At 39.4% G+C, this 62242-nt stretch overlaps 4 protein-coding genes across 6 annotated transcripts; 2 read left to right on the top strand and 2 right to left on the bottom strand.

Annotated features, from left to right (window-relative positions):
- Window positions 1–1926: 1926 nt before the first annotated feature.
- extl3 (exostosin-like glycosyltransferase 3) lies at window positions 1927–32410 on the bottom strand. Its single transcript, XM_046836535.1, has 6 exons — window positions 32019–32410; window positions 10111–12684; window positions 9660–9787; window positions 8121–8265; window positions 6791–6919; window positions 1927–5770 (listed from the first exon to the last, which is right to left on the bottom strand). Exons 2-6 carry the CDS (start codon window positions 12238–12240, stop codon window positions 5561–5563), a joined length of 2742 nt encoding a protein of 913 aa, XP_046692491.1. The 5' UTR covers window positions 12241–12684; window positions 32019–32410; the 3' UTR covers window positions 1927–5560.
- Window positions 32411–33427: 1017 nt separating this feature from the next.
- riox1 (ribosomal oxygenase 1) lies at window positions 33428–44202 on the top strand. Of its 2 annotated transcripts, none has more exons than XM_046836644.1 (15): window positions 33428–33552; window positions 35831–35974; window positions 36165–36319; window positions 36688–36787; window positions 37046–37159; window positions 37749–37855; window positions 38158–38265; window positions 38705–38739; window positions 38842–39020; window positions 39098–39202; window positions 40408–40549; window positions 40915–41035; window positions 42384–42483; window positions 42606–42692; window positions 44017–44202. In XM_046836644.1, the coding sequence occupies exons 1-15, from the start codon at window positions 33487–33489 to the stop codon at window positions 44083–44085; spliced, it is 1632 nt and encodes a 543-aa protein (XP_046692600.1). In that variant the 5' UTR covers window positions 33428–33486; the 3' UTR covers window positions 44086–44202. The 2 variants fall into 2 exon arrangements, with proteins under 2 accessions (XP_046692600.1, XP_046692601.1); XM_046836645.1 differs by having other exon boundaries at window positions 33444–33552; window positions 35834–35974.
- Window positions 44203–44826: 624 nt separating this feature from the next.
- On the bottom strand, window positions 44827–47324 carry LOC124377247 (NADH dehydrogenase [ubiquinone] 1 beta subcomplex subunit 1-like). The gene is made up of 3 exons (XM_046836646.1): window positions 47118–47324; window positions 45214–45358; window positions 44827–44993 (listed from the first exon to the last, which is right to left on the bottom strand). The coding sequence occupies exons 2-3, from the start codon at window positions 45351–45353 to the stop codon at window positions 44957–44959; spliced, it is 177 nt and encodes a 58-aa protein (XP_046692602.1). The 5' UTR covers window positions 45354–45358; window positions 47118–47324; the 3' UTR covers window positions 44827–44956.
- A 178-nt stretch (window positions 47325–47502) lies between these two features.
- cpsf2 (cleavage and polyadenylation specific factor 2) lies at window positions 47503–58434 on the top strand. 2 transcript variants are annotated; one of them, XM_046836906.1, is made up of 15 exons: window positions 47503–47655; window positions 48136–48308; window positions 49108–49267; window positions 49394–49499; window positions 49897–50026; window positions 50403–50518; window positions 50747–50934; window positions 51391–51681; window positions 54460–54560; window positions 54670–54873; window positions 54969–55121; window positions 56669–56894; window positions 57203–57514; window positions 57625–57759; window positions 58200–58434. In XM_046836906.1, the coding sequence occupies exons 2-15, from the start codon at window positions 48160–48162 to the stop codon at window positions 58290–58292; spliced, it is 2364 nt and encodes a 787-aa protein (XP_046692862.1). In that variant the 5' UTR covers window positions 47503–47655; window positions 48136–48159; the 3' UTR covers window positions 58293–58434. The 2 variants fall into 2 exon arrangements, with proteins under 2 accessions (XP_046692862.1, XP_046692863.1); XM_046836907.1 differs by having other exon boundaries at window positions 47513–47602.
- The last annotated feature ends 3808 nt before the right edge of the window (window positions 58435–62242 follow it).

Genomic DNA, 62242 nt, shown 5'->3' with positions numbered 1-62242 from the left:
CACAGAAACTTTCACTACTGATTGATGAAGCACTAAAACCTAATGACTGAAATGAACCCCTATTTTTATTGAAGAACAGACGGGTTACTCTAGTGTCATTTTTGTACAAACCTTTCTGCGCAATTTACCCGCATGTCTGAAGATGTTCACCATGTTTCCAGGGTCAGGATTCCTTCCTTCTTCTACAAAAAAAACGACCTGCCATGTGCTAGCTAAATCATTAATGATTAGCTAGCTTATGGCTTTTAAATATTCGAGATCCTGAGCAACAATACTCGTACAAGTTTTACTATTTACATTTATAGATGTCCAACTTCTGGGTAGCTTCCATACAGACATATTTTAGTTCAGTTTCTTTAAGCCCTGTGTTTTTTTTCCCACACCAGATCCATCATCCAGTGGCACATACATGTATCCAAGAATAAATCCCATCCTGATATATAGTTATGACCAGCATTACTGGATTGCTCAGTAGACTGATTTTCTGGGCGTCTGCGAAAGACAAGCGTGCTGTTTTATAAAAAGGGCATGGAGGGAAAGAACCAAACTTAACGCATCACCGAAGCTGTTTAACGGCTGAAGAAATTCCTGCGACATTCCATCTGTTCTGAATGAGGAAAGAAAACAGCTGTTTCCCTTTGTCTTCAGGCGAAAAAAAAAAGGGTTGGCAGATTTAACCTTACACAAGCCTAATTGTAATACGTCAGCAGCGCGAGGGCCGCAACACACCAGACTCGAAAAAACCTCCAGGCACCACTGGATCTTTACGTGGGTTCATTAATTTGCTCCACTTCCCTGGAATTTCACAAACCGAATGATCGCCTGCAGTCGAACGAAAATGAACGAACGCAGCTGGGTCAAATCCAGCAAGGCTTCTGTGTAAACATGATGGCTGAATAATCAGGACACAGACAGACACATGGACTGGCACTGTCTTGGTTCTGCAGACCCCAAATGTGAACCCTACTGGTCATGTTTATTTCTCCTAATACCAAACAATGAGCAAAGAGCCTGAAGAAAACACGATTTTACTATAGATTTACCAGATGCAGAACATACGTACACCAATCAGGCATAACATCGACATTATAACATTATGAGCGAATGAATTACACTGATGATCTCATCATCATGGCACCTGTGAGTGGGTGAGATGATATTTAGGCAGCAAGTGAACATTTTGTCCTCAATGTTGGTGTCTTAGAAGCAGGAAAAATTGGCGACAAGTTCGACAAGAGCTAAATTGTGATGTCCAGACGACTGGGTCAGAGCGTCTCCAAAACTGCAGCTCTTGTGGGATGTTCCTGGTCTGCAGTGGTCAGTATCTATTAAAAGTGGTCCAACAGTGGTGAAAGGGTGACAGGGTCATGGGCAGCCGAGGCTCATTGACGCACGTGGTGAACGAAGGCTGGTCCGTGTGGTCCGATCCAACAGACGAACTTCTTTAAATTGCTGAAGAAGTTATTGCTGTTAATGTCAGGTGGTTATAATGTTATGCCTGATCGGGATAAGTGAGTATTACCTTTAACACTTTTACCAAACCCTATTGACCCCTTTCTGTCTAAACTCTAGACCCTGCCGTGTGTGAAAATCCCAGGAGACCACATCAGCACAAAATGTTGTTCCGTTGTCTATCGGTGAAATGTCTTTCATACACGATAGACAGGAAAAATGGACCAATCATCTGCTTTGACTCATCTTTTCAGGCTGTACATTGCATTGATTCCTATACCAAACTTACTTTGCACCACAAACTGTGATTCAGAGAATCGGCTGCTGCACACAGAGAAAAGTCAAACGCAGTATGGGTGCCGTTTTTTTGTTGTTGTTTTTTTTTATCACAGTTATAACAGTTGCTCGCACCTATAAAGGTTGAAAGCATTAATTATTCCTTTTTTTGGTAATTAAACATTAGATTTCCAGAAATCCAGAGACAAATGGCACGGGCTGGTTTATTAGTGTTTACAAGGATCACACTAATGATACAGTCTGTCAGTCAGATTGCTGTGCTTCTGCTTCCTTACCTCCCCAATCTCCATGCTCGAGTGGCAATACGGGGGGGAATAACACACTACTTAAACCTCAACAAATTTATACATACAGTCATTAAGGTGTATAAAAAAGGTTCCATAGGAAAGGAATTCATGATCTGAAACATAGAACATAAAAAAAAAAAAAAAAAAAAAAAACTGAATGGATTTACAATGCAGAAACCTCTATTCACTATACAGTTCAGGACAAAACAGTTCATGTGCATGGAGGCATTTTGGATTGAAAAGTTCATGAGGAAACAAAGTACCATTTAGAAAGAAAAAAAAAAAAGTTTAGTTTGTGCCAGTAATTCTAACGCAGTATTTATATGCAGCATGATTCTCCAGAATTGTGCTAGTACTCAGACCTGAGGTCTTCACTTCAACTTCACATCAGCTTTTTGAGCAGAGGAAAAAACAAACATGAGATTTACAAAAAAAAAAACTTCTGTGCTGCTTAGGCATGTGCCAAAAATAAGTTACATGATACATTGTCATTTCTCCTTTGAACACCTGACCATCTGAGCAGCAGCCCAAAGCCTTGATAAGCCTTAATTGGTGATCTATTTCTTTTCCCTAAAACTACTGTGACTATGAAACTGGGGGGAAAAAACTTTTTGCTTCAAATATTCTTTTATCAGTAGCCTTTTGATCCAAATCTGCATCGTAGTGGATTTGAGTAAAGAGTTATGAAGAGGTTGAACACACCCTGGATGGTGTCCATCACAGCACATCATGCACACAAATACAGATCCTTACGCTTATGCGATCGAAGGGCGCGTTCATATTTTAACTATCCACCTACTGGCAGGGTTCTGGGAGGAAGCTGGTAAACGTGGAGGAACATGCAAAGGCAGTAACCCAAGCTCAGGCTAGAACTTGGGACCATGGAAATGGATCTCTTAGGAGGTCACCATGTCAAGCTTACAGTTCAACTACATCTAACGGTTACATGTATAGTTTTAAACTGAATACCAGGGTAACACTAAACCGTGATGTCATTAGTCTGGTTTAAGGATATGAGAATTCTTCAAGAAACCCAACATTGACCAAATGACCATCCTTAAGTATTTCTGGGAAAAGCTTTGACAACAGGTTAGTTTCCTTTTATCACTTGTCTTTGGTACCATGCCCATAAACTAGCTATATACGCTCATTGAGCACTTCATTAAGAACGCCTACTCGACTAATCTAATTAGCCAATCATGTGGCAGCAGTGAAATGCACCAAATTAGGGATTTCAATGATTTTGACTGTGGTATGATCGTTGGTGCCATATGGACTGGTTTGAGAATTTCTATAACTGCTGATCTCAAGCACAACAGTCTATAGAGCGCAAATAAAGAGGAAACAAACCCATATGTGTGATGGTTCTGCAGGTAGAAAAGCTTCTTTGATAACCATGTTGTAGAATTGTATTACAGAAAAGCATCAGCATGATGTGGAACACCTCGTGAGACAGATGGCCGATATCATCACTGGACCACATCATGTTCCAGTTACACCAGCCAGAAACAGAAAGCTGAGGCTGGAGTGGGAACGAGCTCGCCAAAACTAGACAGATCAAGAAAAAAAATTTAGGCTGATCCGATGAATCTTGATTTTTGCTCAAGCACACAGATGGCTGGATCAAAATTTGGCACCAACAGTCTAAATGCATGGAACCCTAACTGCCTCATTTCAACAGTCCGGCCTGGTGGAGGTGGTGTAGTGGTGCGGGGAATGCTTTCGTAGCACATTTTTGGCCTGCGAATTCTAATCAATGGGTTGAATGCCAAGCCTGTTTGAATATTAATATAAATTAACATGTGCAACCTGTTTATGGCCGCAATGTACCTTCTAATGCCGACTTTTAAAACGTTGGCGTACAATGCTACAAAAGCGAACATGATTTCAGACTGGTTTCATTAACATTTCAATGTTCTTCAGTCGCCTTCCTCGCATAGAACAGCTTCAAGATGTGGAGGAAAGCCTGGAAAACCGGAGGGAATTGTCTAATTCAGTCGTATCCAGATGGAGAGAATCCCAAATTTACCATTGTTTCAAATATCAGTCCCTGAGTGAGTGAGAATCAGTGAGAACTGAGATAAAAAAATAAATAAAAAAAAATCAGTATAGTATTCCTAACAAAGTGCTCATATATGTCCATACCACATAACCAGCTCATGTATTAATCTCGTCGTTTTCATGAAAACACACTTCCCACCAAGACTTCCTGTAGATATAGTGTACAGCTAAACTATTCTGTTACTACCAGGTCAATACTAGAAAAACGATTAACCGCTGACTCGTGTTTGTTTATAGCGTAAAAGTGGAAGCTTTCAGAAAAGTCTGGTGATGACGTCAGCGTGGCGCGCAGGTCAGAATTAATATTAATGCGAACGCGGTGGAAATTCTCGCTTCACTGTGGTGCTGATAAATGGATAAAAACTATAATCATTTATAGAATTTTCTTTACAGTATTTAGAAATGCAATTAAAATTGATAATAACAATAGTAATAAAAGAAAACGGCTACCAGAGCAACAACTGCAAACCTGATTCCTATCTCTCCTGAAGTTACTTATAATGAGATGAGAGAGGAAACTTTACACAAAAAACCAATTTGATCTGTAGGCATTGCGAAATCGGACGCAGTCTTCACGTAGTCCTGCTCTACACCTCTACCTCGTGCTTTCTAAAGTCGGAAATGTTTGGTGGCTTTTATCCCTTGGATACTAAACACGCGTGATCTGCGAAAACTCATATTACTGTAACTTCCATTTTATTCAGGGATTCAGCGGTACAGAGACTGCTGTCTGCCGCGGATTTACAAAGGCAGTGTCGCGAGTATGTCGTAATCCTGTTCAGCAGATCGAGTGATCGCTAAGCCGACCGTCTTGTTCGGAGATCGTCGTAATACGGGAGAAGTTTAAGAGATTACTCTGATATGATTACGTGATATCGGCACATACCCAAGAAGGCCTGGACGTTTTTTTTTTACAGCACCCAGGATGAGAGCACTGAAAGTGATTACGGCTCAGCCGACCATCTAGTGTTTTCCTTTCTGCACTTCTGTCAGTGTACCTTGAGGATCTGGTGAACAATTTCTTTAGAATGTATTTTTTCGAGAAGACTCGCTCACACACTCACAAATAAAACTTCTATGACCTGCAGAAATGTCGAATTTCTCTTGCGTATGACACACTTTATATAGATATAAAAAAAAAAAAACACAAAACAAAAAATGTAAAAGAGTGCAATGAGACAGGAAGCGTTTGCTCGTGTCTTTTACCATTCTGTCAGTTCCTGAAGCATCCAGTCTGAAACCCTTTAAAGTACCATCACCTTTCATCCGCCTCTTTTTTTTCCAAGACTGTTACGAGTGGTGCAAATGAGACCAGTAGTGGTTGCTGATGGGTCGAAACACATATAATCTAAAGTAAAATGCTTTAATGTAGTAGTCCTCCCTTTTTTTTTTTTTACTTCATGTCATAAAAATCTCCAGTCTGTAAGAGGGGGTGCGTCTCTTTGTCTCCTTTTTTGGTCCCTCTAAATAAACTTGAAGCATTTGGTCTTGTCGTGCGGGAGTCGAGTCTTAAAGAGGACCGAATCCACGCGGAACTGTGTGTAGAGTAGCGGCATGTAACCGTACACCTTGACGAAGAAGTTGATGCACTTGTGGCGCTCGTGGAAGTGCGAGTCATCGTGAGAAAGAGCCTGAGGACAACCGGGGCAGCGGAATGTCCAACGAGACGTCACCTGATCCAAGAGATAATTAGGGAAAGTCAGACAATTCATGGCTGTAAATATATGCAATAAAGACGTATTTATTAATTCAATAATAGAAACGAAAGTGTAGTAGTTACTTTCAAAATATGAATCATTAAAATGAGAGGTTTAGAATATGCAATATGAAACCTCTTCTGATTCCATTACAGCCCCAAAACAATTACAATCATCATTTCTGCCATTATCCTTTAGCCCTATTTGTTGTTGCAGAGACTGGATTTGCTCCAGTGCAATTTACTTGCTCATATTTTTAAACGACAGTGTAGACAATCGATTTCTCTGTGCTATTGAGATATTTGTAAATTAAAGAGACTGACTGAAAAATTCAAATCACAGTGGAAGTGCAGCGATTTCCTGAAAGTCATAAGCTCTAACAACACAAGCAGTACATAAAAATTTCATTACATGCTTTTTTTTTTTCAGTGCCATGATTCAAAGAATATTGCGCAAGGCCTTTCTTAACGTTAGCAAACACCAGCAGTATCTCAATCAATCCCTTATCATTTAGATAGGAAACAAGAAAGACCTGCTTCCTGCACTGAAACACACTCTGCTCTCTTTGCTTGAGTGCGAGTTACTCATATTATTATGATTACATTACATTAACATTCCCTCTAGTAATAATATTTACACAATTCTTGAATCTGATTTTCCAGAAGGTGATTACATTTCTATCTGGCAACAATACTAATCACAGGTATACTACAATTCACTTGCTAGAATATGATTGAACAAATAAAAGAAAAGAAATAATCAATGTTAAAATATCGTTAACACATCAGAACTTTTTACAAATTACAGCACCACCAAGCTTCTGAAAAGAGGAGAGATTCTGCCTGAATTTTGGATTTCCCAAATGAATACTCTGTTGACTAGAAAGCAGAAGTAATCATAAAGATAAACGTCGACGCCTGTGAAATGTTCACCTAATTTCCACACACAGGTGTAGTCTTGCTGAAAACCTGTTTCGTGCTGAAAAACACCACTGACCTTGATGGGGGGTTTGCGTGTGATATGTGACACCAGAAAGTTCATGGCAATGTCTTCACAATTGATGTACTCGTCCACCATGTCTCGGATGGCCTGCGGCATCACGTTGGAATACAGGTAGGCGTAGTACTACACACACACACACACACACGCACACACACACACACACACACACACACACACACACACACACACACACACACACACACATCAGTTTCCATTCTTATATAAAGGCTGCAGAGCACTTAAAATGTATTTGTCTTTTTAGAGCTTACACTCTTATGATGCTAATGATGACAATAAGAAATCATTATTATAATAATAATTGTGTTTATATAACATGCAGTAGATGAATAATGATTATATTACAAAACTTCACAAATACTACTGCACAAAGCAGCCTGCGACTCGATACTATATTGTCATTACAATTTATATGGTAAAATATATTAGTATTTACACTATACACTAACTGTATTTATAAAAATCATTCATGCTAGATAATTAATTTAGGCACCCTGTTTTTCTGCATTCTGTATATAGAACAATCTCCGTTTAAGACTGTTGTTCTGGTGTTGCTGTCACTATGCCACAAAATGCCTAAGTCATAACAGTAGCATTAATAATTTAACGACTTTTATTAAAGTAGTGAATTCTGCAGAATAATATATTACGTCGTGGCTGAATTAAGATTGTACTGCATGTACTGTGTTCTTTTCAGTCCTTCAGAATAATGTAGACGTGACAAATGAAAAGTAAAAATAAAAATTGCTGTGGGGGAGTTTATTTATTTCGCTGCTATCAAGTTCACTTGTCCACTTAGAGGGAAGAGTCAATGCGAATCAATACAGAGTTCTTCTGACTGATTGCCTTTATCTTGTTTTGAAACATTTCTATCCTGATGGAGGAGTCTCTTCTGACTAAATGTTATTAGGGAGAATTAAATTTTTACGTAAATCATATTCTATTGCCATTACAGTCACTAGATCTCTTAAAAACAAAACCCTGCTGAAGGGAATATTCTCTGGAAGAAAGATCGTCCTTTCAGTACAGTTCCAGACACTTGTAGAATCTGCGAAAAGCTACAATGAAACTGGTTCATCATGATCCAACACCCTTTCAACAGACTCATTTTCATGATTTCAGACCACATTTTTAACCATCCAGATGCAGAAATAAACTTGGCCAATAATGCTAGTGCTCATGAAAGTCATTTTGGATCATATGCAGTGGTCACGTGGCATATGGTAACTATGGTAATTGAGCTCTCGATCACAGATCAAAATAATAGCATTCATCATTTCCAGATGTTTTTGGAGCTAGTTGTTACCTTGTGGAAGAAAGCGGCACCTGTCAGCACCATGGAGAGTTCACAAGAGTAGTTAGAGTTATAAAGCCAAGACTGGTGGTTGACATCCCAGGCATGAAACCGCCCTGGAAAGCCTACAATCCGATCCCTGGCCTCTCGCCACACCCTGTTAAAAAAATGAACCATGAAGGAACAAATGAGTCCCAAAGAACCCAAATCAATTCTTATAGTTTTGCGACTAGTAACAATATTGTATAGATTTTTCCTCCCCGCTTTTTGTTCGAGACCGATTCTAATTGCACTAAAGTCTCCAGTTTGACACAATATGGCACTTTCTTATTTGCCAAAATAGTGATAATTATTTCAAAATCTTCCTGCTCTATAAGTCCTAAAAACCCCTTCAACTAAACTTGGGCATGACACAACATCCGCTATGAAAAGTCGTCTAAAAGCAAGTCTCTCAAAATGTGGACCAGAATGTGTAGATCTGTAAATGTATTTAATCAATTCAAACCCAGTGATGCTAATTACCCCCACCATTATCAAAACCTATTACATTGTTAATAAGTCACTATACACCGACCATACAAAACTTTATGGTCACTGATCAGGCATAACATTATGACCACCTGCATAATACAGTGTTGGTCCCCATTTTGCTGCCAAAACAGTTCTAACCCATCGCGCATCAACAGCATCAACTTCTTCAGCAGTTTGTGCGACAGGAGCTTGTCTGTTGGATCAGACCACACGGACCAGCCTTCGCTCCCTATGCACACCAATGAGCATCGGTACCCCCCGAGAGCTGCAGTTTTGGAGATGCTTTGACCCAGTCGACTAGCCTTTACAATTTGGCCCTAGTCAATTCTTACACGCGCCCATTTTTCCTGTTTTTAACACATCACGTTTTTAGGACAAAATGTTCACTTGCTGCCTAATAATATCCCACCCACTAACAGGTGTCATGATGAAGAGATAATTAGTGTAACTGGTCATAACGTTATAATGTTAATGTTATGCCTGGTCGGTGTACTTATCACTTGTTTGGCTGGTCATGAGAATTGAATAGGTTGAATTACTAACTAAAAAAAACAAAAGCTCATAATGGAACTGTCTTGTGCCAACCTTTAGGCAAAATATTGTGCTTCCCCAGTTACAAAAATTTGTTACACTGTCGCTTATTTAAAAGGTCAAAAGGTTTCACATTAAAGGATGTGAACGCGATCTGTGTTTTTCTTTTAAAACACGTCCTTTACTTGCAGAGGAATGATTCACACACTTCACAAGATTTGACACAAACACCCTTCCTTTCCTGGCTGAAACCGTTTCCCCCTTCATGACCTATTTTTTCTTGTAAAGCACAGCTTGCATGGTGGGAAAAATTTAATTATGCTGATGCCAACACTAATAATCTGACAGACATGTTTTTCAAGTCAAGAACTATGTTCTAGGATACGCCATCTATTCTATAACAATTGTTATATCTGTTTTTTGTTTTTACAGGACTCATATGCAAAGTAATATGCCAATATAAATAATATTTAAAGAAGGAAAGAGTACCTGAACCCAAACATGATTTCGTCGTGTCGGAGATGGGCATCGTCATCAATGGACAAGATGGCCTCGGTCTCCACTACATCCCAGGGCAGAAAGCGATTGTTTAAGCTGTTCTTTTCTGTCCGCACCACCTACAAACATTAAGATAAATCAGAATACTATTGGCAAAATATCATCTTATGTTCAATGGTCTGGCACTGATTAGTAACTTAAATAAAATGAAACAAAAAAGTCTGAAGAAAACAACAACTCTTTTACTAAGTCACTGAACATGTGGTAACACGCGTTAAAATAATTGCAGAAATGTTGAGTGAGAAAGTAAAAAAGGAGGTTATGTGACGTGACTCAGATTTCTACAAATTTATCACCTCAGGAATATAACACGTAGGTCCTACTTTCAGGGTCTTAAAACATGTGCCAACAGTTTAGCATAATCAAGTTCAAACAAACTTACCACAATTGGCAGTCCAATGTCTGGCCAAAGAAGGTCATCTGAGGGCGGTTTTGGGGAATTCCATACCACCACCACCTTGTTGAGATAAGGAAGTCCATTTAGCCTCTCCAGAGAATTCATAAGTACCTCCTCTCGCTCGTATGTCAGCATGACCACTGTGAATTGTTCTCTTGGAACATTTCCACCCAGTGCAGCCTGAAACTCTTTTCCAGAACCTCCAGAGCCTCCCCCAATAGGGCGAAAGCCAGTTCCTGAACCTAGAAACTTTGCTTCTGAAGGTAGAATGGGATCTAAGGGTGTATGAGGAAACAAATGGAAAGGCCCAGGAGCACGATTCCATGTTCGGTAGATATCCGAAACCGTGTAGGTGAAATTCCGCAAAAACCTAGGTGATGCATAAGGAGGTTCTGTCTCTACTGGACCTAGATCCAGGTCCCCATTGTCCGCCATATTGGCATCTGTACCTGCCATCTTTCCAGCTTTATGGGGAATCTCCTGGGCAGGTTCCTCTTTTATGGGTGCTGCTGGTATTTGAATGCTGGTTCGGATACTGGCCAGAATGGTATTAAAGATACTCTCAGAAGTGGAAAGGTACGTTTCCCAAAGGAATCGACCTTGCCGGCGCATGGCTAATAAATCATTGTCTGATAAGCTCCTTAATAGAAAGTGCAACTCAGTTATACGAGGCTTGGGAACCATGATAGCTGCCTCATTCCAACGTATAAGATGGTGATATGGTAATTTTGAGTAGTCTCCGAGAACCACAGGGATTGCCCCAACCTCCAGTGCCTCGAATAGACGCATATTGCACCCTGCGGTTGCTACGAGCTGCCCATCACCTGGAGAAATCACCAAAGCAAACGTTGACGCTTTTAAAACTTCCAAGCGATCTTCACGCTCCCCGCAAAGAGCCCATTCAGTCAGTAGACTTGGCTTCGGTCGATTCTTGCAGGTAAATTCCACAAGTACCTGGTCTAAGTGACTGTCTTGAACCGCTTTAAGGGTGCCAATAATGCGATCATCATAATCAGCTGGTGGATCTCCTTCCATTTCTTCCTCAAAGGACTGTGGGGGTGCTTCCAGTAGGCTGCTCCTTAGAGATTCCACCTTTTCTCCTTGAAAGGTAAAGAGATACTTCCTCTTTACAGGAACCTGTGGAGGCACCTCTAGAAAGTTTGGCTCAGAGAGAGCATGGACCAGCGGAGACACCACAAGGTCGAAACCCTCTCTGTACTGTCGTTGAAAAAAGGTAGACTGTGCTATAGCTGCCCGGCCTGTACTGACATTGTACAAGAAGTTCTGAGTTAATGACTTCCTGGACAGATGAACCAGCAGGTGATTATGTCCATCTGAGCGCCAGTATGGTAATGCTTTCAGCTGCTTTTCCAAGTCAGAGGGAGAAGGTGGGGAGTCTTGTATTTCTCCGACAAGCATCACATACAGACAAGCAATATTTGGATTATCTGTGACATAAACGCTGCTTTTAACAGAAGATGCGAAGGCTTGCTTGACCAATGGGTCGATATTGTCTCCCCAAGGATATGATCCTGTGTCATACACATAGACTGGGAACCCTGACGTTAGTGGACATCTGGCATAATCAAAACATGTATGCAAGCGACAGGCCTGTACCGACCTCGGAGGAGGGAGCCCTGGATCATCTTTGTCTGGTAAAAGTCTAACTGGCAAAGATAGTTTTGGCTGATTCTGAGCCATAAGTTCTTTATAAGAGTGTTCCGTCTGACTTATGACATTTTTCAGTTGTAACAAATCCTGTTTGGCACTGTCAATACTACGCTTACAGGCTTCAATCCGCAAGTTCAGACGAGCTATTTCGCCATTAAGCTCCTGACGCTTGGCTTCCAACTGGAGTAGCTCTTCGCTCACCGATTCCCGTATACGGCAAAGGTCTTGCACATGCTTTGCCTCGCACAGTTCGCCACCAGGTCGCGGACCAAAAATGCGCTTGTCCGGACTGCCTGCCTCGTCAATTGTGGTGAGATAGTAATGTGCAATAAGCGGGAAGAAGACCAGAATGAAAAAGAGCATGAAACTGAGCCATGTCAGTCGCACCCGCCGGAGCACCCATGGCTGGTTGCCATTCCCTGGAACACCTCCGTTTCGCTGCATCGTCCAAATGTCACTCTCCACCGTGCCAAGCTGATAAATAAAGTTGCTGTGGAGATTCAGCAGCCATAATGCAATCTACGTTGTGTGAGCATGTGTGTATAGACAAAAAATCAAAAATAAAAAAGGAAATCTCATTTTTACTGAGCTTTAAAGACAAACGTCATTGTCAAAAGTGTGCCGTCCAAAAATAATGCGTTTTTTTTCCACATTTTGTAACCACACTCCAAAGCTATCCAAAGATATACGTGAGACCTTGGACAGTGGCAAGAAGAGAGTGTCCCTTGTTGAATTGTCCAATGGGGACATGGCTGGTATTAATATTTCTTTATCATTTTGCTTGGCAGAGCCATCCTTCCACTCAGCATAATCTGGAAAAGGTGGCTATAATATGCATTCCAGCCACTCATGGTCTATGGGCCATCTAGCATGCCTTTAATGTCCATTCTGGAACAGAGAAAACACAACATGAAAGCTGTTAGGCAGGTCATTAACAGTGACTGTTACTACAATATACTTCTGATGCATATTCACTAACATACATTCTTATACATACTGATTCCTTCAAATCGGGTCCAGGAAATTAAACTGATTTGTATCAAGTGGCCGTTAATAAAATACTTTAGATTTTAGAATATTTGGGATGAGTGAGGGAATTTCACCGTATCAAAGCGGTTTGTGAAACTGGGACATGCTTAGCAGTATGGGACAGAGCCATATGGACTCATGAGATCAGTGTTCATGCCATGCAGGGTGTCCAGAGCCCAGACAAACATGGGAATCCAGTTACAGTTTATATCATTTGATTATTCATACGGCTAAGCATGCAAAATATTCATAAAATGAACAGCCCCATTTATTAGCTATGCTTATAATATCTAATTATACAATACAATATCTTAATACAGTGGTGGACAGTAAGGAAGTAAATGTAATTCTTTACTGTACTTGAGTAAAATACAGATACATACAAGAGCTACTTAAGTATTTCCATGTGGGGAGACTTTTACTGCAACTTCACTAAATTACTAAGTCAAATATCGTACTTTTTAAACTACTTTGAGAAATCAGTCGTTCCTTTTTATTTATGAGCGGATGAAAACTTAACCGGTCAAAGACGCAGCAAGTCACCAAGATTACTGCTTGATGGTATCTACTTAGCACCAACATACAGTTCACCATCAGTTCAACAGCAAGCAGAACATTTTGAGAGGAATAAATGATGGAAGAAACTCCTGACTATAACCACAACACCTGTGGCCTTTTGCAAATTGTTTTTGATCACTTTAATTAATATCAGTGTTTGACTCATTCATTTTCATCTATTAATATATTGTTGTGCTAACAGTCTTTTTACATAAACTGATTTGGTTAAAGTCCTATGACAACAATGACAACAGGAACATTATAGCCACAATAATTCATAGTACTTTGGACAATTAAATGCATTTAAACGCACTTTTACTGGAGTCATATTTTACCTACTGTACCTCTACTTTTACTCAAGTATATAGTTTGTGTACTTTATCCACCAATGTCTAAATATCTAGGACTTCTATCCTTGTCTAGATTAGTTGACAAATTAAGAAAATGAAGAGTCAACAAGATAATGCTTAACATGTATGAAAACAGTTCTGTGTATTTTGTCTTATGGTCTGCAATATATCAGCTCATGTTTTTCCCTTTCTAGTTTAACATTGAAGACTCCAATGGAAGAAATACATACATTCGGCTTTTTACCATAATCCAGAAAAAAATTGGAATGTGGCAAACAAATTATTACAAACACATTATTAGGTTTTTAGCAATGAATGCGATAATATAAAAAAATACTGTCGATTCCAACAGTAACATCATTTAGCAAATGCTACAGCCTGAAGAAAATCCTTTCACCAAGCACAAAATGGTGGAATACAGTGATGTGTGTTCAAACACCATGCATGCAACATGAAATCCTACTGCATTATTAAATCAAAACATACAATTACAACACATACTTCAGGTGCATGGTAAATGTGGCAGAAATAATGCACTGTATTGAAGGAACAGATGTGCTCCAAACCTGATCATCTGTCCTTCAACAAGCACTAGGTTGGGTACAGTTATCTTTGTTCCAGCGAGGTAGGATCTTTGAAGTTACTCAAAATTACATCTATAATACTATGGGTTATGCAGCTGCATAGAACGAATAAAAAATGAAAGGCAAACCAATACGCCAATTTTAGAGCTCATCTGACTTGGCTGGTGCCATGACCTTTGGTAGCAGAGCTCACCTGCTTAATGCCATGGCCTTCATTAGCTCAGCTTTCTCAAGTGTGCCATGGCCTTTGTTAACACAGCCAGGTCAGGAAGTGACAAACTTTTCTAGATCAGGTTCCTTAGTTTTTTCATGTAAAGTTAGTACAGTAAAGATTAACATACAAATAAAACGGTTTTCAAGTGAAAATAAGTTTGCAGAATGTTAAATAGCAAACACAACGATAAAGTTGGATAACAATTCAGCCGCAAATGCATGCAAAATGATTACTACCTTAAAAAAAATTAAGTATAAAAAAAAAAAAGTATAATAAATAAATAAAAAAAAGTGTAAAAAAAAAAAAAATAACAGGCCCAAGCTGTTAGCTGGCAGAGGTCAAAGGCCAAGCAAAACGCCATCTGGTCTAGCTAGTCTTGGGAGTCTGCCATGTTCTGTTCTATCCGATAGCACAGAGATGGAGATAAAAATGGAAACATAACCTTTTCCATCGCTACAGAGAAATAAGAAGACCAGACTCTATTAATTTTTTATCACTTAATGCATTGGAAATGTGTATTCTACCAAGGAAGGGAGTGTGAAAGAGCAAAGAGACGAGGGGCTGTAAAAACACAAGTGAGTGTGCCTTCTCTCTCTGGTGCCCATGTGGAAACTAAATGGGAAGCAACTGAGCCAATGTTTAACCAGCTGTGTTAAACAGGAGCATTTGCTCTGCCAAGCTCTTGTTGAGGAAGTGGCAGCTACACATAACCACAACAGGCTAGCGGATAATGAATGCACATTCTAATGCAGCATTGCCAAATAACGCGACGTTATATTAGAACTGGTGCAGATAATCAGCTAACTCTTACATGACAGTTACTATGGAAATAATGACTATTACAGGCACAAATATCAATGCTAACTGGCTAGAACTCAACTTTCAGCTAATAAAATGTCAATCGCATGTTGCATCAGACATGCTCTAAGAATAATAACCAAAAACACGATTAACTGAATAAACAGTCACTTCAAATTTTTTAGTAACCTAGCTAGTTCAAAGGATGGATAGGGCAAACTGTAGTCTGTAGTAAAGCGAGAAGACACAGATACACACCATATTGCATTTTTAAATAGCTCCATATTTATGAACCTCCCACTGGCAAGAACATGTGAGACGATGGCAGCTGGAGTCAACAAGAGCTTAGAGCAGGCAGCAGCTGGAGACAGCAGCCAAAAAGTATAATTCGCTATTCATCACTTTCATTCTTGTCCCCTACACATGTATCTATCTTATGCATCGGTCTATAAACTTGCAATTCTGGCCTTTGCTTTATTGATATTAGGAAGAAAAAAACGTGTGTAAATGAGTCTTTTATTAATGGCATGTAAATACTTGGACCCATACCAAGTCTAAATAAGTCGAAATTCCACCATGGGTCACACCCAGGCACAGCAATCTTGGATAAAAAAAAAAAACTTGGATTCAACCACAAGAAAACCAAAGAATTATCTGGCCACAAAACGAAGCAATTCGTGCTTATTGCCAAAACAAGCTCCAATCTTTTTTTGCTGCAGGCGACAAGTCAGGTTTCCGAGAATCCCCTATACATCTGCCCTCACTTGGAAAAACAATAAGGAGATTCCACACCAAGCTTCTATGGGATTGAGGTGCATGGCAACACCTAATACCCCTTATATCAGAAAGGCAATAATATGCCCAAACAGATTCTCTCCCTGGTGCTGTAGTGAGCTTTAATATAATGAGAAACTAGTGCATTGGACTGGATGTCTCAGAAGTAGAAGGCAAAGGAATATGTGGAAATATAGCTGAAATATAAATGAAAATTAACGCTGAAAAAAAGGAAGCCGTTTAAAAACTGGTTCAACTGAGAAATCTTGTATTTGACAAAAAAAACTCAAACTAATTCCTTCTGTTAATTAAGTAGGTAAACGGATTAGATACTCTTCTTTTAAAACACATGGTATAACCAGGGTTTCTGCAGGTTTTACAAAGTACAATTTAAGACTTTTTAAAGACCATTAAGAATGAATTTCAACACCTATATCATGACCTCAAAACCACATTCAAATGCGTGATGAATAAAATCTCGTTTACATCTGTGGCACAATCCAAAAGAGATTTGCTGATTGTCTGTTGCATGTTGGTCTCAATTGTAGTTGTTATACGGCGAATTATATTTGGACTAGCAAAAGAAAGAAAACATCAACCACGGAAATGAGCAAACAAAAACTTTCTAAAGTGCTGCGGAAGCGTTTCGGTGAGCATTAGAGGTAGCGTTACATGGACATCAGAAAATTAAGACCTTACAATTATCTAAGAGGACAGAGAACCTAAAACAGCGAATTGTAGACTTTTAAGACCCTGCAGAAACCCTGATTACTTTTCAAAACCATACCCTTGCTCAAGAGGGAAGAAACTTCTTGGGACAGTGCAATAACTTCCTTCATTTGTCTAATAGAGAAATAGACCACAACAAGTAAGACGGGAACAAGTTTCTATTTCTATGACATAAAGACCTTCAAGATGAGCAATGGGCTTTGCTGTAAAGTCACGTAGCCAGTCCCTAACCTTCAGGAATGTCTTAGTGGGACTTTTTAGTGGTTGGTTTAGAGGTGCTCTCAGCCCTTGCCTGTAAGACACCCATTTTATCACCGTTTAGGAGCAGGGCTGAAAAGTGACAACTTGCAAAGCAGATTCCATGACGCTCAATTTGCACACATCTTACAGATAAAAACACCGAACCATGAATAAACCAGGTTAACGGACAGTCCATATCCTATTTTATATGTCCTACCCCTGAAAAATCCACACGCATCCCAACAGAGACATACAAATTCATTAGCAATCAGCATTGAGCAATACACGTCTTGATACACTGCATCAGTGGCATGCATAGAACCACACCTGCTCATAATTTATTACATTAACTACAATTTGTAATAGAAGTCTGAGATATGAAGGAGTCAATAAAACCAATTTACGCCTTCCTTTGAAAGCTATGAAAAAAAACCTCAGTTTACTTTTATATCTTTAGTTTATAGAACTTAAGTGCTCATGCCCAACCACCCATTTTATTTTATTCTCTGTGTATAGCCGTGTTTCTGTTCACTCCTCTTTATCTGTCTCTCCAGCCTGAGGTCAAAGAGCCCCAGTGGGCTTTCTGTTGCGCACACATCCATCTGCTCGGTCTTTCTGGCCTTTACACTGGAAATGACTTGCCACAGATGGCGCTTAAGATGACGACCCGTTTCACACGGAAATGCGTTCCTCTCCTTCGGTGGCATTTAGAGCTTTAGGAAGAGTTGGGTGAGTGGTTGACTTTGGTGCAACCGTAATGGCATGTAACAAAATATAAAATGAACTGTTGCCTGATTCATTATCTCTGAGTGGTTTCCTGAAATGGTTCAGATACTGAAGCTGAAAAGATTCCTTGAGAAACTCGATTACAAAAGTTCATTCAGACAAATTAATTTGCCTCGATGCTTCGTTCAGTCAGTTTAACTAAACACAAAGCACTGTGTTTCCCACGGACCATTATTACTGATGCACCGCCTGCCAAACTCTGGAGCACTTTGGACAGGTATCACAGAAGACGCTGCAGAATGAAAAGATGGAGAAACGGTGAGAAAGCAGCGAGCGGCAAAGAGAAGATTCAAGCCGAAGAAAACGGCAGAAAGTTTCATGATACTGTGAGAGATGTAATAAATAAATACATGAGTCTCATAATAACCGTTTTATTAAACTAATATTTTCCGTTATAACCTGCTCTACGTGGCCGCTGCTTTTCGAACACACTGTATTTGTATTTTGAAGTAATATGGCAATTTAATGCACTAAAAGGGATTTGTTTTCACTGATATTCTTGTACGCAGTTTCAGCAATAAAAATGTACATTTTTCTAAAAATAAAAACAAATTATTTGTTCGTTTTAAGAGACCAGTCTCTTATTTAGAGCTAGCAGCTAGCAGTAGATACCAGATGGGGGAATTTGTATTTTGGGCAGTTTTACAATAGAAGTTTTCTGGAAAAAAAAAATGCTAATGGACAAAGAGATCATTCAAGAAGTACATTTCTAGAAGACATGTTTTATTAGCAGGTGTTAAAAACCTATGACTGAAAGAAGGGGGAAGAATGACCTGGAGGGGATTCTTGTTCATCACTAGTTGATCACAGATTAAAACTGAGCTTTAAATACACATTCATACCAATGAGTTGCTAATGGGCAATTTGCAAAAGGGCCAGTTAGAGTAGCCAATGTACCTACAGGCATGTTGTTTTGCAGGTGAGAAGATATTTAGAACCAAATGTTTCCACAGGTCATCATTTAGCCGAAAATGGGCAAAATTCTGCTCAGTTACACCAGGGTTCCTACAGGTTTCCCCAAGTCAAATTTAAGACATTTTATGGTCTTTTTAAGAACATTCAAAATCAAATTCAAGACCTTTTCCACCCTTCTTTCCTTAATTAAGACATCAAAAGTACACGCAGAAATACATTGTTAGCAACTGGCCTTAACCGAGCTCTAATTTTATTTTTTTTCGAGCCAAGTATCGCTAAACTTGCACTTCCCCATAAATGAAAAATAAAATCCATTTGACTTCTATGGTACAATCCAAGAGAGATTCATGCCAATAACAGAAAGCTGATTGGGTGTTGCATTTGGTCTCATTTGTAATCGTAATACAGTGAATTATTTTAGAGCAATATAAACGAAACAACAAAAAGAAAAGCATTCGAAAGTTCAGCGGGAGCATTTCAATGAGCATTAGAAGTAGCATTACATAGAAATTGGAAAATGTAATTAAATTTGCAGTTCTGTAAACAAAACACGGAATTTAAGACTTTTAAGGCCTAAAATTTTTATTTAAGACTTTTTATTTTTATTTTTTAAGACTTGAGGAAACCCCATACATTGAGTTTGGCAATGCGATGCAAAAAGGCCATACTGAATAAACAAGAGCTTTAACTGGTACAACGTGGAGCAAGGCTGGAGTGTGTTCAGCATTTGTAAATCTTTATTTACAGCATTCACAGCCCTTCCAGTTAAAAAAAAATCAATAAATAAATGAAAAAAGTGGTGAGAATCTGTGCTGTCTGTCCAAAAATTACATTTTACTTCACATTTTACTTGTTAATGTTAATGCTCAATTCACATGGTAATAAAAAACTGGTGTAAAATAAAAATTAGTGTGTACCAAAATAATTTAGTCAAGTTTTGTTTTGTTATCTAGTTGCATGCCATCATAGTTTTGTCTGGTTCTTTTTTTTAATAAGATCAAGAATTTAAGTGTCTAACACAAGTTTATGTAATAACTGTCCAATGCTGTGTATATTTTCACTACTGTAGGTGGTGAATGCTGAAAAAGTCTGAGCCGTCAATCGATTCAAATATTTAATCGCGATTATTCACATGATTGTCATGAGTAAACAAAATTAAATCACACATTTCTATCTGTTCTAAATGTACCTTAAATTAATAATTCTTGTTTGTAAATGATTTAAAGGCAAATGTTTGTAAATGTTTTAATTATGGCGTTTTAAATTACCTAAATCATCAGGACATTAAAAGGAACATTTGCTATGTTTCCACACATTTCGGTGGAGTTTATTTATTTATTTTATATCCGAGTAAAGAAAGGACGTTGTTAAAAATAAATAAATAAATAAATAAATTCTATATATATAATATATATACGTATTTATAGGGTCAGAAGAGTTTATAGGGTCAGAGAAAGCCAGACGATCTGCATTTCCAAGAGGGCATTATAAATAAAACTGATTTATTGAAACAGATTTGGCTGACAGTAAGGAGGATTCCTCCTGATCACAGGAAATTCCTTGGTGTCTTTTCAGATCTCCGGCAGTCAAACAAGCCATAACATATAGAGAATCATTTTTAGTAGATGAGCTGTGCAAACACATCAAAGTAAACGCAAGTCAAGGCTGAAGTCTGGCAAAGCGCATCTTAGCAAGAGCTGCACATTTCTGGAAAAAGTTACCAAACTAAGCCAAAATACTAACTGAACATTTCGAGCACATTGCGCAAAAAAATAGCAAATGTTTTAGCAAAAAATTTATTCATCAATAATCAATAATAAACTAATATCAGGGGAGACTAAAATGACAAAGTCAGGTGGGACATGAGTGTTTAAGTACAAGTTTAAATTACATATTTTGCCTGTAATTGAACTAAGGTCTACTAAAATATAATTCCAATTTATTTCTCCTCATATTGCAATATAATGTCGATATCGTACACATTGGAAGCCAAATGGGGGTTTAAAATAAACAACACATGAGAGAGACAAATCAGAAGGACGGCTTGGATGAAAACAGATTGGATTGAAACATGGGGTATCACTTGCATGAAAATGAAACACGTAATTGCAACAATGATGGAGGTAAAGATCGGTTGATTGTGGGAAAGATAAGACAACGGGGGTTCAGCTGGGACGATTCAACGCCGATATGGCAAGGCAGCAGAGGAAAACATCTTTTCTGACCACTGTTTTTAACCTGTTTTATTTTGAAAGAGTTATAAATCATGAACATATTAAAAAACAGATGAATAAATCGATAATTAACTACGGTTCAAATATTTTGTCGCTCACCTGTGCTAAATCCAAAAGCAACCGTTATAAATAGCACACGATTATCCCTTTAGACTTCAGTGACAACATTGTTCATGTAGCAGCACTCCCTGAACAGTGAACTTTCTGTCCTTAATCACATTTGGTGGTGTCTAATTATGGATCTTACTGAGCAATGCGGAATTCTTACACACACACACACACACACACACACACACACACACACACACACACACACACACACACACACACACACACAAGTGCAGAATACTGAAATGACCCAAATCCAGCATGTACTACCTTTATAAAGCTGCAAATCCAGGCTCTTTACAAATACATGAATCGTGACAGAGGACCATGATTAGTTTTCCCAGGTGGAAAAGAGGGAATGTTAATGCTGATGTGGAGGTGCAGCACATACATACACGTCCATCTACACATATAAACATCTGTCTGTCCGTCCATCCATCCATCTCAGATCGCAGATTGTAGCAGTGCTGAGCGAGTGGAGGGCGGAGTCGGACGAAACGAGCGGTAAGAAACACCTGCAGTTCATGAGACTAATCAGTGCAGCCCAGCCCCCGGGGAGAGAGACACTAGCCCCTGGGGAGAGAGACACCAGCCCTGGCGACTGAATGGGAACCAGAGTGTGGGTGAAGCCCCGGCGTGAGTACTGAGAAGGAACGCGCCGAAGTGAAAATTAAAGTACGTTTTTAGATATATATATATATATATATATACACACACACACACACACACACACACACACACACACACACACACACACACACACACACACACACACACACACACCTTTCTTCCAGCACGGAACCAGTGAATTTGCTACACAGACTTTGCAACATGGAGTGCAGGCAGGCAGTGAAGGACTAAAGAGGCAGCGACATTTTCATTTCAATGCAGCCCTCAATACAAATACATTTTTATTTAGAAGGTCACAAAGCTACACGATATGGCCAAAAGTCATGAAACACCCCACTTTTTTCCAACCACATGTAGTTCTTCCCCGAACTGTTACCACAAAGTAGGAGGCACACAATTGTGTAGGATATCTTCGGATGAAGCAACATTAAATTTCACAATCAGAATTCAGCTTATCGGCCAAGTGTGTTGAGACACAAGGAATTTGGTTCCAGCTGTTGGTGACTCTTACAAGTACACACATAAATAACACTATACATTATAGACTATAGAGAATAAATACAGACTACTAATGTCGTAATCGACACGCCAAAGTGTATCTGGTGTACAATCCTGCATTCTGATTTTTTCCAATTCATTCATTCAGTCAATCAGTCTCACAATTAAAGTACAGCTGCATAACTGACAGTTACTACTAGAGAGAAAAAACATTTCTCCAGCTGAAAAATTTATAACATAAAAATGTAACAGTCAAGTCAGTGCGAAAGTCCTAAGAGGCCATGCATTACAATATTTGTTTTTTCCAGTGTTGTTTTCTCAAGATCACGAATGAAATTTCCTGTGATCGCTGCCGCCAACAGTTACTGTTATTATCCACGATGCTGCGATTATGCTGCCTCTAGAACATGCTCTTATGCCAGAAACAGAAACATTAATACTGATCATGAGGAATGTTCTAGATGCAGCATCATGGATAATACGTGGACATGCCCACATCCATGATGATACCTCAAAAACATTCTGTCGTGCCATATACACAGAAAAAGTAAGTACTGATCACGAGGAAATAAAGTCGTGATAATGAGAAAACTAGGAAGAAAAATATATTTTAATGTTTGGCCTCTTAGGACTTTGTTTGATTATTTTCTATAAAGATTAATTATTTGACGTGTTAAAAAAAATGTTATATACTTGCTTTAAAACACACACCTCCGGCGTTGGACTGAAGCGGTAACTGGTCGTGTCCCAAAAAGAAAAATATACAACACTTGCAGAAGATGAAATACCGACATAAACAGAGGGGGCAGTGTGAAGTAACACCATGGTGCTTTCCATAAGAGACAGATGGTGCTTCTTGTCGTCACATTTATTTTTATTTAATTTTTTTTTACAAACACCACAAGAGAATGACTACTTGGTGCTGCATGAAGATTGGTGTAATAGCCTGATATACCACCTACATTAAATCTGCTGTAACAGTTTGTGCCATGTTCTCATAAAGCGCATCATCACAGCCTTCTCGAAGCCTTTACCATTGAATTTCTCTGCGAAATTTAAGAAAGCAGTCAACAGAGGTGTTCCCCTGGTGGTCTAGTGGTTAGGATTCGGCGCTCTCACCGCTGCGGCCCGGGTTCGATCCCCAGTCAGGGAACCAACCCCAGCCACTAGGGTTGCACAAGCCTTAGTGCCGGTCCCAAGCCCGGATAAATGGGGAGGGTTGTGTTAGGAAGGGCATCCAGCGTAAAAACATGTGCCAAATGAAACATGCGGATCATGAATATGGATGATCTGCAGTGGCGACCCCTAATGGGAGAAGCCGAAAGAAAGTATAGTCAATAGAGGTGTTCCTGTGCTGGAGAGGGATTTCTCACCTCTAGTGGACAAAGGTTATGCATCCTCCGGTTGTAAACGTTGACAGTTCAATGACCGCATGGCCTCAACGAGTACAAAGTAAATAGTACAGAAATCTGAAATAATGGAAAATCATGCAGACTTAATATCTAATCAAAGTAACGGCTTTTGCTTTAGAGCCTGCACACGTGATGATCGCAAGTTTCCCAAGCAGCAAAAGGGTGTAAAAAAAAATAAAGCAGGAAGGGGTAAGGGGGGTCAGGGCAGATGGAGAGAAAGAAAGAAGCTGTAGCAGTCGAGTCCTTTTTTTTTTTTTTTTGGATTTCTTTTTTTTTTTTAGATGAAAAGGAGGGAATTTCTATTGCTCAATAGCCTAATTCAAACTGGAGTTCTGGCCAAGAGGCGACACACAACCCCACACACACACACACACACACACACACACACACACACACACACACACACACACACACACACACACACACACACGGCATTGTTGCTTAGCGCCTGCCAAGACTCTATGGACGGTGGGTTTTTTTCTCGTACACACTTATCCGTGCGAACAGCTGCCTTCAGGAGACATTTCTCATCATCGTTTTGACTTGCACAAACATTTGGCTTCTTACGGAGATAAAATGCTGCATTTTAAATTTCTTACTTGCCAAACAACAGAAATATAATCCAACCTACTCAGATTTATGGAAATCCAAATAAATAAATAAATAAATAAATAAATAAATAAGGAAAACAATAAACCCTGGTTTACACCTGACATGCTCAGGAGTGACATGGCACCAAACGTGCCTATAATCTAATCAAATATTCTAATATGTATCACACATGGTTCTACCACAGCACACAGGGACACAACGATCCTGCCATTTGCTCGATTCTACGCTTGTTTACTCAGACCAAAAAAAGCGCCATCGTCTGACACCATGCTGTATTTTGAGAGTCGAGACTTGTGTATGCTGTCACGCTAATTAACAGATGACGTGACGTGACTGCGATTGTTACGGTATGGCAGTCGAAGCAAATCAGACTGCAAAGCACAAGAAGAGTTCTAGAGGAACTACAACATCCTTCCACAATACAACTAACCTGATGAATCATCTTAGATATAAAACTAATCATGAGACGTCTAACAGCCAGGCGAGAATAAAAGGTCTCCAGATAAAACAAACAGCTCAGTCTGGAGTGTTTAAATCCACTGATACCAGAAGGACAGCGATGTGATATTTATTACTGCATGAAATGTAACGTGTTAACGGTTTATATTTATAGTTAATGATATGTCGGTTATACTATAGCCAACATGAATGTTCCACCACCAACCCTCAGAAACAAACAAGCAAACAAAAACAAACATTAACTAGAGCATTTTGCTTTACTTTCTTAACACATTTTTAAAACATGAACCTGGTATTATTCTCTGTGTATGAGCTGCACTTAGAAACAATAACGCATTATTATAAAGTGCATATAAACCTATCACTCAGGCAACAACTAGATCTACAGGTAGACCCTGACTCATGATGGAGATGCACCCCGATGAGCCCATTGTAACATGAAAATATCGTAAAGACATGGTCAAGCCTACAATAATTAATTATTTAAATCACTGTACATAATTAAGCAAAACAAAAAGAGGAATTTACACTACTGAAATGTATAAACTAAAATATATATATACATACACACTACATTTCCCAAAAGTATTGGGTCACCTGAACTTCCCTGCTACATGGTTCTTTTCCAAATTGTTACCAAAAACCTGGAGTCACTCAATTGTACAGGACGTCTTTAGATGTGCTAACATAAAATTTTGCATTCACTTGAACTTGGCACCCCAAACCTGTTCCAGCATGTTCCAGCACCTGTGCACAAAGTGAGCTCCTTGAAGATCTGGTTTACATGCTTTGGAGAGGAAGATCTTGAGTGGCCTGCTATAAAGCTCTGATCTCATCCCTTCTGAACACCTTTAGGATGAATTGGTACACTGACTGCACCCCAGGCCTCCTCACCTACATCAGTACCTGCCTTTCGTAATACCCTTGTGGCTGTTGAACACAAATATCCAAACTCCAAAATATAGTGAACCATCTTTCCAGAAGAGTGGAGGGAATAATAAGAGCAAATTGGGACTAAATGTGGAATGCAATGCTCAAAAATCACATACCGTACCTATGACCAGGTGACCCAATACTTTCGGAAATATAGTGTATGTGGCAGCTGGGGCGTTAACAGCGCCGGTTCACGAGTGAAAGAAACGAGCGGTAAGAAGCACACCTATGTGCTGGCAGTGCCGATATAATGGACTTTGAAACTAAAATGGACTAAAATTGGGCTTTGAAACACCAAAAACACAAAGAATACACGCTCTAACACCGAGACATCTGAACTCGGGCGAGAGTAAAGCATCTCACAAGGCACGAGATGAGTACATCCTAGCAGCGGCCCAGCATACTGTACCACATACACGCTGTTACGGTTGCCTGCAGCGCAAAAACCAATTATTTTTACAAATTTGTTGTATCGTCATTGTAAGATCGAAAAAGAAAAATCTTAACTATGGGACTACCTGTATACATGGGCAAAAGAACATCCGACTTTTCCAAAGACTTCAGGTTCTTTCCCAAACTATTACCACAAAATTCATGGCACACAACTGTATCACAACGTCTAAAAGTGGAAGCATGAATTTTTTTCCTCAAGTTAAACTTGGAGACTTGAAGATCCATGAAGATACGGTTTACATGGTTGGAGTGGACGATATTTAGGGTCTGCTATAGAGCTCCGACCTCAACACTACTGAACACCTTTGGGATAAACATCAACTCTAATTGCACCCCAGACCTCCTCACCTCACCTACATCACCACCTGACTTTACCAACACCCTTCAGCACAAATCTCAACAAAATCTAGCAGAACTTCTTCCCAGAAGAGTGGAGGTTATTATAACAGCAAATGGGAACTAAATGTGGAATGGTATATTCAGAAAGCACTTACGAATCGGCAGACATGTCAATATAGTTTACATATGCTGCAACAACAAAAAATAAATAAATAAAACCTTCTGACCAATCAGGTTTGAGCGTTCAACTGCACTTATTGTAATAACACAAATAAGACATATTAAAAACTTTCATATGATAAATCCAAATATAAACAATAAGATTTCCTAAGCTACAGTTTAACAGCTACAGTAAAAATGCTACAGTGTGTTAAACACGAATACACAGAAGTCTGTTTCTTCTCTCAGCACCGATCACACACTCGCTTGTCATAGCTGCACAGTGGAACAAGTGATTACTAATTTCAGGTGAGTCACAGGCTGAGATAGAGGGGAAAAAAAAAAAGACAAGTGAGAAACCACTCAAGCTAATAACAGAGCTACGATTACAGGTATAAAGACACTGTGGGTGAGCGTAATAATGTTACAAGCATGGGCACTCACCTGCACAGTGGATTTTTATTTAAAAAATTTTAAGCATGTCCAGTATGATCTTTCTACAAATTGTTCGGACGTCTAAACAAAAGATGTGAACAAAAAAATAAGGACACAGATGAATCTCTTTCTAATTAACATCATTAGATGTGTAAAGTTGGCTGTTTGATAAGATTAAAATATATAGAAAGTTGTGGGAACTGGTAGCTTATTGGTTAAACCTCTGGGTTTCTGATCAGAACGTTGGGGGTTCCAGCCCCAGTATTGCCATTCTCCCATTAACGCATTAATCTATTAGGGAGGTTAAGATTCAGCGATGTGCATCGGCATAAAAGTTAACGACGTGACTCGGTGACTTAAAAAAAATGGGCATTGGATACATGTGGGCATTTGTTTCACAATGTGTAGCTTTTTTTTCTTTTTTACATATTTGCGTCAGTAAAAGCGATTTATTTATATCCAATTATTATAGATTTGCTACACTTTTATTGTTTAGAAAGTGACCAATAATTTGCTCTAATAATAATAATTTCCTTCAGCACCGCTGCTGCTACCTGACACATAACAACGCCTGAGAGTCACGTAGAATAGAGATTAACATGGCAGAGGTAGAGCTGCATCCTCCTGGAGGAGAAAGAGGAAAAGAATGCCTGGTTTTGGTTCATCGTTTTTTTTCTCTTTTCTTATTGCCCTACAAAGACCTGTTTGTGAAAGGGACATGCATTAGAAATCAGCAGGCACTTAAATGATGATTTGCTGTCTGTCTGAACCAAAAATTGAATTGCATAGCATCATTTTTTTTTCATTGCATCATATTGCATCATCATAGCTGCTACATACTGTACTGTAATTTTAATATATCGTATCGTCGCGTATGCATCGAGATGCGAATCGAATCGGCCTCAGTTATGGAGATGCACATCCATAATATCTATTATAGCCTGTTGAGTCTGAATATTTTATTCCGATTGTCTGGAAGGTTTGGGTTCAAACGGTCACATACAGAGTGAGACAGCTGACGTGACACGTTTCTATCCGCCTCGTAACTATTTATTAAAATGTATTCAAACTAATGGAACCGTATCACTCTGTCTCGTGTATAGTTTAGAGCAGACAATTTATCCATTCAGTCAGCTTTGCGCTGCAAACATCATAAACAACATGCAAACAAGCAGGTTATAAGCAGGATAATCCACGACTCGGTGTGTGTTACATGTTCTAATGCAGTTCGTGTCGGGTGGGTCTTTGCCGCCACGCCGTGTATTAAATATCACACGTAGCTGTTGGTAACTCACCTGCCGTTTTAATGTCATTTTCATAGAAAGCCCCAGTTTAAACCCTGATCATGACAACGTGTATCCTGTATTACTCCGTGTGTGTCTCAAATCAGCAGGTCTGACTGTACAAGGCAAAGGAAATTGAAAGCTGGAGATCACACCAGACTGTCGTTAAATATTTTCCTATAACTTAATATCCTACGTGTTTATTCCTTACTTTTCACATCATTCACCGCTTTATAAAGTCAACTGCTTTCGCCTCAGAAGTGTTCTGCTCAAAAGATTGTTGTCGGGATGACAATCAGAATCAATGATCAGAATTCGAATACTTTATTGATCCCATAGGGAAATTGTTTGGTTGCAGTTGCTCACAGTAAAAGATTAAAGTAAAAATGTAAATAAATAAACATATTAAGTGAAATGAAATATGTGTGATGAAAAGCCAGACTACAATAACAGTTATTGCACATGTAACTAATTATTATTATTATTATTGCGCATCATTGCCCAAGATATGAACAACAGTGTTGTGCTCGTTACTAAAAAATAGTAACTAGTTACAGTTACTTGTTACTTCATTCAAAAAGTAAATCCGTTACTTTGTTGATTACTTACACCAAAAAGTAATGCGTTACTGTTAAAAGTAACTTTTTAGTTACTTTTTTAAAGAGCCTTCTTTAATGTTTCCATTAATGCCCTTTTATGCGTTATGGTCTATACAAACACAAAACTGACTTAAACACAGTAATTTTTAAACACTATTTTATTTAAGTCAGACCAGCACAAACTGAATATATCACAAGGATTTCTGAAATAAATAACAAAACAAGCTGAATAATATTTTCACAATCAAAAACTCAAGTGGCTTCTGCTGTTGTGTTGAGCTCTTAAACATGTTCCTTTCATAGCTGAAGTATGAAAACTATCAACAATGTAGAACACCGGGTTAACTTCTAGCTTCTAGCACCTCAGGCATGGAGTTTCTGGAGGTGCTTCAACAGATTGGAGTTGCTGTTTATCGCAGTAGATACGAGCTTCGAACCCGAAAGACACATCTTACATTTGACAGTTTTTGTCTTTATGCTCAACTAAAGTGAAATAATGAGCCTATTTCCACTTTGAGAGACTCATCTTGCTCTCGCCTCGACTCGCCATTACTGCTGCACAGACCTGAATAAACAGAGACACACCCACAGTGCGTCTTCTTCATGTATACAGAGGGTAATCCACCAATCCTACAATGTGACGCTGCTGTAAGCAAGTTAGGCTGTAGTCTACACTTCAGCCGAAATTAATTCATTTATAAAAGTAACGGGTAACGCACCATACGGTAACGGTAACGGAGTTACTTTATTTTTAAAAGTAACGGTATTACAGTATACAGTATTAGTTACTGTAAATAGTAACGCGTTACCGGTAACGCGTTACTGCCCAACACTGATGAACAATATGTGTTGCATAACAATTATATATATATATATATATATATATATATATATATATATATATATATATATATATATATATATATATATATATATATATATATTTTTGTTATCTTTAATAAATATTATCTATATCGTTGACCAGCTGCTTAACACTCCGAGGGAGGAGTTTAGTTTCGTCCAGTTTTGGTGAACCAGTGCTTTCCTAAGCCTTAAACACGTCTTCATACACCTGTGGAACCTGATGTGCCTCTCTGCTCTTGAAGTCCATCTACCTCAATGAAAATGCTTTTCTGCTCACCATGGTTATCAGGAGTAATTGTCTGTAGAAGCGTAGACGTCCTGTCAGATTGAATCCGTCAGCACATTCACACCCTCTACTTTCATTGTACCATCTCAGGAGATCGACAGTTTCTGAACTACAAAAACAATCCTGACTGACCACCGACCGCCAAGTAACGATTCATGAACACCGCAAAGATCACAAATTCTCCTGCATTCTGATGTGAACAACAACATGAAGCTCTGCTCAGACACGACTAAATATCAGTTTCCAATGTGTGTATAAAGCAGTATAGAGTATTCTCACCATTAGGAGCGTTCTTAGTCTTTCTGAACTTTCTTCTAATCGAGTGACCAAACTACTATATTTCACTGAGACATGATAAGATTTCTAAACACAGGTCTCAAAACCAGCATTTATGACTAATGATGGAGAATCACTCAGCACTGTCCTCACTAAATATAGTTTGTAGGAGATCGTCATGTCCAGCACAATGGGTAAATAATGACCTGGTTTTATTAGGAGTGTTGGAGCAGTGCTGGATTCTGGACATACAGGGCATGTGAGGACAAGACAGGACAGGACAGAGTAGGTAACAACTTGATCAATTTTGGGAGGTGAGGACAGGACAAGACAGAGCGGGTGAGAAAGGGATAGATTAGGGGAGGTCAAGGCAACACAGAACAAAGCATGTGAGGAGATGACAGATTGCAGAGGTGAGGACAGAGCAGGACAAAGGGGGTAAGGGCAGGACAGGACAGATCAGGGAAGGTGAGGGCAGGACAGAATGGGACAGGGAAGAGCAGGGGGAAGTGTGGCAGGACAGGACAGAGCAGAGGGGAAGTGATGGCAGGACAGGACAAAGAGTATGGGAGGTAAGGTGCAGATGTGATACGACAGAAAGACAATAAATAAGAGATAGTACATTACGAGTATAGACTTCATTGCACGTGCACATAAAGTCCCGGTTACAATCCCCAGGTGCAGCCACCTTACAGTCCCCGGTAACAGTCCCCGACTCCCGGTTGCACTCACACAGTCCCCGGTTACAGTCCCCAGTCCCCAATTACAGTCCCCCTACTCCCGGTTACACTCCCACAGTCCCCGGTTACAATCCCCCAGGGTACAGTCCCCCAGGCCCTGGTTACAGCTCTGCGTTACAGTCCACCAGTCCCCGGTTACAGCTCCAGGGTACAGTCCCCCTGTGGTCAGTTACAGCTCCAGGGTACAGTCCCCCTGTCCCCAGTTACAGCTCCAGGGTACAGTCCCCCTGTGGTCAGTTACAGCTCCAGGGTACAGTCCCCCTGTGGTCAGTTACAGCTCCAGGGTACAGTCCCCCTGTGGTCAGTTACAGCTCCAGGGTACAGTCCCCCTGTCCCCAGTTACAGCTCCAGGGTACAGTCCCCCTGTCCCCAGTTACAGCTCCAGGGTACAGTCCCCCTGTCCCCAGTAACAGCTTCAGGGTACAGTCCCTCTGTCCTCAGTTACAGCTCCAGGGTACAGCCCCCCCTGTCCTCAGTTACAGCTCCAGGGTCCAGTCCCCCTGTCCACAGTTACAGCCCCCATGTCCTCAGTTACAGCTCCAGGGTCCAGTCCCCCTGTCCCCAGTTACAGCTCCAGGGTCCAGTCCCCCTGTCCCCAGTTACAGCTCTAGGGTACAGTCCCCCTGTCCCCAGTTACAGCTAAGTTGTACAGTACCCCTGTTCCCAGTTACAGCTCCGTTATACAGTCCCAATGTCCCCAGTTACTGTACTGGTTTACAATCCCCGATGACAGTCGCGGTAACAGTCACGGTTATAGCCGCGGTAACGGTACGCGTTACAGCCCGGGGGTCACTGTGAGAGTAAATACTCCCTGCTCTCACTGTTAAAGATAGAGAATTACAGAGGAACAGCTCTCGGTGTAACGCTGTTAGCTCTCATGCTAATCGGCTAGCTCGCGCAGGTAAACGGGAGATAGCGCTCTTACCCGGTCTGAATCGCTCGCGCGCTCCGTCTCTCCGTGTGCATACGGAAACAGCGCTGCTGCTGCTCTTCTCCTCTCCTATCCTCACCACACACACACACACACACACACACACACACACACACACACACACACACACACACACACACACACACACACACACACACTGCCGTCACCCGTCCGCCGAATCGACAACGATCTTCTGCCCCGCAGGACTCCGAGCCTCCGCGTCCGCTTGTTTTCTCTTCGTTCTTATACGTTGAGGAGCTGCACTGCAAACGCCAAAATCAGAACTGCCTCGTATTATGCCCACCCACATTACGACAAGCTCCACCCTTTCCGCTCGACAGTTGCTTAAATTCTGCGATTTAATTGGTTAAAAGCACAGCCCCTTTGAAGTAACAGCCAATCGTACAAAGGAAGGGTGGAGTTTGTCTGAATACAGGTAGGGAAAGGGAAAAACGCAGAGCGGCTGTATTGCTAAATCAGCTATGCAAACACAGAGCGGTGATGGATTCTGGGTAAACTTAGGGGGGGAAGCGTTATTACATTGAAACAGCGCCATCTAGCGGTTACATGAAGCGCAACATCCGAATTGTGTGGTGTAATGCTGTTAGAATTCGTTATTGGAAAAGAAAATAACTACATTTCGACGGTTTTGTCTTAATAGATCGTCGATATAATAGACAATAATTTAATTTATATATATATATATATAATATATATATATATATACATACAAATATGTACCCTATAGAGATGCCAAGAGCTTTCATTTCTTTAATCAATACACAAGGCGGCAGTAGAGTAATAACGTCTAGGAGCCGCATATGAACGACGAAGAAAAACCCTGGTCAGTGTTGCCAGTTTTAAGAAATTTACCTTTTTTATGTTGCTCACTCATCTATTCATTGTGCATTAACAAAGGAAAATGTTTTGAATTGTTTTAACATGCACTTTTAAAACTTGCATTTATATATACAGTATGTATCGGCAGGAATTCCTATAAATATATATATTATTTATAATTAAAAAACTATAATTATTATAATAATAATTATTAAAAATAGATAGGTACAACTTTAAAAATCGTGCAATACTTACAATTTTTTTTATAATCATTCTTCATTTCATTATCATTTATTGTATTTATTATCCATTATCCATTATTTAAAAAAAAAATGCTATTAAAAGTTTTTGATTTTATTTAAATTGTAATAGATAGATAGATGTACATATTATAACATTTACTTATCAATTACATTTAATGTATTTTAATTTGATACTTTAAATCTATCTATCTATCTATCTATCTATCTATCTATCTATCTATCTATCTATCTATCTATCTATCTATCTATCTATCTATCTATCGTCGACTTTATTTGTAAAGTTGCTTTTCGTCTTGCCCTCTGAGCCACCGTACTTCAGGGATCTGGCAACCCTGTCCCCCTGTACATGTTAGAGGCGCATGGACAGCAGCATGTCTGCGTTTGCTGTGTATAAGTCAGTGAGGCAGCAGGAGGCAGACACACGCGTATGTACAGTTTTATCAGCTTCTACACAGGATTTCACTCTGTAAGCGGTGTGTTTAGTGTTGAAATGTAGTTGTGGTTTAGTGGATAATAATAAGAGTCTGGAGCAGAGGTGAATAACACACACACACACACACACACACACACACACACACACACACACACAGTACCCAAATAAACTAAACTAAATATCAAATCATTCAAAACAATACGGTTCTGGTTTATAGGTTACTTTAATTATATATGTATTTAATTGTTTTGCTGTTTTATTCTGAAATCGCTTTTAAACTAAGACAGTATACTGTGTGTGTGTGTGTGTGTGTGTGTGTGTGTGTGTGGGCGGGCATGCAGCGGTGTATTGCTCCAGCACTGTTCGATAATCGAGCAATTTATCACGGTTTGCGATAATATCGAGATTCCAATCTTCTGTAACGACGCCAAATCTGTGAATTTCTATCCCTTTCTCCTACAAATGCAGTGTTATATATGTTTACGGTTATTCTCAGTTCAAAAATGAAATTCTCCAAACTTCTTGTTCAGCCTCATCATCATGTAGTCGCTTGTGCTCATCATAAAAACATTTCTTGTTGCTTTGATCAAATTGTACACAAGTGTCTGCTGTTTCCTACATCATCAGTTGTTTGTCCAGTATGTTGATCATAATATATATTTTACTGGTTTCACCTGAATAGTGTTAAATCATCCCAAAACATCTCAGCGTCACTTCATTGTTTGAGTATTTTGAAAGCAAAATGGTTGAACCAGTTGTCATCTAAAATTTCTATTAAACTTCCTTCTTGTAAATCCGACTTGAATTGATGAACCGTGCAGATGAATCTTGAATGTCACTAATGAAGGCGAGCGAATGGCATCGGATCAACCAATAATCAACCGGTTCTCTAAAACAGGTCAAAGGTGAATCTCGTCAATTAGGTGACAAACAGAGCAAAACATAGAATTACAATTTCTAAAAATGGATGAACCACCAGGAAACAAACGAACGCTGGTACATTACAGTAAAAGTGTGAATCCTGTCCAAATAAATACATACGTGCTCAAATGTTTAGATGCCAAACAGAAGAAATTCAACTTGGAGCATATTCAATCTCTGTAATATAAAGTTTAGATCAAGAAATCCTGAAACTGTGCAGCATCATACTGACAAAAGGACTTTTTATTCTGATGGGAATGAGATGTTCACTGACACAAATACAGTGGTACCCTGACCTACAAGTTTAATTCAATTTTCCCCAATGAAAATACTTAAAATGGCATTAATCCGTTCCAACCCTCAAAATAACACCCCGTGTTTGTTTCATGTTATTAAATTAGGAAAATAAATTTCTAAATAACAAATCTTGTATAACAACATAATAGAAAAAATATTTGTGAAGATGTAATGAGGTTTTATTCAGTGTATTTACCTCGGAGATGAGACGAATTGAGCTAACGAAGACCCTGGCGGAGGTGGAGGGTAGAGGAGATAAGCGGAGGAGGAGGGAAAACTCATTTTTTACTATCTCTCCTGTACACTACGTATCCCTAAACTTTAAATTTTTTACCTTTTCTTCTTTGCTTATCTTAATTTTCGTCACAGTCTCCGCTTTCTGGCTTCGCTTCGCCATCCAACACCGGCGTCTCGAGCTCGTACCTCAATTTTTAGCTCGCTTAACAAAGCAAAAATTCGACCGAGTGACGACTCGTACCTCGGAAAACTCGTACATCGATTCACTCGTAGGTCAAGGTACCACTAAAATGCACCAATGCAAATATGGTTCATAGATGTTTAACTCATGGTTATATAGTCATGTATGTTAGCAGATGTAAGCCACATACACTATATGGACAAAAGGTTGCAGTCACCTGGCCATTAGACTGGTATGTGCAGGAGATCTTCCACTCCAGGTATGGAGTAGGTTTGGGTCTCTAAGGTTGAGTGACGGGAAATTTGAATGCTATCACATCCGAAGACGTCCTATACAATCGTGTTTCCAACTTCTTTAGGAAAGAAGCACATAGGGCTGGAAAAGTCAAGTGTGCCAATACTTTTGTTCATTTAGTGTATGTACGTAGATACATTTTGTATTTGACATTTTTTTTAAGTAGGCTCATCTTTGTGTCAGTACAGGGCTCGATTTGATTTGAGTCAAAAACAGCATTTTAGTGCTGGTGGCATATGTGTCCAAAAATACATTCGCCTGATTTGTAAGTCAGTTTCAAAATTGTTTTGTTTTTCATTTAATTTATTAATTTATTATTATTATTATTATTATTTTAAAGCAGCCCTCAGTTTCACCACCAAAGAAAAAGAAGAAGAGGAAGCAAAATGGATTAGTGCCAACTGTGAGCAGCAAGAAGAAGTCAAAAAAGATCTCTGAGGAGAGAAAGATAAAGGCGGAAGAAAACCATGATGAGCCTGTTCATGTATGTGACCATCTGAAGAGCATCTCATGGTTTAAACTCCCTGGAACTTTCACTGGGTCCAGATATAAAATAGCTCTAGAACCGAATATTTTTTCCTCTTAGTTTAACAAAAGTACCTGAAAATTTTTTTTAGTGATTAGTTGGAATAGCTGAATGATAAAGCATGTGAAGAAGTGTATTGATTTTGCAGGAGGACCTGCAAACATCGAACGGGACCGAGCGGGTGAACAATGACACGCTTCACACACTTCTCACCCTGCTGGCCAAAGTGGACAACAGCAGGCAGCGAGCGAACACACTGTTCCAGTGGCTCATTCATCCTGTTACAGCCAAGACCTTCTTCAGGTACAGCTTTATATTCACATTTATGGCAGTAAGCAGATGCTCTTAACCAGAGCGACTTATAGCTGAGAAGTTGAGGGTTAAGGGCCTTGCTCAAGGGCCCCAGCAGTGCCATCTTGGTGACCTTCTGATCCAGAGTCTAATGCCATACCCACTAATTATCTCCCAAGCTTTCCTTTACACACAAGCTCCATGCGTTGTTGTCTGCTCATTATATACAAACTGTAGACATCATTAAAATAAGACCTAAACAGCACACATTTAGACAAAACCTCAAACATGGCTCTCTTGAATCTTCTTTGCACTGGTAAAAATGGCGTCGCAAAAGGACGAATGTCAAACTAACGCATAATTTCTCTCGCTCTCTATAGGGACACTTGGGAAAAGAAGCCCCTTCTGATCAGACGCCAGAATCCACACTACTATGAGGGTCTTTTCTCGACAGCAGAGTTTGACCGCATTTTGAGAAATGTAATTTCTTCTGCTTATTGATCAAACTAATAATTTCAGTATGACTATTGCAGTATTTCCTGACGACATGCAGCGTTCTGTCTTTAAGAATCAAAGCACTTCATCTCCCTGCATCACACCCTGTCTGTTGTTGATACTTCTTTGAACGGCACTGTTTTAGTTGTGTCTATGCAAACGGCGGTCGAAAGCTGCCAGAAGCCGAAGCGCTGACGGAACGGCGGTTCTCTGTTCGTGTAATGATCCCGTGTGTATTTGCAGGACGATGTGCAGTACGGAGTGAATCTAGATGTGACGAGCTTCACCAATGGCAAGAGAGAGACACACAATCCACCAGGGAGAGCTCTGCCTTACTCAGTGTGGGATTTCTATGAGGTACAAACTGGTTCTGACTAGGTTTGGCAAATTTCAGGACAGGAAACTTTCCATGGGGATTAACAGATATTAATAGGAATAAATTGGGAAGTTACAAAATCGCTGGTTAGCGTATAACAGAACTTAAATTTAGTTGGAAAAAATCTCGAATTTTGGTTAAAACCACCAGAGTTGATGCGATTTCAGTTGAATTTCTCCCCTGCACATTCATCAATCACATGCACACAGCGCCACTGAGGCCACGCCCCCTACCTGCACTGTACTGTCCTCCATAACATAACACACATTAGTTATTAAATTCTGCACTCAAAATAATGTAAAAAAATTTTCATCTTGCATAAATTTTACACACACATCATTTATTTACAACTTTCTCCAAATTTCTAATGAAATCCCATATGTTTCTGTTACTTCCCATTAATTCCTGGTACGTTTCCAACTTGAAATATTTCCCAAATTCCCCCAGATGAAGTAAAAATTTTCCGGAAATTTACCAGAAATTTGTAATAACTCCAGTTTTGAACGTTTTTTTATTTCGGTCGTCATAACGACTCTATAAACGATGATACGTATTTGTGTTTGCTTTTAGAACGGCTGCTCGCTGCGAATGCTGAACCCTCAGGCTTTCTCCTCGACTGTGTGGAACGTTCTGTCCATCCTGCAGGAGAAATTTGGCAGCATGGCAGGAGCCAACGTGTAAGCACAGTCTCAGAATCTGAGTACACTACTAAAAACAACATCACTAGTCTGACTTTCATTTAGCGAATCTTTAGTACTGAGAATGAATTCTGTAAAACCTGAGACTGCTCTACGTTTCATCTGTGTGAAAAATCCTCCTATGTGGCTGATTTCGGTCAAAAAACCGATTCCAAATTAGCGAGTAATCAAATAGTCGTTTTTATCCTTTGAGTATGAAAATAATATTGTTTCTAGTGAACTCTGATTGTCTGGGACTTTAGGGATATCAGTATTTTGTTGTTGTTTTTTAATGCATTTAGGTACTTAACACCAGCTGGAACTCAGGGATTCGCGCCGCATTATGATGATATCGAAGCGTTTATTGTGCAGCTGGAAGGGAAAAAGCATTGGAGAGTGTATAACCCACGGTGAGCCGCCAGTTATTCCACATTTCCACATTCCACATTTATTTCCCATTTGCTGTTATAATAATTTCCAGTCAGGTTGTGATGTAGGGTGAGGCCTGGGGTGCGTTCAGCATTCCCATTCATCCCTATTCATATGGATGTCAGATCTCTGTCGCAGGCCAGTTAAGATCTTCCAGTCCAACCCATCTAAAGCATATCTTCATGACGCTTGCATTGTACAAGGAGGCATCGTCATGCTGAGATGGGTTTTGGTCTCCTAGTTTAAGTGAAGGGAAATTTGAATGCTGCCACTTCCAAGACATCTTATACAATTGTGTGCCTCAAGGTTTGTGGTAAGAGATCCACATATAGTAAAGTCAGGTGTCCCAATACTTTTGTCCAGATAGCGTGATCTCTTTTTAACGTTGTAGACTAATGTGGGTACTTTACATTTCTCTAGGTCTAAAGATGAAGTGTTATCACTCGTGTCAAGCCGTAAGTCATTCTCATTTTGTCAGCGTCAGTAGCGATGCCGAAATTTAGCTGATTTTGATTCACAAGACAGCACCGTTCTTTACTATTCCTCATCTCCTACAGCTAATTACAGTCAGACCGAGATTGGTAATCCCATAATGGACGTGGTGCTGGAGCCGGGTGATTTGCTGTACTTTCCCCGTGGGTTTATTCACCAGGGCAACTGCCTCCCGGACGCCCACTCGCTACACATCACCATCTCCTCCTACCAAAAAAACAGCTGGGGCAATCTGCTGCTGAAGGTACCTCCGGTTACGTTTATGCATAAATGTTTTTAGTGCCTGTGTTTTAAGTTTTAACTTCCTCAATCGATCCTCAGGTGATGCCAGCAGCTTTGGAAATGGCGATAGAGGAGGATGTGGAGTTCCGAAAAGGTCTTCCTCTTGATTACCTCACCTACATGGGAGTGCAGAACTCTGACAAGGTGTTGTCTTTATTTTACTCTACATTTATGCAACTACGATAAATAAAAAAAAGTTGAGTGAAACGTGAATTAATCAGGATTTGCAGTGATTATCAAATCTCATAATCCCATACATATTAAATATGTAAACTGTGGAATTGTAGCATCCCCACTTTGTTTAACAACTTTCTGTATACGTCTGGGAACTGAAGTGAGAACAGTTGCTGGAGTTTTGGATAGAAAAATGTTAAATTTTTGGCTGATAAAGGATTCTATCTGCTCAACAGTCCTGGGTATTCTTTGTCGTATTTTTCATTTCTTGATGCATCAAATGTTTTCAGTTTGCGGAAGGGCCGGATCAGTATGCATTTTAGCTTTGTTTTGCTGAAATATGCAAGGCCGCCTTTGAAAAAGTCATCTGGATGAAAGCATATGTTGCTCTGAAGCCTGTGTATGTCATTCAGCATTGATGGTGCCTTTTCAGATGTGCAAGTTGCCCATTCCAAAGTCATTAATGTACCCTTATTCCATGACCGAAACAGGCTTTTGAATGGAGTGCTTATAACAACCTGGATAGTCCCTCTATTCTTTCGTCTGCATGACGCGGTGTCCATGGTTTCCAAAAAAGTTTTTCGATTCGCCTGACCAACAGAACAGTTTTCCACTTTGCCTCAGTCCATTTAAATCTTTCTGAACCCTGTTCACATATGGCTTCTTCTTTGCACGATGGAGCTTTCACCTGCATTTGCGGATGGCACGGTGAACTGTGTTTACAGACAGTGATTTCTGGAGATGTTCTTGAATCCATGCAGTTATCTCCATTACAGAATCCTGCCTGTTTTCATAGCAGTGCCATCTGAGGGCCCAAAGATCACGAGCATCCATTATAAATTTTTTGCCCTTGTGCACAGTGATTATCGGAAACTTCTGAGGATATTATGTACTGTAAATGATTAGATATTCAGAGACTTTGCAAGGACTAATATTCAGAAGATATATATTCAACAATATTCAGACACTGGTGCTTCATAAAACAACAAATGAACACAAGATAAAACACAAAACCAGACTGGGACACTACATAAAGTGGCAACATTTAGTGGAAACATCACAAGACCGTGAGACAGAAGACACAGTGTCATATATAAACATTAATTATTTAGCAGCAATATGTGCATAAAATGTCAATGAACTAGTTTTCATTGTGTGTTTGTGTGTGAGAACAGGAAGATCCACGCAGAGACAGATTTTTGTCCCACATAGACGGTTTAATGAAAAAGTTGGTGTCCTTTGCTCCAGTGGACGCTGCTGTGGATCAGAAAGCACGCGAGTTTATGCACGACTGCCTGCCACCCGTGCTTACGCCAGGTAACTGCTGTGCCCTTCAACTTTCTATTTAATAATAAACCTTTATTTAATAGTAGAATAATAGCTCAGATTCCATGTGGAGTAAAGTTCAACCAAGTCAGAGGCTTAAACTAGTGTATTAGGAGTAGAGGGTTTTTTTTATGCTTAGCAGGATGAGAATACATTAGTTTCAAAACATTTTATATTTTCCTCAAATATATTCAGATTTATTTAAAATGAAACACTGGCAAATGATCTCTTAAAACTTGAAAAAAAATTTTTGTTTGTTTTACATATGTGATCATTTCATTATTCATACATGTCAGAAATGCGAGTGTGTGATGTCTAATGTGATTAATAACAGATGTGTGTGTGGGTGTGTGCAGCCGAGGAAGCAAGCAGCGTGTATGGAGCTCCTGTTCGATTCGAGGATGGAGAGGCAGTGAATTTAAACACATACATGAAGCCTCAAACCAAAATAAGACTTATGCGTGCCGGAATTGCTAGGTGCGTTCTCCGAAATGAGTGATTATCCTCATATATGGTCATTTTTACACGTATTTTACACTATATACCGTTTATATGTATATTTTTTTGGGCCGCAGCTATAGATTATTTGAGTAATCGAGTTTTCTACCGATTATTCCATCAATTAATCGACTAATCGGATAAGAAGTAATTTTGTTTTGTTAAAGAGCAGAGAAAATAAGACGGGTCTCTTAAAATGAACAAGTAGTTTGTTTCCTTTTTAAAAAAAATTTACATTTTTATTGCTGAAATTGCATACAAGAATAGCTGTGAAAGCTTCTTATTTCGGCTGCTGCCATTAGGGGTCGCCACACTGCCTCTTTCAAACCAACTACCTGCATGTCTTCCCTCACCACATCCATCAACCTCCTGCTTGGCCTTCCTTTGTTCCTCCTTCCTGGCGGCTCCTACTCAATCCTGTCCATTGTCAACACTCCCAACGAAAACCTCAACATACCTCCAGCTCCACCTCCTGTCTTTTACTCAGTGCCACTGTCTCTAAACCATACAGCAGGTCTCACCACAGACCTATAAACTTTCCCTTTCACTCTTGCAGATACTCTTCTATCACAAATCACTCCTATGACTCTTCTCCACCCACTCCACCCTGCCTGCACTCTTTTCTTCACTTCTCTAAAACACTCTCCATTACTTTGCACTGTTGACCCCAGGTACCTGAACTCCTCCACCTTCTCCACCTCTTCTCCCTGCAACTGCATCACTTTACTGCCCTCCCTCTCATTCACACACATGTACTCTGTCTTACTCCTACTGACTTTCATTCCACTTCTCTCCAGCGTGTACCTCCACCTCTCCAGGCTCCTCTCAACCTGTTCCATACTCTCACAACTAATAACAATATTATACGACAGACATCAGTCTGTCATTCCTACTGCACACTCCACTGCTATCACACTGTCCTTATACATGTCCTGTTCCACTTTCACATACTTCTCTAACACACCTGACTTCCTCATACAATACCACAACTCCTCTCTCTGCACCCTGTCAGTATAAATCCTTTTCTCCTAAGTGTTTTCTTTTAATTTCTAATTCAGCTCCTCATATGCCTTTTCCTCTGCTTTTGCCACATCCACCTGTCTACTTTTCTCATCACTCTGTCGATCCAATTCTGTTTTGCCAACCTCTTTCTCCTTTTGCTTTTCTGCACTTCCTCATTCCACCACCATGTTTCTTTGTCTTTCTTTTTATTTCCAGATGTCACTCCAAGTACCTTTCTAGCTGTCTATGTGTGTGTGTCTGTGTGTGTGTGTGTGTGTATGGCTATGAATTTTTAAAACTCTTTGGTCTGTGCTACTGTACACAGACTATGCAGTGACGGTGAGGCTGTTCATCTTTATTACACCACTGAGAACTCCAGAGTTTATCACAAAGAGGAGGCCAAGAGCATGGAGATAAATGAAGAGGTATGAGCTGTAAAGTGTGTATGAGCATGCACTAGGTGTCCACCACCTAAGGGTTTTTGGACATTTTGAACAAGATGCTTTCTTCATTGTTGCTTTAACCAGTTTGCATTTGTCCTCTGCAGCTCACAGATGCTGTGGAGTTCCTGATCCACTCGTACCCAAAGTTTGTCACAATCTCAAGTTTACCCTGTGACTCCGATGAAGACAAGGTAACACATATCCCGATAGCAAATTTGTCCCCACCTGCATATCGCATGTGTTGTGTCTACATTGTGTCCTGGTAAGATTTTAACCAAGCTCCAGATGTTCAAATACTCAATATACAAATAATTTAAATACATTTTAAACACCAACATTTGTGTTTGAGATTGCATGACAGCCTTTTTTAATAATTTGTACTACTGGTCCGTAGGTCATGAGTTCAAATCCCACCAAAATGCAAGGCCCTAAACCCTCATATAACTTCTCCGTTATATAAATAAGACCATTGTAAGGGTTTCTGCCGAATACCAGTTAAATATAATAAAATGAATCTAAACAAAACGGTAAAGTTTCTTGATACGTATACATTTCCAATTCAATTTATTTGTATAACACTTATTAATTGTCCATTATTCACAGAAATAAATAGATTACAAATATATCCAGAGGTGGAAAGTAACAAATCGCATTTACTCACGTTACTGTAATTAAATAGTTTTTTTTTTTAAGTAGTTTTTAAAATCTGTAATTTTACGTTCACTTAAGTGTGTTTTGTTTGAAGTATTGTACTTGACTGCATTTTAAATTATATGTTACTAAGCAAAGTAAGTATTAATAAATAAACATTACGCCACGAAAACCGATTGATGGGCGGAAAATAAACGCGCTAAACTCACAAGAAAGAAAGATGGAGACGGACAAGTCAGTGATGCAGACCCAGCTGAAAGCAAAATGCCATTGAATCGCAAGTTGTTCAGTGTGTGTGCTCACTGTCTGAATCCTGAATCTGCATTTGCAATTTCTCTCGTTATCAAAAATGACTTTTTTTTTTTTTTTGCTGTGAAAGTGCATAATTCATCAATTCATCGACTGTAGTTTTTTAATTTTGTTGTTGTTGTTGCACTTTAATTTGTAATGGTGTTTATTCAGTTTCACATTTGTATCCTGTTGTCCTTTTTGAACTACACTAGAATCCCCCACCCCTGTGGTTTTAACCTTTTAAATGAGCTACTATTTACTTGTATGTTTTTGGACCGGTAACTATACTTGAAGTAAAATCTTGATGTAGCAGTACTTTTCAGATAAGTGGAATATTTTTTCTCTTTCCCCCTCTGAATATATCTGATAATTCACTTTATGGCTGTAATGTGCTGATACTGTGTTTTGCCCGTGGCTTTTTTTTAATCCAGTTTCCTTTTTACCTTATTTTAAAGATTAAAAAAAAAATTCATGTTTTGACTTTCCTAGTGTCAGTGTTTTAAATGTGTAATGTAGGGATCTATTAACAGTGTGGAACCCAAGTCCTCACCATGTTCTTGTCCTGTTTCGCAGGTGTCCTTGGCAGAGATGCTGTTTGCGAAAGGACTGATCAGCACATCTGAACCTTTGACATCAAAGTGAACAGTTCAGCTTTTCACCATAACTGCCCAAAACAATTTTTTTTCCACTTTTTTCTTTGTTTTTGGGGATAACTGACTTTCTGATATCTACACCTTTGCAATAAACGATTTGACTTCAGAAGGCTTTTGTGACTTGTTTTTGAAAATGTTTTGTTCAACTGAGATCTACATTTCTATACACTGACCAAGTATAACATTATGAGCGGTGAGTGAATAACACTGATGATCTCTTTATTATGGCACCTGTTACTGGGTGGGATATTACTGGGCAGCAAGTAGAAAGGAAAACTGGGCAAGGGGAAGGATTTGAGCGAGTTTGATGAGGGCCAAATTGTGATGTCTAGACGACTGGGTCAGCGCATCTGACTGTGGAGCGAAGGCTGGCCTGTGTGGTCCGATCCAACAGACGAGCTACTGTAGCTAGAACCGCTGAAGAAGTTAGTGCTCGATGGGTCAGGACTGTTTTGGTAGCAAAAAGGGGACCAACACAATATTAGGCAGGTGGTCCTAATGTTATTCCTGATGGGAGTATCAGTATATTCTGAGATAGATTAAAATGTGCAGATGTTTACATCTGTATGGAAAACGTGTTAGATGGTACATGTGAACCAGAAATGATAGATAATAGATAGTGATTATGCTGAATATTGTATTAGTTATGTAATACGTGTAGTACCAGGGTCTGAGCTGACCTGATTCATATCAACCTTGCACCACTTATAAAGTCTGAACAACAGCAAAAGAAAATAGACACTTTTTTTTATATTTGTATATTTTACATCACAAATGTTATTGAAAAGTCATTTACAGCTTTGAGGATGTCGGAGGAAATTGAGAGCGCAGGAAATCCAATAAATACAACAAGGACAATTTCACTTCCAGGTGTATTCCTCACCAGGCTTCAGTTCCCTGTGAGGAAAGAGCATCGTGTGGGTTTAGTCAGCATGTCATTACACATTGTGATGGTAATCTAAACACAATGGAAAATATATTGATGTTGTTCTACACTGAAATGCAATCACTGCCCAATACCCTCAGCCTGGACTGTACTTCTGTACTCTCAATAAAGTGTAAATGAATACTAGTCATCTTGACTAATGTAATGCAACACTGCCTGTATGAAACTCACCTGCTATACAATGCACTCTTGTTCCTGAATGCTGTCAGCTTCTGGTCATTCCACCTGTCCAGGTAAATGCCCATGACGAAGCCCAGTGGGACCAAGACGTTCACCCAGTGCTCCCGTACCATCGCTGCAAAATTCACCATGATGCCTGGAACCACAGTTGTACTCAGTGATCACGTTATATATCAGATCTCAAGATCACAGTTTAAAGTGATGGTTTTGGAGGTGCATTTCTTGTTACACTTTTCAAATGTAGTGGCATGGATTCTGAACAGGTCATTCATAGCAGGTGTAATGAATTTATTCATTATTATTTTTTCCAGGCACTGTTGTTATATCAGATAAGGGAGATTCAAAAGTGCAAAAACTCAAATCTGACTAAACATCTCAGGTTTTGTAGCTCGTCTCTGATGCGATGCCTTTAGCTAAACGTGACATAAGTGCTTTTCTGCTACTTTATTTCCCCAAGTGCTCTGAAATACACTCGATGCACAAAAGTATTGGGATGTCTGAGTTTTTTAGCCAAACATGGTTCTGTGCTTTAAAAAAAAATTCTAAAGACATAAACAAAGTAATCTTGAAATCGACATAGAAACAAGGCAGTGTTTTACTCACATTGGTCACATATGCGACCATTCAAAGCACTAAAATGCTGGGAAAAAAGTATAACTCAAAAATGTAGTTCTCTACTGATGGCAAGGTGAAAAATATAGAAACCGTAAAATTCAAACCAGGTACACGCATTATATGAACAAAAGAATCAGGACTTTTTCAGCCATATGTGGTTTGGCCTCAACATGTTCTCACAAAGTATCAGGGGCACACCATTGTATTGTCTGAATGCAGGAGTATTACATTTCTCCTTAAACTAAGAGACCCAAACCTGTTCCAGCATGACCATGCCCCTGAGCACAAAGCCAGTTCCATGAAGATATACATTGCATGGGTATGTAAGTTTAGACCTCAACCCTATTGAGCACATTAGGGTTGAATGTGAACGTTGTTTGGACCCCAGGGCTCATCACCTCACCTACATCAGTACCTGACTTTACTAACACCCTTTTTGCTGGATGAGCATCTTCCCAGAAGAGTGCAGGATATTATAACAGCACATGAGGGCTAAATGTGGAATGGGATGTTCAAAAGGCACATAAAAGTCTAAGCATCCACTACCTTTTTAAAATGCAGTGTTCTTTTTCTGAGAGTTCAGCCGGTGGATTCAGGGTCCAAATGTGGACTAATTATTACAGCCGGTAAAACCAGCAACTCTATTACATGTATGTAAACTTTTTGAATGATTGACTGCTTCTCACAGCAGTAGTGAGGCCTGAGGTGTTACACATATGAACTGAGATCAGTGTAGAGATGAGACACTGCAGAATATCACTCAGTGACTGTATATAAGAAATGTTTTGCACATGTTTCACAGTCATTATCTCTAACAGATTATTTCTTTTCTCTATATTATGATGCCTATCCATCAGCCAGCTCTTATTCAGATGATGATGATGAAAAAAGAAAAAGTTGTAAACGTATGTTGTGAGTATTAACCAGGAGACAGGGGTGTAGTTAATCTAGCTACTGTTGTCTGAGGTCTCCAACAAAATCATTCATATCCATTTATACTAAGGGGAAATTTCCAAAAGATTAAGAAAATACTATATATAAAATATAGAAGTAGTAAATAAATGACTGGGGGAAAAGCCAGAAGTGACACACAGGTCCAAACGATTCGTTAGTTAGCAAACAACTTGGCTAATTCTACTAACATCCTAAAATTCCAACTAGATATGCTTTATTTTGCTCATAAATTCAAACATATAATCTAAAACACCGATAAAAAGTTTTAACCAATAATACCAAATAAATGTAATCGTTTATACAATTATATTAAATATTTTACTGACCGTTGGTTAGCTTTGCTGTCTGGTATCAGGCTGCTCCAGCGGAGGTCATAGGACCATACCAACTGGGCAATGATTTTTTTTTAACTATATTTATCAATACTAGTTTTAAAGGGCCTTTGTACAATTTACACCTAAATTAAACAAAATAATCATAACTTTCATACTTTACAGCTAATTTAAACGCTCTGTAGTTAGTACATAATGTATCGTATTCTTTAAGAATATAATGGTACATGCCAGTTAACGCCGATCTATAGCGGCAACTGCATAAAGGCATAGTTCCAAACAACAACCTACTACCCACACATGCGCACTATGTAGGGTATAAAGGACACCGACTTTCCCTCCCTATGTAGTGCACTATATGTCTACGACGGAGCGAGTTAGGATTCAGCCACAAAATGGCTGAAGCCAAGGAAAGTGTGAGCCGTGTGGCTCAAATAAATGTGAATAAACAATGACGTTGGTCACGTTTGCAAACATTTGTGAGGACGCGCGTTTATTCGAAATCACTACGTTATATTTAGCAGACTGTCCGGTATGCTGAGATTCACGAATATGGTTTAAAAGTAATGTTTCAGTGCAGTTAGCTGGGATGCTAGCTTTGTTAGCTACGCTTAGCTACACAATGCAGTGGTCAGTTAGGTCTGGTTTTAAACTTAATGTACAGCTAATGAGTAAATGTTAAAGGTTTTTGGGGCAGTTGGTAAAATATTTTGCTCTTTTGGGAAGTTTGGGTTAATTTAACAAGAAATACTGAATAATTGTGCATAACTTTATACATTGTATCTATATGAGCTGTGTGTGTGTGTGTGTGTGTGTGTGTGTGTGTATATATATATATATGTACAAACACACACACCTGTGCTTTGATGGTAGTCAAAAGCAATTGCAATTAGTGTGTCGAGTTAGTGATCATGTACTATCATTTGATCACTAACACTTAATAGATTTTTTGTTTTGTTTTGACAAAAGTGTGCCAAACACCTTTTTTTTTTCTCGCTTCTCCTTGTTTTAGGTGTGAAAGATCTCCGTGCCGAGGATGACGTCCATCATCAAGTTTACAGCTGTGTCCGGGGTGCAGGAGGAATCTGCCCTCTGCTACCTGTTACAGGTGGATGAGTTTCGCTTCCTGCTGGACTGTGGTTGGGACGAGAGCTTCTCCATGGACATCATCGATGCTATGAAAAGGTACGTAAATAAAAAGTGCACTTATTTTGAAATGATTTGCCATGCAGAGCCTTTTGATCTTGACCAGTCTTTGCAGAGTCCCAGTGTTTGTATAGGGGTTCCTCTGGGTTCTCTGGTTTTCTCCTATGTAGTTCTAGTATTTATTTAATAGGGGAAAACCTTCAACAAACAGATGCTCTTAGTCTGAAAAAAACAAAAGCGCTAGGGTCTTTCTTTTCCTCCTCACTTACCCTTTTTAATAATTTAAAAGGGAAATCGTGCATAATAGGTAGTGCACAGAGCGAAGCTGCTCTCAAAGTTACAGAATGCAATGCAGCTTTATGACAACACACTGTGCACCTACAGTAGTGCTGATGGCAGAATAAACAGGAATGTTGAAGTCTTGCAGCCCGATCAGTTTAAGCAGAAAGTACAGGTGAGGACGTGAGGGAGGTAGACAGATTAATTGTCTAATGTGCTGCAGCATCACTGTATTTAAACATGAAGCAATATCTAACGAAGCCCTGGATGTGTGGAAGCTGAGCATTAGAATGCTATTATTTTTTAACTGTATGTGTTCAAGCATTAAATTAGGTACACAAAGATGCTTCCATGCCGAACCTATGAATGAGGAGATCTTAGTTTCCATTGAGGGGTAATTTTAGAGTTAGGATCTTTAGCAAAAAGCATAAATCCCCACTGGTGTCCCTATTAGCAGGTAATCGAATGGCATTGTGGGTAATGTATTAAACCACTAAGAAAAATCAATCATCATGAATAAATGAATGAACCAGGTTTTTAATTTTTTCTGCTGTTTCAGATATGTCCATCAGGTCGATGCGGTGCTCCTGTCGCACCCAGATCCACTTCATCTCGGTGCTTTGCCCTACGCTGTTGGCAAGCTGGGTCTCAATTGCGCCATATATGCCACCATCCCCGTGTACAAGATGGGCCAGATGTTCATGTACGACCTCTATCAGGTATGAACATGGAATCATGTGTCAGCAAAGCTTAAGCAGAAAATACGCATAAAAACATTGCTATGACTAATTAACCAGCGTCAGAACACAGAGGGTACCGTTTCTGATCTAATGCCTGTTTTTTAGTCACGTCACAACACTGAGAACTTCGGCTTGTTCACGCTGGATGATGTGGATTCCGCTTTTGACAAGATCCAGCAGTTAAAATACTCGCAGATTGTAAATCTGAAAGGTAAAGGGGTCAGATGAGCATCTGAATGGGGTTCGCTAACATAATCTAGAACAAGCAAAAGCAATGCAGAACTACATTTTGTAGCTATGACCCTCAAATAAAAAAGTTCAGTTTAAGAAAATATTATGTATGTATGTTGCAAACACAAATACACACATACTGATTGTGTTATTTACATTTTTACTTTGCCGGTTTATTGCATTTTAAATGCTATATTTTACAAATCTATGCTGCAACTTGTAACAGATATAAAGGGTCCTTGATATCGACACGAAAGTAACTACTTTTGTTTGTGGTTGAATAATAAAAGAAAACTAAATGTTTCTCAGTCAGAAGTCATAAAAAGAAACAGTATTATAAGTTTCTCTCTTGTTTTTTGTTTGTTTTCTCTTAACAGGTAAAGGACATGGTTTGTCCATCACTCCTCTTCCTGCGGGACATATGCTCGGTGGGACCATTTGGAAGATCGTAAAGGATGGAGAAGAGGAGATTATTTATGCTGTAGATTTTAACCACAAAAGAGAAATGTAAGTAGATACCAGTAATGAACAGTTAATAATCTCATCAATGGTGAAACTGTAATAAATGGATATTTAGTGTCACCTGAATGAGGTTTGGGTTAGAATCTGGTTGCTATGGAGGTTAATTCCTCATTTTGTGTCAGAAAATCTTTCCTCACCACTGGCTCACTGATTTCAGAGAAACATACAGGGGCACATTAGTGGATTTAATGTTTAATCTTTTTTTTCTCTCCAAAGCTGCTTTGTGATAGTGTTAATTGTGAAAAGTTCCATACAAATTCAATTGAATTGAATGTAGTAAAAAAAAGTGTACAGTATTTTTTCTGCAAAGTATTACATGGTTTTATATTTTGAAATAATCTGTTTTTCGTTGATTTTGCAGTCACCTGAATGGTTGTTCTCTTGAGGCAGTCAGTCGTCCCTCTCTGCTCATCACCGATTCGTTCAATGCCACATACATTCAGCCTCGCAGGAAACAGCGTGACGAGCAGCTCCTGAGTAAGTCCTCGTATCTCAAGATGACAATTTCAACTTGATTATTCCAACAAATGTGAGGTCCTAAAACAGTAATAAATAAATGCCCATATCTTTTAACCGATCATATCGAGATATATGCAAATATATACTTGTAAAAAGTCTTTTATTTTGTGTTTAATGCAGTTTAGCCCGGGCATTTTTTTTTTTTTAATGGCTCAGCACCACACTCTTATATTCTCCCCCTTCTAGCCAACATCATGGAAACGCTGCGTAATGACGGCAATGTGCTGATCGCAGTAGACACTGCAGGCCGTGTGCTGGAGCTTGCTCAGCTGCTGGATCAGATCTGGAGAACGAAGGACGCAGGATTGGGCGTCTACTCTCTTGCCTTACTCAACAATGTCAGCTACAATGTGGTGGAGTTCTCCAAGTCTCAGGTAATCAATTACATAAGATATTAGGAAGAATCCAAGGGTTTGAAGCTGTTGGTGTATGAACGAGGCTCCTCTGCTTCATCTGGTTTGTTCTCTCCAGGGATCGGAGAATGTGTTTGATACCATGCGATTCTATTGATTGTAGCCCATTTCATTTTCAATGTGGCACTACAGACTGGGTGAGGCTGCTTGATTGGCAAAAAAAATTGGGATTCTCGGAATTGCGAGAAAAATAGTCGGAATTGCAAGAAAAAAAACAACAAATCAGAATTGAGTTGAGAGAAAAAAAGAACTTTTTTTTTTATGTGGGAGTTTCGATATGAATCTCCTCCTCACCCCTTGCTGTTTGCTCTCCGTTCCTCCCAGTGCTCATTTTAAATGCACAGAGTCTAATGAGAAATATGGGCTTCTCTAATTGTTGGTAAATTACACCTGTCCTGTGTTTTCTATCTTCCCCAGGTGGAATGGATGAGTGACAAGCTGATGCGATGCTTCGAGGACAAGCGTAACAACCCGTTCCAATTCCGCCACCTGTCTTTGTGCCACAGTTTAGCAGATTTGGCGCGAGTGCCGAGTCCCAAAGTGGTGCTGTGCAGCCAACCTGATCTGGAGTCTGGGTTCTCACGTGAGCTTTTCATCCAGTGGTGCCAGGACTCGAAAAACTCCATCATCCTAACGTACCGCACTACACCGGGCACACTGGCACGCTACCTGATAGACCATCCTGGAGAGAAGCTGATAGATTTAGAGGTAAACTTTCTACAGATATGTAGTAATATAATGTTTAATAGACGATAAATTGTCTTACAATGTTAGTACACTTACCTCGAAAATAGCTTGTCAGCGGTGCAGTCTTTTGAGGTTTAAAGTTTGTTTTTTTAGTCTCCATCTCATATGTTTTGCTGAGAGCATCTGGAGTTGTTTATGTAGTGTATTTTTTACTTTCTGGCTTCAGAATCTTTAAAAGAAAACACCTTCTGAATACCTGTTTTCAGAGGAGACGTATATTTTGGAGCATTGTGACACAATGAGCTTTTCATACAATTTCCCTTAAGTGAGACTACTACAGATACCATAACAAATTACAATAACGTATCAGTTTCTGTAACCATTATATGGAAATCGTGTGTTACTTAGGGGTGTAACGGTATTTGTACAGAAATCTTTCTGTGCAGGGCTTTCGTTTCGGTGCACACGTGTCCTGAATGCAATACTTTTTTACATGCGGAAAATATTTAACGTCTAAGTTCACACAGGGACCTATTAAGTGGTGGAGTGCAAGCTTGTTTAGTCTCTGCCATAACAAATGGACAAGGCTATACAAAAGAAACTAGAGTCCGGCACGGCTACTCACTCCGTACCGGAAATACAAGCTGTAGTGCGAATAAATACTAAATTTGTAGTGCGATGTAAAGCTCAGATTTTGTTTTTCGCATGTGCACAATCGGGGCCACTTCCTGTTTTATGAGTCTCGTATTTGGGTTTTCCTCTAGTACAGGGGGGCCAACCAGTCAGAGACCGAGAGCCACATTTTTGACTGTGTTACCGCAAAGAGCCACATTATACAGATGGGCACACATGAACATCACCCATCCCTTCCTCTTACACACACACACACACACACACACACACACACACACACACCTCTGCTCAGCCAGATTTATTGTAAATGTCACACACCAACATAATGACAGAAATGGACTCCTACAGTTCTAAGACCACAGGACAGTCATTTTCAACAATGAACACTGCACTGTCTCACACACAAACTATCAGTTCAACCAAATACACAAACAAAAATATAATAATTTGCATGTTACTTAGTGGTACTTTTGGCATCCTTGCCTTGAACAATCCCCTTCAAATCTGCCTCGTATTCCGTTGTTGCCACTGAAGCAATTCTTTCACGTGTGTCAGTCAGAACAGATCAATGCTTTGATTTCACGTGTTTCAGTGTAGAAAACACAGACTTTGTGTTTTTTTTATGTGCGTGTTCACTTCGCCTGAGTGTAATACTATTATATTATAGTATTTTTTTCAAATGCGCATGTGCGTGAAATGAATATACCGCAGGGGTGGGCAATTAATTTTTACAAGGGGCCACATGAGAAACCTGAATTGTGTCAGAGGGCCACACCAACGATAATATTTTAGGCATGCACCGAAATAAAAATTCAATTCAAAAGGCAATGAAATCCATAATTTTTTTGTTATGCCTTTTGCCTTGGCACCATCACTGGAAAACTTTCCTGCCTTTTCAAAAACGTCCACTACAGACGGAGTGCGCATGCTCGGATTGACTTTACTTTTCTGCACCGCGTTCTTCTCATATTTAGAAGGAAATCGGGATGTTTGGATTTCATGTGATAAATTAAACCCGATTTGGAGAAACTCTTTGCAGATACACCCCCCTCTTGAAATTTTAGCATTGCATGTTTTGCAAATCGCTCTCCGCACACCGCAGACATGTTGCTCTTATCCAGATAACCGTGTTGCTGCGCTTTTTATTGCGTCATTACAATTGTGTTTCTGCCGTGTTGTTTCGGTGATTTAGGGATTTCCGAAAATTCTCGGTGCATCCCTGTAATTTATGATTGGCCTCATGCCAAGGTCTGATATACCGCAAAGTTTCCCAGTAGGGGCAAGCTCATTTAAGTCTTAAAAATACCGTATTGAACTTAAGCAAAGCGAACACGCACATAAAAAATATCGTCACACACAAATATCGATATGAACGTAAGAGCCGAATGAAACCAGCCAAAGAGCCGCATGCGGCTCGCGAGCCGCGGGTTGGCCACCCCTGCTCTAGTCGATGCCAATGCCGATATTTAGAAATCAGGGCAGCCCATGACCTTTACATGATGCCGATTTTTGTAATGTTTTTGGCTGATTTTTTTTTCTCCTTTCATCTAAAAAAAACCTGACAGTTAATTAATAAGAAGTGATACAGAAAATTGCTTAGATTTAAAGATTTTTGAACAGCACAGCAATACAGTTTCAAAAAAGTGATTCGCATTCGCTCCCATCAGATCTCCCAAAGTAGCACCATATGAAATATATAAGGCAAGATTAAGAATGAATGATGGGAACTTAAACCCTGGGACACACCGAGCTGACGGTCGAGCATGTTTGGATGCCGAACACACACTACTGCCACCTTCTGGTATGGAAGAGTTGTGTTATCTCAAGCAAACGCAGAAGGTACATACGATTTGATGTGTCAGATGCACCTGCCTAATAATCGGCCTAATTTGCAGCACAATCAGCAGATTCCAATTAATTAAAAATGCCAAAAACAAAACCAAAAAAAAAAGCGCAGATAAATCGGTCGACCTCTAGTCTAGTGATATGGATTTTTTAGCGTTTGCTTCAAGGATTTCTTATAAAAGGAGAAAATTCTGACAATTCCACATATCACAGGATATCACAGGATGTGAATGAAATGAAGGATGCTAGGAGGCAAAATTACTTCTGATAGAAATGTAATTTATTTTGTGTAACATTTGTTTCCTTTTGTTTTGAAACTAGATAAGAAAAAGGATCAAGTTGGAAGGCAAAGAGCTAGAGGAGTATTTGGAGAAGGAAAAAATCAAGAAAGAAACCGCTAAAAAACTGGAGCAAGCGAAAGAGTGAGTTACCCAGCTATGAATCAGATTATCATCAGGTTATTAGGCGTCATTAGACTGTATCGGTCACCAAGTCAAGATCGTAAACCGTAAGCACTTTCTGACTGCTCAGGGTGGACGTTGACTCCAGCGATGAGAGTGACATGGACGATGATCTGGAGCAGCCTGCCGCAGTGAAGACCAAACATCATGATCTGATGATGAAGGGTGAAGGAGGACGGAAGGGAAGCTTTTTCAAACAGGCTAAGAAGTCGTACCCGATGTTCCCTTCTCATGAGGAGAGGATTAAGTGGGATGAGTACGGAGAGATCATAAGGTCAGATGTCTCTTCATAATCTTTATGTCGATGTGTGTGTGTATCTGGTGAAGAACACGTTTCATTGCTATGTTCGTCATGTCATCCCTTTCCAGATCTGAGGAGTTCCTTGTTCCTGAGTTGCAGGCCACAGAGGAGGAGAAGAGCAAGCTGGAGTCAGGCTTGGCTAACGGAGATGAGCCCATGGAGCAGGACCTTTCTGACGTTCCTACTAAGTGCATAAGTATCAAAGAGACCCTAGAAATCAGGTTAGCACCCATACCTGCCTTGTTTTTTAAAGGAAAAACTGCTTATGGTGGGGCTAGAAAACCTCACTTTCAGCTCGATAAATTCAAAATGCAGCTTTTCTACAGAGGTTCCTGCAATATCCCCCATCTCTTTATGCTTTAGTGTCATTTCAAGAGTCAACTGTTAGAATTTTCTGTTGTTTTCTTAGCTGATTCTATCTCGGTATAAGTAATGGCACACAGCACATAGATTCATTGCTCCAACGCCACTATCAAGTAAACAGGACTGTATCTAATATTACCCAGAAATCTGATCAGGCGTAACATTATGACCACCTGCCTTATATTGTGTTGGTTCCCCTTTTGCCTGCACACCCCCCACCCACCCACTGCAAATTACACAACTGTAAATTGGATGGTTTATTCAAACGCTGAACAAAAAGCATATTTTACACAAGTAACAAAATTTTAATGCGCAATGATTTTACCTGATGGACAGCAGCAATAAAAATAAAGATAAAAAGTAACCAGACAATACATAACAGGGAGACATGTAAAATAATAATAAAGACTTATTTTAAGGACTTGTAGGCATATAATGACATCAAAGCATTTCAGTGTTCTTGTAAGAATAGTCTTATTGGTTTTCAAGTCTTATTGGAAAATAATCCCAATTCTTCCAAGTACAATATCTTCCCCACTTTCCTCGCCCACATCTCAAAGTGGGGACTGCATCAGCTTTCCCCATCTGTAGGATGTCTTTTTGCATGTATCATACAGAATGAGATTGCCTGTGTTTGATCTCTATTACAAAAAGCTCTCTTTGCTTCCAATAGTCCAACATAAGGTTCAGGATCCAGATTCATTGAGTATGCATCAGAAAGAAATTTAAATATACATTGCCAGAATGGCCAAATTTTACTACATGACCATATGGAATGAAATAAGGTGCCTACTGAGGTTTTACACTTATTACAGTTTGAAGAAATCATTGTATATATTTTATGAAGTTTAGATTAGCAATATTGAAGTCTATGAATTACCTTAAACGTACCTCAAAGTGATTTAGATGATGCCTTGCATTCACAGAACATGTAAATTTCTCAAGCATTCATCCCATCTATAGCCATTATTGTTAAAACCCATTTCTTCTTCCCAATCATGCTTTATTTTATTTGTACTGTTGTCCACCTTATCTAAATCAATAGCCACTTTTAATAGATACTGACCAATGCAGACCAGGAACACCCCACAAGAGCTGCAGTTTTGGAGATGCTCTGACCCAGTCGTCTAGACATCACAATTCTGCTCTTGTCAAACTCAATCAAATCCTTACGCTCGACATTTTTCTCTGCTTTTAACACATCAACTTTGGGGACAAAATGTTCACTTGCTGCCTAAATATATTCTACCCACTTACAGGTGCCATGATGAAGAGATAATCAGTGTAATTTACTTGCTCATAATGTTATAAAGTCCTAATGTTATAAAGTCCTAATGTTATGCCTGATCAGAGTATATTTTGTGAAACAATCATTTCAATAAGATGTTCATGCTTCTATCCACAGATCTCGGGTCACTTACATAGACTATGAGGGCCGTTCAGATGGTGACTCCATTAAGAAGATTATAAACCAGATGAAGCCTCGGCAGCTGGTTATTGTTCACGGACCTCCAGAATCTAGTCAGGACTTGGCCGAGTCCTGCAAAGCCTTCAGTGGTAAAGATATCAAAGTGTATACACCCAAACTGCAGGAGACTGTGGACGCCACCAGCGAAACACACATTTACCAGGTAACCAGAAGATAACGTATAAATAAATGAACCTGAACAGAGAATTTGGCTCCAGATTTATTCAATCTGTATATTTTAATGTATTAAAAACTCAATTAGATTATTTTAATGACTGACTGAATAGGAACAACTGTATAATCTGCACACTCTCACCAGCACACTGGGTATAAAGGACTAAATCTGTCTGAATCATTTTGGGATTTGTTGAATATTTGGTACATTTGTCTAGTGTGGGGTGTTTTTTTTTTTTTTTTTTTAAATATTCAAACTGTTTTTCCTGAGTCTTCATGAGTTTTATTTTCCTGCAGGTGAGGCTGAAGGACTCTTTAGTCAGCTCTCTGCAGTTCTGCAAGGCCAAAGACACAGAACTGGCATGGATTGATGGTGTGCTCGACATGCGCGTAGTCAAGGTGGACACGGGTGTGCTGCCGGAGGACGGAGACCCCAGGGACGACACGGAGAACGGAGAGATCACCATGGATGTCACCTCCGACCTCATGACTGAGCCCAGCACCGTGGCAACGCAGCGAGCCATGAAGACACTGTTCGGAGAGGACGTGAAGGAGATCTCCGAAGAGAGTGACGTCATTCCTACGTTGGAGCCGCTGCCCGTGACTGAGGTGAGTGAAGAGAGCATGCAGTGTGTTGGTGTTTAAGAAACTGCTTCCTTTTCAGACCCAGGACAGATTTCTGCATTACTAAGCGTGGATTTGTGCATGTGTGTTCTCAGGCTCCAGGTCACCAGGCTGTGTTCATTAACGAGCCAAGGCTTTCTGACTTCAAGCAGGTTCTGCTGCGTGAGGGAATCCAGGCCGAGTTTGTGGGCGGAGTGCTTGTCTGTAATAACATGGTGGCTGTGCGCAGGGTAAGACTCCAGCTCCTCTGCCTCCTCCTTCCTCAATATCAGCACTCAAATGCTCAGCTGAACTTCATTCATCGAGGGTTTAACCCCCTGGTGTTTTCATCCACTTTAGTCTTGTCGTTTACAATTCAAGGAGGATACATCAGAGTTTGCATTAATGAAATAGACCTTGCTGATATTTAACTTTTTTTTAATTCATTGTCTGTTTTCTCTTCTTCTAATCGTCTGCATTGTTTATTTACTTTCATTAATTTATCTCTCTCCCTTTTACTGCATTTCTTGTCCATTTGCTTTATTTTTTTTGCTCTTTCTTGCTGTTTTGTTTTTGTCTTTTTGTGTTCACACACTCGTTCTCTTTTTCTTTGTCGTCTCTGTATTACTCTCTCATCTGTCAATTCTCTTGTCGTCTCATGTTTTGCTTATCCTTTCTCTCTTTCACACAGACGGAAGCAGGCCGGATCGGGCTGGAGGGCTGCATGTGCGAGGATTACTTCAGAATTCGGGAGCTGCTGTATCAGCAGTATGCCGTGGTGTAACGTCCCTCCTCAGCTCTGATCTGCCCTACTGGGACCATCATGTCCTAATTCTTTATTTTTGTAGTTTTATTTTCGCCTTTATTTTTTTTGTTTACCTGCTCTGTGTGACTAATGATCTTACTGAATAAATCTCAGTATGAGATATGAGAGTTTCTGAGATCTGTCTTGAACTCAGAACATGATGTTGAAAGCATTTCGGAAAAAAAATATTGTGGAGGAATTATTCGTTTTTTTTTTTTTTATCTTTGGTTGTGTAATGATAAACTTTTTTTTTTAAATGAAAGGTGTTGTGTGTGTATATATTTTTTTTCTCTACAAAAAAACAACTAGATTTAGCGTGTGTGTGTGTGTGTGTGTGTGTGTGTGTGTGTGTGCGTGCTCACGCTGAATTAACTCTTAGATTGCATCCAAGCACCAGATGGAGCCATTTCTCCAATGTCATTATTTGATTATAGATCAGTTTTCATTTTAGAAACCTCATTTTATTTATATATATATATATATATATAACACTACGCTGCCACATGAGATCAGAACGCACAGATGCAGACTTACAGGACGCACTCATGTATCATGTGTTTTAATTGTATTGTTCATTCGCACATAATTTTTCAAATAATGAATGGATTAATGAACACCTTGTGATTTCCTGTAATGTCCATCACCCCCAGTGAGCTACATGCTTCATTAAGGTTATTTATTTATTTATTTTTACAAGCCACAATTTTGCCTCTTGAAACGCCTTGTCTTTCCGGCTTCCTGTTCCAGAGCCAAATATGTGTGATGCGTGATCCAGGCTTTCATTTACATAATTGATTGGGACAGACAGAAATTGTCCATCAGCTAATCCTCTAAATCTTCAGAATGCAGACTGCAGAGCTAAGCTGTAGGCTCAAAATGGAGATCCAACTAGAGAAATCATGGACGGTGAGGTCACACCTGCTAACACAGGTGGGCCGGATATTATGATGAAAGATATTAGGGTTTTATTGACAGCAGCAGATTATTTTTAGTTTCTGATTGGCCATGTCTCAAATCATGCACAATGCATTAGATTCTGCTTTACTATACGGTGTTATGTATATCAGCCATATTACCCTTGTGACCATGGCAGACTGCAGTATTGATTTGCATTCATTGGTCACAGCTAATTTTATTAATCACGCTTGTTAATACAGTTGCCTCATACCTATGTATGTCCACCACCAGGAGTGATGTAGCAGCAAAATACTTAACATATCCTCAGTGCATCTTTATTCTGTACTTGAGTTACACAGATCTGGGTGTAGGCAAAAACAACAAAGCAACAAACCAAACTGCTGATGTTTGCCAAGCCGGACCTTTAGGTCTTCTGATAATGGAAAGAAAGTATGGTTAGCCATTAAACTCAAAGTATACTTCTTTTAAAAAGTAGAAGTATGCACTCAGCTGCTTAATTCATTAATTTTGGCTAATTGTCAAAAATCTAAAATCGATTTTTGGACTTCTAATGGAGGTACAAAGGAATTAGGAGAGACTGTAGTTCTGACCATGATCACAAGAAGCCAAACAGATATTGTGTACATGTAGTCCATCATGCACACAGGCAAGAAAAAAGAAAAGTAGACAGGGCTGTATTTATTGCCGTTATTGCCGAATAAGTTCCTATATGAATTTACTGGGGCGTCTTGGTATATTTGAGCACAAGTAGGCTTCCAACTACCTCTGCTGTTTAGCAGGAGTGAAGAAGAACTGCAGATGGTATTTTCTTAGCATAACCTAACCTCTTCGCTCCTCGCATTTTGCGAATCATAATTTTCCTCAAAGGCAGCAGATAAGCAAATCTCTAAAGTGTTTGAGGTCAGAGTTGAATGGATAATTCATCTTCCTTGCCCACTCGCCTGAGCTCCTGCTGACTCTGAGCGATTTATTTTCCCTATGAATCTTGTCATGTTGGTGGAAATAAACTCAGAGGAATTTTGCATTTGCACACATTTTATTTCTCTTTTTTTTAGGAAATAACTTCTTTGGTTTGTCTTGATGAGCCTACTTGGAAGATAAGATCAAAAGGTTATTCTTCCTTTATTTTGTCTTTCTTTTCTGACCCTAGTTCTATCTCCATAACCTCTTCTCCCCTTCTGAGACAGCGAAATAATGGAGCTATTTTAGTGCTACTTATTCCCAGTACTCAATCCCTGGATGATGTTCGTTCACATCACATCAGCAACACGCCTTCACGATGCGTAAAGACTGTGTAGTAAAGCATATAATACTATAAATAATTTGGTTCTCCAAAGTTCCTTTGCCTTTTCGGATTCTTATCAGTTTATATTAAAATGATACACTATCTATTAGGAGGGTAAAATTAGACATGGTCTGACTGGAATGCCAGTAACATCAGCCACAAAGGTGAGATTGGAAAAGACAAACACCCAATACACACACGATGTATTTTGCAATGCATTTTTTTTCACCTATGTAGGCTTTTAGAGACGTGAATAGAGACGTAAATTTATATGGTTAAAATACGAATGTAATTCATCTATATACTATGTACATCAAATATATATATATATCTGCGATTTCATCATTGACAGCATGATCAACACTGCATGATGATTGTCAGGGTACAATCCACATAATCTCACTTCCGAACCCACCCAGTTTTGGCTTCTGCAGACTTTGGCCTCTTACCGAATGAAGATCTATCTTAAAGTTCACCGGTGTGACACCATTGCAGAGATCCAGTGCGAATTGACTTCCTTCCAAGGACATATTCCAGACGTGGCAGGAACACCGGGAGCACTGTATTGCTTTTTTATTATAGGGTTGTCGATATTACAAATAATTTTTAATCACTAATCATTTGTGCATCACTAAGCTTCTCTTTTACTGTGTATATATATATATATATATATATATATATATATATATATATATATATATATATATATATATATATATCATGGCATTTAATCTTTTTGGGTAAAAGTCAATCAGTTTGGCACATCTTGACTTGAGCAATGACCCTGATCGCATCATGGTGATGCTGTTTTCTTTCACACAGATTCATACATATGTGCAGAGATATGCTATGCCAGAGGATTAGACTGAACACGCCTAGAAACCTGGCACATGTGCTAGGACCAGTGCCAGGAAGAGCTTAACCAGCTTAGCTATAGATCAGAGAGGAGCAGCACACTGTTCACTGACTGCTGGGGTCAACCAGCGTGAGGAAATTGTCCTTTGCTGACCCATATCTCTAGAGTTCAGGCCATAAATCAGAAGAACGAGTGCACGGCCAGGTGCCCTCAGCATGAAGAAGCTCTGCATGTCTCCCGGAGAGAATAGTTCGCTCAAGCTATTGACATTAGTTCAGTCTGTGGCAGGTGATGAAAATCTGCTAGATGGAATAAATCCAGTGTACTGGAAAAAAAAACTCAGTCACATCTGGTTCAAGTGCCATGAACAGGCTTCTGTGTAGAGCAATACTTAATGATCCTTGTATATTATATATTTCTCTGCTGTAAAATGGCCTTTTAACCTTGTACACATTTTTTAACTGATATTCATTGGAAAGTTTACAAAATCTAACACCTGTAACATTTTTACTTATTACGATTGGAACTTTTAAGTTTAGAGCCACAAAAGTATTACACATATGCACACTAATTAAATTCCAGATATGTAACACCATTTGTCATTGCTAATATGTTTAAGTCTGCAAACATTTTATGTCTCTTCCAATTAGCGACAAGATAAGGCTAATAGCAACTACTCAACCTGATTTAAAAAGTTAAATTGTTGGTAGTCATAGAAATCAGCTGAATTAGACATTGTGCCTATAAGATTGTAAGCATGGCTATGTCTGATACTATTACATTTAAGTCATCAAGTAGGGTCAAGTTTATTTCTATAGCACTTTTCACAACAGACATTGTCTCAAAGCAGCTTTACAGAAATCAACAGTC

This window comes from Silurus meridionalis, chromosome 23 (assembly GCF_014805685.1).
Source record: "Silurus meridionalis isolate SWU-2019-XX chromosome 23, ASM1480568v1, whole genome shotgun sequence".
NCBI lineage: Eukaryota > Metazoa > Chordata > Actinopteri > Siluriformes > Siluridae > Silurus > Silurus meridionalis.
Note: the sequence above shows the minus strand (reverse complement) of the source record. Positions and strands in the feature narration are given on the sequence as shown.

Bases quoted from the DNA above. Each gene is read 5' to 3' on its own strand.
- extl3 (XM_046836535.1), bottom strand. From the start codon at position 12,240: ATGCAGCGAAACGGAGGTGTTCCAGGGAATGGCAACCAGCCATGGGTG. The intron at 6,920-8,120 runs GTAACAACTAGC...GTGTGTGTGTAG, and splicing joins GTGCCGCTTTCTTCCACAAG to TACTACGCCTACCTGTATTC. The intron at 5,771-6,790 runs GTCAGTGGTGTT...CTCTTGGATCAG, and splicing joins CACGCAAACCCCCCATCAAG to GTGACGTCTCGTTGGACATT.
- riox1 (XM_046836644.1), top strand. From the start codon at position 33,487: ATGGACAGCAGCATGTCTGCGTTTGCTGTGTATAAGTCAGTGAGGCAG. The intron at 39,021-39,097 runs GTACCTCCGGTT...ATCGATCCTCAG, and splicing joins GGGGCAATCTGCTGCTGAAG to GTGATGCCAGCAGCTTTGGA. The intron at 40,550-40,914 runs GTAACTGCTGTG...GGGTGTGTGCAG, and splicing joins GCCACCCGTGCTTACGCCAG to CCGAGGAAGCAAGCAGCGTG.
- LOC124377247 (XM_046836646.1), bottom strand. From the start codon at position 45,353: ATGGTGAATTTTGCAGCGATGGTACGGGAGCACTGGGTGAACGTCTTG. The intron at 44,994-45,213 runs GTGAGTTTCATA...CTTTCCTCACAG, and splicing joins AAGAGTGCATTGTATAGCAG to GGAACTGAAGCCTGGTGAGG.
- cpsf2 (XM_046836906.1), top strand. From the start codon at position 48,160: ATGACGTCCATCATCAAGTTTACAGCTGTGTCCGGGGTGCAGGAGGAA. The intron at 48,309-49,107 runs GTACGTAAATAA...CTGCTGTTTCAG, and splicing joins ATCATCGATGCTATGAAAAG to ATATGTCCATCAGGTCGATG. The intron at 50,935-51,390 runs GTAATCAATTAC...TATCTTCCCCAG, and splicing joins TGGAGTTCTCCAAGTCTCAG to GTGGAATGGATGAGTGACAA.